This window comes from Aquarana catesbeiana, linkage group LG03 (assembly GCF_042186555.1).
Source record: "Aquarana catesbeiana isolate 2022-GZ linkage group LG03, ASM4218655v1, whole genome shotgun sequence".
Lineage (NCBI taxonomy): Eukaryota > Metazoa > Chordata > Amphibia > Anura > Ranidae > Aquarana > Aquarana catesbeiana.
Window position 1 is genome coordinate 666,997,931 of NC_133326.1, and position 72,089 is coordinate 667,070,019.

At 45.1% G+C, this 72,089-nt stretch overlaps 1 protein-coding gene and 1 long non-coding RNA gene across 5 annotated transcripts; one reads left to right on the forward strand and one right to left on the reverse strand.

Moving 5' to 3' along the window:
- The first annotated feature begins 12,654 nt into the window (after window positions 1-12,654).
- On the forward strand, window positions 12,655-43,099 carry BACC1 (BPTF associated chromatin complex component 1). 4 transcript variants are annotated; one of them, XM_073622835.1, is made up of 6 exons: window positions 12,658-12,941; window positions 19,380-19,474; window positions 34,274-34,375; window positions 40,318-40,517; window positions 40,597-40,704; window positions 42,807-43,099. In XM_073622835.1, exons 1-6 carry the CDS (start codon window positions 12,921-12,923, stop codon window positions 42,869-42,871), a joined length of 591 nt encoding a protein of 196 aa, XP_073478936.1. In that variant the 5' UTR covers window positions 12,658-12,920; the 3' UTR covers window positions 42,872-43,099. The 4 variants fall into 4 exon arrangements, with proteins under 4 accessions (XP_073478939.1, XP_073478938.1, XP_073478936.1 ...); XM_073622836.1 differs by having other exon boundaries at window positions 40,600-40,704; XM_073622838.1 differs by lacking the exon at window positions 34,274-34,375 and having other exon boundaries at window positions 12,655-12,941; window positions 40,600-40,704.
- LOC141133455 (uncharacterized) lies at window positions 40,706-42,800 on the reverse strand. The gene is made up of 2 exons (XR_012243081.1): window positions 41,714-42,800; window positions 40,706-41,682 (listed from the first exon to the last, which is right to left on the reverse strand). It is a non-coding gene; the product is annotated as an uncharacterized lncRNA (long non-coding RNA).
- Window positions 43,100-72,089: the final 28,990 nt, after the last annotated feature.

The following is a 72,089-nucleotide window of genomic DNA, read 5'->3' on the forward strand; positions in this document are numbered from 1 at the left end:
TGGGGACCCTGATGTAAGGGGGAGGCTCCCTGGGGACCCTGATGTAAGGGGGAGGCTCTCTGGGGACCCTGATGTAAGGGGGAGGCTCTCTGGGGACCCTGAGGTAAGGGGGAGACTCTCTGGGGACCCTGATGTAAAGGGGAGGCTCTCTGGGGACCCTAATGTAAGGGGGAGGCTCTCTGGGGACCCTGATGTAAGGGGGAGGCTCTCTGGGGACCCTGATGTAAGGGGGAGGCTCTCTGGGGACCCTGATGTAAGGAGGAGGCTCACTGGGGATCCTGATGTAAGGGGGGCTCTCTGGGGACCCTGATGTAAGAGGGGGCTCTCTGGGGACCCTGATATAAGGGGGAGGCTCTCTGGGGACCCTGATGTAAGGGGGAGGCTCTCTGGGGACTCTGACGTAAGGGGGGGCTCTCCGGGGACTGTGATGTAAGGGGGAGGCTCTCTGGGGACCCTGATGTTAGGGGGAGGCTCCCTGGGGATCCTGATGTAAGGAGGAGGCTCTCTGGGTACCCTGATGCAAGACTGAGGCTCTCTGGGGATCCTGATGCAAGACTGAGGCTCTCTGGGTACTCTGATGTAAGGGGGCTCTCTGGGGACCCTTATGTTTTTTTGCACAATTGTGTATAGTTTATATACTGTTTTTGTGCATGTTTGCAAAATTAAAGTGGGCCGGTCTGGATGAAGTCCAGGGCCAAATTTTTGTCCCAGTCCAGCCCTGCTGACAAACGCGAGTAGAGGAGATCCAATCAGCTGCTCTCCTGATGGGGGGGGGGGGTGTCTGTGCTGATTGTTTATCAGTGCAGACCACCAGGATGCCGCCAGGACCACCAGGGATGGCCACCATACTGGACCACCAGGGAAATGCCAATCAGTGCCAAAGAAAAATGCCTGCCAGTGATGCCTATCAGTTAAATCTATCAGTGCCAGCCATCAATGCCCAGCAGTGCCATTTATCAGTGCCACCCATAAGTACCATCAGTGCAACCTATCAGTGCCCATCAGTGAAGGAGAAAACTTACTTATTTACAAAATTTTATATAACAGAAACAAAAACTTTATTTTTTTCAAAACTTTTGGTCTTTTTTTATTCGTTTAGAAAAAAATAAAAACCGCAGAGGTGGTCAAATACCACCAAAAGAAAGCTCTAATTGTGGGAACAAAATGATAAAAATGTAGTTTGGGTACAGTGATGGATGACCGCCCAATTGTCATTTAAAAAGTGACAGCGCTGAAAGCTGAAAATTGGCCTGGGCAGGAAGGGGGGAAAGTGCCCGGTATTGAAGTGGTTAACAAAAAAAAAAAAGGTCCCGCCATTGTATAATATTAGAAATTCCTTAGTTGCAGTATTCACCTCTCGCCTCCTCTCTGGTACTCTTCCCCTGAAAGTACCTCTTCTCTGCCACAAGATGTCCTCAGTCTTCTGGGTTGAATGACACCTGGATGAGTGCGTTGTGTTGGGGACCTGCAGAGCGTCACACACAGTGCCATGTACTCATACTGGTGTAATGCCATCACTGCACTCTCTCTCCAACACAGAGGACAGTCCAGCAATGGATAAGATATGAAATGCACAAATACAGAAGGTAAAAGGGGAGAAATGCAGGGCTGAAGCTGGACTTGAACATATGTTATCTTATAAAAACGATGGTATATTTAATCAGAAAGGACGTGTTAGGACAAGGGAGCAAATCGGGGCTTTTTTGCTTTGTGCAGTGCTCAGTCTAACAGTGTGGACTTGCCTAAAGTACACAATCACCTTTGTAAAAAAAAAAATTAAAATGCGCTCAGCCCCCTCCATACACACATCATGAAGATCTGTACCCCTTCAATGGCTCGGGCCTCCCAGACATACTCATTGCAGGAGCAACATACCAGCAAACTCCAGCCTCCGGAAAGGAGGTCCTTATTCCCCCTATATAGATATTTCTCATTAGAGGGGTCACCAGTTCTAGCCGGCAGCACTGATCAGTGTATTCTGACACCCCTCTTCCAGAATACAATAACTCGGCGGGAAGGATTCCCCCCCCATCCACATCACATATGACAATAGGACTGAGATGTACAATATACACTCACCGGCCATCTCATTAGGTACACCTGTTTAATTGCTCGGTAACACAAATTGCTAATCAGCCAATCACATGGCAGCAAATGTGGTGAAGACGACTGAAGTTCAAACCGAGCATTAGAATGGGGAAGAAAGGGGATTTATGTGACTTTGAATGTGGCATGGTTGTTGGTGCCAGACAGGGCTGGTCTGAGTATTTCAAAAACTGCTGATCTACTGGGATTTGCACACGCAACCATCTCTAGGGATTACAGAGAATGGTCCACAAAAGAGAAAATATCCAGTGAGCGGCAGTTGTGTGGAGGAAAATGCCTTGTTGATGTCAGAGGAGAATGGGCAGACCAGTTCCAGATGATAGAAAGACAACAGTAACTCAAATAATAACTTGTTACAACCAAGGTATGCAGAATACCATTACTGAACGCACAACACATCGAACCTTGAAGCAGATGGGCTACAGCAGCAGAAGACCACACCGGGTGCCACTCCTGTCAGCTAAGAACAGGAAACTGAGGCTACAACTCACACAGAATCACCAAAATTGGACAATAGAAGATTGGAAAAACGTTCCCTGGTCTGATGAGTTTCGATTTCAGCTGTGACATTCAGATGGTAGAATCAGAATTTGGTGTAAACAACATGAAAGTATGGATCCATCCTGCCTTGTATCAATGGTTTAGGCTGGTGGTGATGTAATGGTGGGGGGGATATTTTCATGGCACACTTTGGGCCCTTTAGTACCAATTGAGTATCATTTAAACACCACGTCCTTCCAGCAGGATAATGCACCATGTCACAAAGCTCTAATCATCTCACCACTGGACAATGAGGTCCCTGTACTCCAATGGCCTCCACACTCACCAGTTCTCAATCCAATAGAGCAACTTTGGGATGTGGTGGAATGAGAGATTTGCATTATGAATTCCCTGTCCCTACTGAAGAAAAGCATCCCCACAATATGATGCTGCCACCACCATGTTTCACAGTAGGGATGGTGTGTTCTGGGTGATGTGCAGTGTTAGTTTTCCGTCACACATAGCATTTTGCTTTTAGGCCAAAAAGTTTGCTGTGTTGATGTGTTCCCCACATGGCTTCTCGCAAACTGCAAACGGGACTTCCATAGGTGTGCGCAGCCTATTGCATTAGGGCGTGCACCCCAAAACTCAAACACATATGGCTTTCTCTGCATCCTCAGTTGCACAGCAGGGCCTGAACAAGGGGTGGGCAGGAGGGGAGGCTGCCTTGGGCGCAATGGTTTATTGCAGGGATGGGGGAGCCCTGTGCCAGATGCTTCTGCTACAAGGCTGACAGGAGTAGTGACAGTGGCATCACTGCTAACCCTAAGACAGTGGTCTCCAAACTGTGGCCTGGGGGGCTGGATGTGGCCCTTTGCTTGCCTATATCAGGCCCTTGGGGCACTATTCCCCCCACTGATACAAGGCACTATTCCTTCTACACCAGCAATGGGGCATAAATATTGTCACCGATACCAACAGGGGACTGTTGGGGGTCAGTAGTAGGATTCCTACTACTGACCCCAACAATGGGGCACTATTCTACCCACTGACACCAGTGATGGGGCACTATTTGTTGCCCTGATACCAAGAACGTGGCACTATTGCTTCCACTGACACCAATGACGGGACACTATTCTTCCCAATGACACTAACTGCAGGGCCCTAATCTTCCCACTGACACTAATAATGGGGCACTATTCCTCCCACTGACACCGATGATGGGGCACTACTCCTCCCACCGACACCAATGATGGCGCATTCTTTACTCTCCCATTGATGACAGGGCATTTTATACTCACACTGGCCACAGTCAGGCCCTCTCAAAGTCTGAAGGATAGTAAACTGGCCCTTTGTTCAGAATGTTTGGAGACCCTTACCCTAAGGAAAGGGGGAAGGGGGTGCCGTTTGGCACGAGAAGGAAAAAATATCTTCAGATATTAAGGGGGGAAAACTTTCATCCAATCAAGTTAATGGGATGAAATATTATCTGACTTTGTCCCGTCATGGAAGCACCAACACATATACAGATACTGGAGATAAAAAAAATGTTAATGAAAGAAAATACTGTTTTTATCCAGCAGAGGTCGCCATCAAAGAACGGAGCAGATAAATGATGCTGACCAGACCGGGAACGTCGCAGAGAAAGTTTTTCTCAATTGCAGTTCGAATTTTAGCTTGAGCACCAAAGGTAACTTGCTGTCATCCCTCCACCACCTACACCAACCACATCTTCCCGCTATTATTACAGTGGTTCTAAAGGCTGAAGGTTTTTCTACCTTCATGCATTGTTTGCATGAAGGTAAAAAAACCTGTGTGCTGCTCCCTCAGCCTCCCTTTTACTTACCTGAGCCTCATCTCGATCCAGCATTGTACATAAGAGCAGCGGCTCTCTTCCTCCTCATAGGCTCAGAGACATTGGCTCCTGCTGCTGTCAATCGCAGCCAGTGAGGAGGGAGCAGGGCGTGGTTTGTGCTGTGCCTGCACTGCACAGGTTAACTGCTCATTCATGTCTAGGGGGATTGGAGATATACTTACCTAATCCTCCTCACACAAGACTGGTCCTTGTGGCTCCTGCCCCCCCCCCCCCCCAATGGTCTAATGCAGTGGACTATGCCTGACATCATCAAGTCCACAGACCTACTCTGGATGTGAGGAGCGCTTGCAGTTTACAATATTGTATAAATCATTTCTGTGACATATTTGTCATCACTCTATTGGTCAATGAGAAAGGAGGTTCTCTCTCCTCGGGTATAAATTTGATCATTCAGAAACCGGAAGTGATGTCCTTGATGACGCCCTTGATGATGTCCTTGATGATGAGGAGGGGCGAAACGCGTTGACGCATTTCCAGGTTTCCTAGCCAACGACGTCACTTCCGCCCTTGGTGAACCCGGAAGAGCCTCACATTTGTCCTATGCTCATTTTTATCTGGAACCTTGTAAGTGTCGCTCATGATTGCGCAGATGAATACATTCTTACAGTACTTCACTATGAGCATCATTTTATTTTGTGGAGCCTGGTGGATATCTTAGCTACCCCAAAGACCTTTGTTTGGAGATCTTACCAAGGAGATCCAGAGGCAGTGGTGTCCATTAGGGGCTCCCAGGCGCCACCTCCTCTATATGGTTAATGGATAGATTCATGCATAGCATGAATCTATCCACGGCCACCCCCTATTCATGCGTCCAGCCCCTTTCAGGACACGGGGCCCCTAAATTACAGTGGCGGGGGTGTTTTTTGAAGCACCTGATAAGAGCCATAGGCTCTAATGAGAAAGGAGGTTCTCTCTCCTCTGGTATAAATTTGATCATTCAGAAACCGGAAGTGATGTCCTTGACGACGCCCTGGAGGAGGGGCGAAACGCGTCAACGCATTTCCAGGTTTCCTAGCCAACAACGTCACTTCCGCCCATAGGCTCTATTAGGCTTCAAAATAGGGTGGGCTCAGAGCACAGAGCATTGCGCCATGAGCCCACCCAGGTGTTACGACAGCGATAGAATATTTGTTGTTGTAACACCGATCCTCAATCTGGCCAATCAGAAGCAGATCTGAGACCCTTTTTCCGAAAAGAAAAGACTTACGATTGGCCTCTGAGGAGGAGGAAATGGAAGCCGACGATGCCTGTGGAGAGCAGAGGAAGGGAAAGCCGCCGCCGCCAAGCAAGGGAAGCCGCCGGTGTATCGCTGCATAGATGGGGTAAAGTGCGCCAGACCCACCCGCCGACCGACCGACGGGGAGGGGGGGTGTGACTGTTTGCCAACCCCCCAAAAACAAATTACCACCGGTTGCCACTGTACATAGGCCCATCTTCCTAACACCAGAAACAGACCCCCCAGACTGCAAAGCTGAGGGTCCATTTTCTCTGGTGAGTAGGTATACAAGAGGGGAGTGTAGCACATGACAGCATGTTTGCGTGAAGCACTTCAGCGCTTTTTTTGGAGCACTGAGCACTTTAAAAGGGACTGTTTTGCAATTTTTGTCACAAAAATAATTTATATAATATTGTAAACTGCAAGCGCTGTATTATTTACATTGTCATTTGAGGTGATTTAGCACTCGGCGGACAGCAGCTGCAGGTCATTTTATTTTATTTTTCACGATTTGACACCTAGCGCGAGTATTTATTTGTTTTAGTGCATATTTTTAGCACTGATCACCTTATTAGTGTCACCGGTCCCCAAAAAGTGTCAGTTAGGTGTCCGATTTGTCCGCCGCAATGTCGCAGTCCTGCTACAAGTCGCTGATCGCCGCCATTACTAGTAAAAATAAATAAAAATTTTAATTTAAAATGTTCCATAGTTTGTAGACGCTATAACTTTTGCGCAAACCAAACAATATACACTTATTGGGATTTTTTTTTTTTTTTTTACCAAAAACATGTAGCAGAATTAATATTGGCCTAAACTGAGGAGGAAATTTGATTTTTGAAATTTTTTTTATTGGTTATGTTTTATAGCAGAATGTAATTTTTTTTTTTTTAAATTGTCGCTCTTTTTTGTTTATAGCACTAAAAATAAAAACCGCAGAGGTGATCAAATACCACCAAAAGAAAGCTCTATTTGTGGGGGAAAAAGAACAAACATTTTATTTGGGTACAACGTCGAATGACCGCGTTGTCAGTTAAAGTAACGCAGTGCCGTATCACAAAAAAATGGCCAGGTCATGAAGGGGGGGTAAAGCTTCCGGAGGTTAGGTGGTTAAAAATAGCATGCAATGCCAAGCTGCAGTTTCCAAAGCGCGCAAAGTCCTTTCTTGTATTAACCGCTTAAGGACTGGAAGATTTGCCCCCTTATTGACCAGGCCTTTTTTTTATGATACGGCACTGCGTCCCTTTAACTGACAATTGCGCGGTCGTGCGACGCTGTACACAAACACAATTTATGTCCTTTTTTTCCCCACAAATAGAGCTTTTTTTAGTGGTATTTGGTCACCTCTGCGGTTTTTATTTTTTGCACTATGAACAAAAAACAGAGCGACAAAAAAAAAAAAAATTTTTATACTTTTTTGCTATAATAAATATCCCACAAAAAATGTAAAAAAATAAATTTCTTCATCAGTTTAGGCCAATATGTATTCTACAGATTTTTGGTAAAAAAAAAAAAAAAAATTGCAACAAGCATACATTGATTGGTTTGCACAAAGTATCATGTCTACAAAATAGGGAATAGATTTATGCATTTTTATTATTTTTATTTTTTTTATTAGTAATGGTGGCGATCTGCGATTTTTAGCGGGACTGCGACATTGCGGTAGACAGATCGGACACTTTTTTGGGGACCATTAACATTTATACAGCGATCTGTGCTATAAAAATGGACTGATTACTGTATAAATGTCACTGGTAGTGAAGGGGGTTAACTGTGTTCCCTAGTGTGTGTTCTAACTGTGGCGGGTTAAGACTGACTAGAGGAGGAGCCAGATCGCTGTTCCTGATTAGTAGGAACAGACCATCTGTCTCTCCTGCCAGAACAAAGATTTGTGCGTTTACATACACACATCCCCGTTCTGGCTCTCGTGGCCGCGTTCGCGTACGACCGCCGGACACGTGCTTTAGGTCCCCTGCCGTGCAGCAGGCGCCTGCTATTGCTGTTTAAAGGGCCGACGTACAACCACGGCGATTCGCGGGAACGAGCCGACCTGCCGCAGTATAATGACGGAGGCTGGTCAGCAAGTAGTTAGGAGGTATGGACTCCAGAGGGAGAGATAATGTTGCCCCTGTACAAATCATTAGTAAGACCAGTTCACAAAAAGGATATCGGGGAACTGGAGAAAGTGCAGAGAAGAGCAACCAAACTGATAAGAGTCATGGAGGAGCTCAGCTATGAGGAGAGATTAGAGGAACTGAATTTATTCTCTCTTGAGAAGAGAAGTTTAAGGGGGGATATGATCAGCATTTACAACGACATATGTAGCGATGGCCCCATGGGGTTGCTACGCGTTATAGCATCCACACGTTTCACCCTGCTCCCAGACCTCCATTAGACACACTTCTCAGTCAATGAAGTCTTTTGCTTGTTTTTATTAGGGGATTGAATTTGGTTGGGGAAAAGGGACATGGGATGCCCGTAGGATGAACATTGCTTGGCAGAATAAAAGTAGCTGCGTCTCACTTCTCAGCAGAGTAAAAGTAGTTGCGTGTATCCTTCTCCATAGAACAAAAGATGGTTGACTCTAAACTTGACAGTCCTTTCCTCCAGCACACTACTTAGGAGCTCTTACTTCACTGTCCGACTTTAGTCTCCTGTCACACCATTAGCACATGACTAGGCCTCACTCTGAATAAGTCTTTCCTTGATGGCCCTTTGTAGGTCGGGGTCTGCAGTACCCCTTTGTGGTAGCAACCGATTTGAAAGAGAAGAAAAAATGTAGATGGACTACTGACACCAGCAAGTCCGACTTGCAAATCCTGCCCGCCCTCCTGGCTGCAGCGACTTGACACAAAACACCCACAGTCTCTCCCTCTGGCTCTACATCCAACTCCCCTGACATGTCTCTTCCAGATCATTCCGCTCACCAACACCTGCCCTGGATCCCTCCTGAATGACTTTACTCCGGACCAACTGTCTCCTTCAGCTCCTGTTCCAGGACACCACTCCATGACCGTGTAAGGAGAGGCTCCCTCCCAACTCCAGAGCTCCCTGCCTGAGGTACACCCCCCCCCCCCCAGAAAGGGGGTTCCCTCAGACACGACAGTCTAACACTCCATCATCCAGTTCACCCAGCTGACAACTCCTCCCCCAGCAGGCTGACCATGGGTGTATGTAGGAGGCCTGCCCCCTAGTTCCTAGATCCTAGCTGGGTATTGGTCAGAGCTCCTCACATGCACCACATGTCACTCCAGCTCTCTGCCCTGCCACTTTTCCAGAACGTTCTCCCTGGAAACAGAGGAAGCACCCAAGAGCTGAGGCACATGTCAGTCACCTACTGCTATACTAAACCACTCCCCTGCCCCCAGATCAAAACAAACAGGCCTAGCTCACAGAATAGGCCTGCCTAAATTTACCTGCGCTGGCAGCTTACACAAACCTACACCTAGTACCTACCTAAGGAAGAGGGTGCTACACTTAAGTGGTCCACATTGTGAACTTGGTGTTGAGTTATTCACTTTAAGGTAATCACAGAGGACAAGGGGGCACTCTTTACGTCTGGAGGAAAAGAAATTTAATCTCAAAATATGGAAAGGTTTCTTCACAGTAAGAGCTGTGAAAATGTGGAATATGCTCCCCCTAGAGGTGGTTCTGGCCAGCTCAGTACATTGCTTTAACCTGTTCCCACCCACGCTATACACGAAAGACGGCTACAGCATGAGCTTTAAATGCCCTCCAATGCATGTACGCGAGTCCCTAGGACTCAGCTGTTCACAGATCGGGATAAAGGGCCAAACACAGCGGCACTTTACCATGTGATGTCAGCCAATGACAGCTGATCACAGGCTGTAAACAGAAGCTGGTTATCGGTTGCTGTCAGCGTGAGGAGAAAAGAATAAAGCCGATAACAGGCTTCTGTAAAAGGGACATCGGTCCCAACATTTGCCCATCAGTGCTAGTGCTGCTAATCAGGGCCAATCAGTGATGTCATGCAGTGCCCATCAGTTCCTCAGTATCAGTGTCACCTACCAGTGCCTATCAGTTCAGCCTCATCAATGCTTCCTGATCAGTGCCCACCAGTGCCGTCTCATCAATGCTTCCTGATCAGTGCCCACCAGTGCCGTCTCATCAATGCTTCCTGATCAGTGCCACCTCATCAATGCTTCTTTATCAGTGCCCACCAGTGCCGCTTCATCAATGCCTCCTGCTCAATGCGGCCTCATCAAAGCTTCCTGATCAGTGCTGCGTCATCAATGCTTCCTGATCAGTGCCGCCTCATCAATGCTTCCTGATCAGTGCTGCGTCATCAAAGCTTCCTGATCAGTGCTGCCTCATCAATGCGTCCTGATCAGTGCCGCCTCATCAGTGCCTCCTGATCAGTGCCGCCTCATCAGTGCCTCCTGATCAGTGCCGCCTCATCAATGCCTCCTGATCAGTGCCACCTCATCAATGCTTCCTGATCAGTGCCGCCTCATCAATGCCTCCTGATCAGTGCCGCCTCATCAATGCCTCCTGATCAGTGCCGCCTCATCAATGCTTCCTGATCAGTGTCGCCTCATCAAGGCCTCCTGATCAGTGCCGCCTCATCAATGCCTCCTGATCAGTGCCACCTCATCAATGCCTCCTGATCAGTGCCACCTCATCAATGCCTCCTGATCAGTGCCGCCTCATCAAGGCCTCCTGATCAGTGCCGCCTCATCAATGCTTCCTGATCAGTGCCACCTCATCAATGCCTCCTGATCAGTGCCGCCTCATCAATGCCTCCTGATCAGTGCCGCCTCATCAATGCCTCCTGATCAGTGCCGCCTCATCAATGCCTCCTGATCAGTGCCGCCTCATCAATGCTTCCTGATCAGTGCCGCCTCATCAATGCTTCCTGATCAGTGCCGCCTCATCAATGCCTCCTGATCAGTGCCGCCTCATCAATGCTTCCTGATCAGTGCCGCCTCATCAATGCCTCCTGATCAGTGCCACCTCATCACTGCCTCCTGATCAGTGCCCACCAGTGAAGTAAAAAAATTACCTGTTTCCAAAATGTTATAACAATCTATGAAAAAAATTATTTTTTTCAAGATTTTCTGTCTTTATTTGTTTATTTAGCAAAAAATAAAAAAAACCCCAGTGGTGATTAAATACCACCAAAAGAAAGATCTATTTGTGCAAAAAAAAAGGATAAAAATGTAATTTGGGTACAGCGTTACATGACTGCGCAATTATCATTCAAAGTGTGACAGCGCTGTAAGCTGAAAACTGGCCTGGGAAGAAAGGGGGTAAAAGTGCCCGGTAGGCAAGTGGTTAAAAAAGATCTGTATTCTTTCCTGAAGTATAACTGGATACTAACATACGTGTGCAATTTCTAAATCTTGGCATGTTTGGTATCTATTTACTCGACACAACCTTGTGTTTTATATTTTATCACATAATTGGGTATTATATTGCATTTGTGTACATTTTTTCCCTGAAAACGTGTTTGATAAACAGTCGCACAAATATTGTGTCCCATAAACAATTGCAACACCCACCGTTTTATTCCCCGGGAAAGATCTAAAGCTGATTCTAGGAAGGAATCTCACAGTGGGTGATGGGTGACGGTGGGGGGGTCACAGTGGGTGATGGGCGACGGTGGGGGGGGTCACAGTGGGTGATGGGTGACGGTGGGGGGTCACAGCGGGTGATGGGTGACAGTGGGGGGGTCACAGTGCGTGATGGGTGACGGTCACAGTGGGTGATGGGTGACGGTGGGGGGTCACAGTGGGTGATGGTGGGGGGTCACAGTGGGTGATGGGTGATGATGGGGGGTCACAGCGGGTGATGGGTGACGGTCACAGTGGGTGATGGTGGGGGGGGTCACAGTGGGTGATGGGTGACGGTGGGGGGTCACAGTGGGTGATGGGTGATGATGGGGGGTCACAGCGGGTGATGGGTGACGGTCACAGTGGGTGATGGTGGGGGGGGTCACAGTGGGTGATGGGTGACGGTGGGGGGTCACAGTGGGTGATGGGTGATGATGGGGGGTCACAGCGGGTGATGGGTGACGGTCACAGTGGGTGATGGGGGGGGGTCACAGTGGGTGATGGGTGACGGTGGGGGGTCACAGTGGGTGATGGGTGATGATGGGGGGTCACAGCGGGTGATGGGTGACGGTCACAGTGGGTGATGGGGGGGGGTCACAGTGGGTGATGGGTGACGGTCACAGTGGGTGATGATGGGGGGTCACAGCGGGTGATGGGTGACAGTCACAGTGGGTGATGGGTGACGGTGGGGGGTCACAGTGGGTGATGGGTGACGGTGGGGGGTCACAGTGGGTGATGGGTGACGGTGGGTGTTGCCGGTCGTAGTGCCCCCCACACAGCAGTAGATGGGAGTGGTAAAGTCCATGTATGAGAAATGGGAAGTTCAGGTGACCCCGGTGCACCAATTTATAAAGCTGGGGGCCTTATGTGTACAGACATAGCTAATAAACCTTCTTTGTTGCCCATAGCAACTAGCTCAGGATCCTTTCTATGAACTACAACACAGTGGTGCAGTGGGTAGCACTTTCGCCTAGCAGTAAGAAGGGTCATTGGTTCAAATCCCAACCACGACACTACCTGCCTGGAGTTTGCATGTTCTCCCTGTGCCTGCGTGGGTTTCCTCCCACACTCCAAAGACATGCTGGTAGGTTAATCGGATCCTGTCTAAATTGTCCCCAGTATGTATGAATGTGAGTTAGGGACCTTAGATTGTAAGCTCCTTGAGGGTAGGGACTGATGTGAATGTACAATATATGTAAAGCGCTGCGTAAATTGACGGCGCTATATAAGTACCTGAAATAAATAAATAAATAAATAAATAAACTACAACAGTGGAAGCTGATTGGTTGCTATGGGTAACAGTACAGGATCATTCTCTCTCTCTCAGGCTCTGTAATCTTTATTGTGTAGCTCAGCCAATCAACAAGCGAGCCACCGGCCAATAGGAACACAGAGGGGGGCGGGAACCTACGAATGAGGGTAATGGACAGTGACGTCAGCCAATAGCCGCGCGGCTGTAGGCGGGAACCACCGTGCTTTCGATCGTCAGCGGAAGGAACCAATAGCAGCCCGAGGCTCGGGTGTGCGGGCGGCGAATTAGCTAGAGGGGGAAAAAGGCGACTGGTTCGGGGGTATCGGGTCGCCTCACCGTCAGCTGCACGGCCGGGGAACGCAGAACATCTCGGCTTGCTCCTGGTATACCCGCTCTTCCCACCCACTCCCCCCCGGCGCCATGACGTCAACGTCCACCAAGGTGAGCGGGAGGCCTAGGCGGTCTGTGATTGGAGGGGAGGAATCATCTGGTACAGTTGTGGTGCATCCTGGGATTTGTAGTTAAGTACCAATTGCTGGGTTGTTGCTAGTTCATGTACTGAACTACAAATCCCAGCATGCAGAGTCAACCTTCTGCTACAGTGGCCAGGAGCAGCTACATTATATCAACATGCTAGTGTATTATTATTAGTGTAGAAGGAGGCTGTATATAGTAACATTGATCTAATCTAATACATATTATGGCTCAGTGCTGATTATCAATAACAACACAATGATTATAATCTCTGCCATTGTGACTTTTATTATCACTGATATCAGCACAGCTGGCTACTGTTTTGTTTTTTAGTGCTCATTGGAATTATTATTATTATTTTTATTATGAATATTACAGATGTAATATTGATCATTATGCCTGTTTGAAAAAAATCGCCTTCCATTATAATCAACGGTAGCGCACCATAAATGCAGCACTTTTTACCTGTAGCCACTCCGCGAAAGCGGTAAAACCGAAGTTTTAGCTGCGCTTTTTAACTGTAGTAGCAGTAAAATGCATCAAAACGCACTGGACCCTAGTATAGTGGGAAAAAAACAGGAAAAAAATAAGAAAAGCGCCTGGGATACATCTGGAAACACATCAAAAACACACTGGAACGCGTTAAAAACGTCGATGCAGAAACACATCTGTAAAGGATGTGGAGTGCATTTTTGTGGTGTGAACCCGGCCCTGAGGCTCCGTTCACATCTCCGCGTTCTGAAGTTGCAGGCGGAATCGCCGCGGTTTCTGCCTGCAATTTACAATAGTGACAATTCACGGGGTTCCCGGTGCGTTTCCCATTGATTTTAATGGCACCCCAAACGCAGCACGATTTTCCCGCGATTTGGCAGGCAACGATTGCGGTAAAAACACACCAACAGAATCGCAGGACGCCCCTCGCCCAAAAGAAATACAGGAGCTTCCTTTGGGCGACGGGCGTCCCGTGATTCTATTTGCACGTTTTTACTGCGATTGTCCCCCCCATACACGGGGATGTGAAAGGAGCCTGAAATGAATGGGGAGGTTTCCAGGTGTTGGTTAGAGGCGATTTCTAGCGCTAAAACGCCTGAAAACCGCCTCGGTGTGAAAGCAGCCTTAACCACTTGCTGACCAGGCCTTTTCTGGAACTTTTTATTGACTTTTATTTTAAATTTATTTTTAAGTTAGACCCCTTTCACACTGGGTTGGTTTGCAGGCGCTATTGCGCTAATAATAGCGCCTGTAAACCGACCCGAAAGTGCCGCTGCTTTCATTCCAGTGTGAAAGCCCCGAGGGGGGTAAAAAAAGTCCTGCCAGCAGCATCTTTGGAGCGGTGAAGGAGCGGAGTGTATACCGCTCCTTTACCGCTCCTGCCCATTGAAATCAATGGGACGGCGCGGCTATACTGCCGGCAAAGCGCCTCTGCAGAGGCGCTTTGCGGTGGTATTTAACCCTTTCTCGGCCGCTAGCGGGGGGTAAAACCGCCCCGCTAGCGGCCGCATACCGACGATAAAACGCCGCTAATAATAGCGGCGTTTTACCACCGACCCCGCCCCAGTGTGAAAGGGCTCTTAAAATCAGGATTTTTTTTGCTCGAAAATTACACAGAACACCCAAATGTTATATATATATATATATATATACGTTCGCTTCTGCACACAGAGGGATGGGGCGCTTTCATTTTTTTTTTTTTTTTTTTTAATCTTATTTATTTTATTTTTTGTTCTCACACTGTCCCTTTAATTGTTATAATATTTTATCACTTTTATTCCTATTACAAGTAATTTAGACATTCCTTGTAATAGAAATAAGAGATGACAGATTTGCTTTTAAAAAAAAAATAGTTTACTTCCGCCCTAGACTGTAAGTGACGTTATGACGTCTATTCAGTCCTCCAAGGCCATAGAGGTGATCAAAGACGATCTGGTCTTTAATCGCCTCTGTGAACAGCCGTTTCTAATGCCCCATACACACGATCAGAAATTACGTCAGAAAAAACTTGGAATGGTGAAGCCACACCCACCGTTACAATGCCGGCGCCGCAGAGAGAAGGGCGAGAGGAGCGGAGCTTCGTTCCCCCGCATTGCTGGACCCTGGGACAGGTAAGTGTCCGATTATTAAAAGTCAGCAACTGCAGTATTTGTAGCTGCTGACTTGTAATTTTTTTTTTTTGTCGGAAATCCGCTTTAACCGCTTGCCGACCTACCACAGTACATATACTGGGGCAGGTCCGCTCATACAGGCACCATAACGTACCTATACATCATGGCTTTCTTCTGGGTCTGCTCACAAATGCGCAAGCACACCTGAAGCTTGAGTTGCCATTCGCTGCAGCGCAAGCCGATCAGTGGGTCCCGACCAATGATTCATGGCCAGAGCCCACTGATCGGAGGAGCGAATTACAGAAGAGAGCCCTGTGTTGGTAAACAACACAGAGCTCTCTACAGACAGCAGTGATGTACTGTTTTGTTTTGTTTTTGCTCCCTGCAAAGCAGGATGTAAAAACCGGCACATTGCTTAGTAAAAACAGCACACAGTAAACATTGCTAGGCACACATTTAACCCTTTGATCGCCCCTAAATGTTAACCCCTTCCCAGCCTGTGTCATTAGTACAGTGACAGTGTGTAGTATTAGCACTGATCACTGTATTAGTGTTACTGGTGATGTCAGTGTCAGTCAGTTCCCCCCTAGTGTCAGTTAGTGTCTGATTGGCCATCGCACTATCACAGTCCTGCTCTAAGTCGCTGATCACTGCCATTACTAGTATATAAAAAAAAAAAATCCAGTATATTCACCATAGTTTGTACACTTTTTGGAATTTTTTTTTTACCAAAGACATGTAAGCAGAATACATTTTGGCCTAAATTTATAAAGAATTTTTAATATTTTATTATTATTTTTTTTTCTATTGGATATGTTTTATAGCAGAAAGTAATATATATATATATATAGTGTGTGTGTGTGTATATACATACATACATACATACATAATATATATATTTTTTTTTTCCTGTCTTTTTTCGTTTATATTGTAGAAAATAAAAGACGCGGAGGTGATTAAATACCACCAAAAGAAAGCTCTATTTGTGTGAAAAAAATGATATAAATTTTGTTTGGGTACAGTGTTGAATGACCGCTCCATTACCAGTTAAAGTAGCACAGTGCTAAATAGCAAAAAAAATAACCCAGCCTTCAAGAGGGTAAAACCTCCCGGAGCTGGCAGCTCTGCACATGCTCAGTTTTCAGTGTGTTTTGAGCATTTCCTCCCTTTCACATTGGAGCAGCCCATGTGACCATAGAGTCACACATGTGGGTGTATACACAGTGGTAAATGACAGCCCTCTCCCTCCCTCCCTCCTCCATGCCCAACTAACCAGCAATACACAATGGGCAAAGGATCTTATATGTAGATTGATGGAGGCTTCACCTCCCTCTTATTCTAAGACACAGGCTGGAGGGATGAGACACAGCCTGTGACTGGCAGAAAACCGCCCACACCATGTTATTTCCAAAAAAATAATAAAGATTTCATTTCAAATATATATTTGTATGACAATTTAAAACAGTTTATTGATATTAATGATTTATTTTTACTCTGTATTCCAAAGGCTGTTTTTTTTTTGTTTTTTTTAAATATGTGACCAGTAGCAGAGGACTAGAAGCTCCTCCTGCTTATGTTTCCCTGCAGACAGGCTGGGAGAGAGCTGGGTCATGTGACAGCTGTAAATTGAATAGACCGATAGACGGTTCGAATCTCTGCTTGTTCAGCAGGGATCGGTCAAGATTTAAACCATGCATGGGCAGGCTGATTGTACCCAAGTTGATCAATTGATCGTCTTGGGTACAACCAGCCTGTAGGATACTTCATGCGATTATTGCCAGCAGCTATAGCCACTAGCAATAATCGCTGTGTGTTCTCTTGGCCGGGACAGCTCCCCGTCCCCCTACTGGGAGAATACCATACCTCTGTGGGAGGGATTCCCCCATCTACACTACCTGTGTTGATGGAGGAATTGAGCGATTTTTCTTTCCTGCAACCATAAAATCGCTCCATCTATGTGCATTAAGGCTCCACCCACACTGGACAACTAGACGCCTTTTCTCCTGGCAGCAGATAAAACTCTTGGCACTTGTAAACACAGTAACACGTTTTAGGTGCATCAAGCGCTTGGAGCGTTAGTTCATTTAATGGGCCGGAATAATCATTTTATTCTGGCTATTGAAATGAAATAACACTCCAAGCGCTAAAACACGCCTATTGTTCACACGCGTTTTACATGCGTCAAGCATATTTTCTGACAAAAAGCTCCTCTCCTCAACGAGATTTTGGTGCATTCAGATTTCTGCCACTAAACTCGCCTGCCTCTGACCTGCTCTAAACACTTACACTATATTATCAAAAGTATTGGGACGCCTGCCTTTACACACACACTATATTATCAAAAGTATTGGGACACCTGCCTTTACACGCACATGAACTTTAATGGCATCCCAGTCTTTGTCCGTAGGGTTCAATATTGGGTTTACCCACCCTTTGCAGCTATAACAGCTTCAACTCTTCTGGGAAGGCTGTCCACAAGGTTTAGGAGTGTGTCTATGGGAATGTTTGACCATTCTTCCAGAAGCACATTTGTGAAGTCAGGCACTGATGTTGGACAAGAAGGTCTGGCTTGCAGTCTGCGCTCAAATTCATCCCAAAGGTGTTCTATCGGGTTGAGGTCAGGACTCTGTGCAGGACAGTCAAGTTCCTTCACCCCAAACTCGCTCATCCATGTCATTATAGACCTTGCTTTGTACACTGGTGCGCAGTCATGTTGGAACAAGAAGGGGCCATCTCCAAACTGTTCACACAAAGTTGGGAGAATGAAATTGTCCAAAATGTCTTGATATGCTGACACCTTAAGAATTCCCTTCACTGGAACTAAGGGGCCAAGCTCTGAAAAAAGGCCATGCCTTTACAGTCGATGAAAACAAGGCCATTTTTTGCACTAGATCAATGTTTTTTTTTTTTTTTTTAATCTTAATGTTTTCCATTGTAGAGGAGAGATGTGGGGTCTCATTGACCTAGGGTTGCCACCTGTCCGGGGTTTACCCAGACTGTTCGGGTTCTGAATCATGTGTCCAGGTTTCAGACTGCCTGAAACCCGGACACATTATTCAGACCAGACTATGGCTTCCAGATACATCTGAATGAGAGGTGCTGACGGCCAAAGGGTGAGTGAGCTCACCATCCATCCCTGCCTGTGACTGAAGTCTCCCTCCTTCTCTCTCCTGCCTCTGAGTGAGTACACTAAGGTAATACAGGGTTCTCAGAGCACCCCTTACATCAGAGTTCCCCTTTACACCAGAGGTTGCAGTGTTCCTCCTTACATCAGAGTCCTCTCCGTACATCAGAGTTCTCAGTGTTCCCCCTTAGATCAGGGTTCCCAGAGCATCCCTTATGTTAGAGTCCACAGAGTTCTCCCTTACATCAGAGTCTGCAGAGTCCCCCCTTACAGTGAAAGGGAACTCTGCAAGTTCAGATGTATAAGGGGAACTATGTGGACTCTGATCTAAAAGGGAACTCTGTGGACTCTGATGTAAAGGGGGACTCTTGTTATTAACTTCATATGATTAGAAATGTTTTTTAATAGCAAAATATATTTATAGTTTATACTACAAAAAAAAAATTGCTGTGTGCCCCTAAAGTGTTCGGGTTTGACTTGAAGAAAAGGTGGCAACCCCTATATTGACCCCACATCTCTCCATAAAGAGGACCTGTCGTGCTTCTGTTTTTGTCACAAAAGGATGTTTATATTTCTTGTGACAGCAATAAAAGAGATACAAAAAATGCAAAGGGACAGTGTAAAAATAAAAAAAAAGTAACAAAATAAATAATAATGATACTTCTTTTTTTTTTAAAAAGTGCCCCCGTCCCCCTGTGCTCGCGGGCAGTGGCGAACACATACGTAGGTCACGCCCACATATGTAAACGGCGTTCGCACCACACATGTGAGGTATCGGCACAAACATCAGAGCGAGATCAATAACAGTTTGGCGCCATTGCATTCCATGTGCAGTTTTAAAGCGTGACATGTTAGGTATCTATTTTCTCGGCGTAACATCTTTCATATTTTACAAAAAAAAAGGGTTGAATATATTGTGTTTTTTTGTTTTTTTCTTTTAATTCACTAAAGTGTATTTTTTCCAAAGAAATTTCATTTGAAAAACTGCTACGCAAATACCGTGTGACATAAAAAAATTGCAACGACCGCCATTTTATTCTCTAGGGCCTCTGCTAAAAAAACAAAACAAAATGTATAATGTTTTTTTATTTGCAGGATGAGAAGTATATTTTTGTGATGATATTTATGAATGGTGTCACGAGTCTCATTATATGATGTACCCTTTGTGTGTCCGCACAGGTCGGGGAGATATTCTCTGCAGCTGGAGCCGCCTTCACCAAACTAGGAGAATTGACTATGCAACTCCACCCTGTGACAGATTCCTCACCGGCGGGGTAAATGTCCTATAGATCTGCTACTTACTGTACCTGTGTCTGCTAAAGTCTGTATTCCTCTGAGCTATGTGTCCTTCCTTCACCTCTCTAATGACTAGAGAATAATGCGCCTCTCATTGGGAGAAAAGAGCTGCTCTATAACGTTTCAGGCCTCGAGAAGAGCAATGAAAGTTTCCTGTTTTTGCTACAAATTGTTAAAAAAATTGTTTGCTCTAAAATCTATTTTGTAATTTAGTGCTTTTAAAGTGGGGTTCCACCCAAAAAAACAAAAATACCTGAAAAATTCTAAAAACAAAAAAACATTTGGATATTTTTTTTTTTTTACTTACCTCTAAATGCCTGTTGCTAGGGGGTCCCTCGTAGTCTGCCTCTTTCTTTGCCTGGGCTGGTGACATCACTTCCCCCTCGGCACAGGAAGGGCTCAGCTCTGCTCCCTCCCTCCTGTCAATCATCTGGGACCCATTACAGGTCCCAGGTGATTGAGCGGCCAATCACGGCGTGCGGCGCCGCTTGCGCATGCGCAGTGGGTGCCAGGCTGTGAAGCCACAGCCCGGCGCCCACAGTTGAAATGCCGGCGCCGACGAGCGGAGGGGGGGGACGAGCGGGGCTTCGATCCCCCGCATTGCTGGACCCAGGGACAGGTAAGTGTCCAATTAAAAGTCAGCAGCTGCAGTATTTGTAGCTGCTGACTTTTAATTTTTTTTTTTTTTTTTAATGGACCCCCTGGGTGGAACTCCTCTTTAAGGCCCCATTCACACCTCCAGGGTTTTGTAGCTTGAAGCTTCAAAACGCTGGAGGAGAAAAAAAACACAATTATTCTCTATGGAGGTGGTTCACATCTCCACTCCAAGTTGCCTGAAGTCAAGCGCCTAAAGCTCAAAAAAGTTCTGGAGCATTTTTTGTAGCTCAAATCGGGAAGATTGGTGTGTTTTTTTTTTTGTTTTTTTTTTAAGCTTTTTTTTTGTCCATAGAAATGCATGGAAACGCTTGATTTGAGCGCTTTAGTGCGTTTTTGTTGCGTGTTTTTCTGCTCGAATGCAAAAAGTAAATATAAGTATTAATAATAAATAATAAAATACACAAATAATTATAAATAAAATAAAAAATAATAAAAATATAAATTCAATCAAAAAACCCTAACCCCAACCCCTATCTTAACCACTTGCCGACCGCTGCACGCCGATATAAGTCGGCACAATGGCAGCGGTGGCCAAATGGGCGTTCCTGTACGGATCCTTTAATTGGCGGGGTTAGAGGGTGCGCCTGGCGCGTACAGTGTGACCGTGCCCGCATGGACCCGCAGACTCCCGGCGATCGCGTCACGGAGTCGCAGAACGGGGAGATGCCTATGTAAACATGGCATTTCCCCGTTCTGCCTTGTGACAAGACAGAGATCTACTGCTCCCTGTGATCAGAGAAGTGATCGCTGTTATGTTAGTAGTAGCCCCCCCCCACAGTTAGAATCACTCTCTAGGACACACTTAACCCCTTGATCGCCCCCTAGTGTTTAACCCCTTCCCTGCCAGTGTCATTTATACAGTAATCAGTGAATTTTTATAGCACTGATCGCTGTATAAAAGACAATGGTCCCAAAATAGTGTCAAAAGTGTCCGATGTGTCCGCCATAATGTCGCAGTCACGATAAGAATCGCAGATCGCCGCCATTATTAATAAAAAATAATAATAAAAATGCCATAAATCTATCCCCTATTTTGTAGACGCTATAACTTTTGCACAAACCAATCAATAAACGCTTATTGCAATTTTTTTTTTTTTTTTTTTTTTTACCAAAAATATGTAGAAGAATACGTATCGGCCTAAACTGAGGAAAAAATTTTGGTTGTTTTATATATTTTTGGTGGATAATTATTAAAGCAAAAAGTAAAAAATCTTGCTTTTTTTTTCAAAATTGTTGTCTTTTTTTTTTTTTTTGTTTATAGCGCAAAAAATAAAAACCGCAGAGGTGATCAAATACCACCAAAAGAAATCTCTATTTGTGGGGGAAAAAAGGACGTCAATTTTGTTTGGGTACGACGTTGCACGATCGCGCAATTGTCAGTTAAAGTGACACAGTGCCGAATCGCAAAAAGTGCTCTGGTCAGAAAGGGGGTGAAATCTTCTGGGGCTAAAGCGGTTAAAGTAGAACTATAGGCAAAAAAGTAATTCTCTTTTGGTGGTATTTGATCACCTCTGCTTTTTTTTTTTTTTTATAACCCCGGTCTAATATTTTTTCACCATCTGTGTCCTATTGCGGAGATTTCCCTTCACTTCCTGTCTCATAACTAAACAGGAAGTGAGAGGAAATCCCTGCAAAGTAAGGGAATTCCTTGGGGACCCCAAGGTCACCAGAACCAGTGTCCCCATTGGAAGATTTCCCCACTATTGCTTTTCTGGGGACAACCCAAAATTTGGGATTTTCTTTTACTTTCACTTTCAATGATACTGGTAAACAGGGCAAATAGGGCGAATCTCTCTGACGGGGGCAAAAGCTGACAGGTGTTCTAATCCCTCTCCACTCTATTCAAATCTAAAAAGAAAAAAGTTTTGCCTTTTAGTTATACTATTATGTATATTTTCCGATAATATTGACCCCTAATCCTAAACCCTAACCCTAATCCCTAACCTAACAAAATAAATAATAATGAATTAACCCCTAACCATAACCCATTAACCCCTAACCATAACCTTTAACCCCTAGCGGTTAACTCCTTACGAAAAAAAGTAAATAAATAAATGATAAAAATATAAATAAAAGTGGATGAAAAAGCTGAAAAACCCCAACAAATGATGAAACAGATGATTTTTCTCTCTAATTAGATTTGGCTAATTAAAAAACGCCAAAGCTCAAAAATGCTTTAAAAACGCTGTACAAAAATGCACACGCTTGGAAAAATGCCTGGAAAAAACACTAAAAAACGCGACATTCAGGTGTGAATGCAGTAAAGTCTTGAGGTTTTTCACCTTAATGCATTCTATGTATACGCATGTAAACATGCATGTGTGCATAAATGACTCCACTCAAATGTAAAATTTAATATTGTTTTATGGCTTTGTAGTCATCGATGCATTACTGGTATTTACAGAGCTGTATGGTTTGTTCCATAGACAACAATGCATGCATATCCAGATCAGTAAACACAGTGGCTTTTTTTACTTTTGTGTGCAAGAGGCCGTAAAATGGAAGTAAAGTCCACTTTTCAACTTGTACCTACAGGAAAGCTTATAATGGCTGACCTGTAGCTACAGTGACTATCTCCTAAACCTGCACCGGTTAGGAGATATTCACACGGGATGCAGCTGGTAATGTCACTGGTGCGTGGGCTCTGAACGGACGGCATACCTGTACCGTACCTTCAAAGATCCTCGACGGGGCTCCTGCGTGCATGGGCAGGAGTGACGTCATCACGGCCCCAGCCATTCGTACAGCCGGAACCCGCGAACCTGGAAGGAAGACTGGGTGAAGATGGAAGCACCAGGGAGCCGTGACAGTGCTGCGCTGGAGGGCTTTGTGTGCACGTAAGTCTGTCATAATGTGCTAGTATGCGGTGCATACCAGCACATTATTGCATAGGGCTGCAGGGGGCCAATTTTTTTTACTGGGCAGTTTACTACTGCTTTAAAGTGTCTGTAAAGGTAAAACTGTTTTTTCTTTAGTTTTGGAGAGAGTAGGGACTGGTTGGGTCCCCATCTGGTTTAATTGTTTTCTGTCTGTATCCTATCAGATTAGATCAGATTTCCTCTCACTTCCTATCCAGGAGACATAACAGGAAATGAGAGATCTCTCCACAGTGAGGGAAAATCTCTTCTTCAAGCCATTGATTATGCAGTTTTCTTTCCTTCAACCCTCCTGCTGCGCTATTGTATTTAGACAGTGGGAGGTTTTTCTGCTGTCAGAATATAATGATCACTGCTGGCGGGTATAGCCACGAGCAGTAATTGCACGACAGTAAAACAAACAGGCTGGTTGTACCGAAGTCGATTGATTGATCCATGCCAATACATGGATGCTGAACTGGACAAATTTGGATCCTCCTATGGACAGGTTTAAAGCAAAATTAAACCCATCAATTGAATGGTTTTAAAAACAATTATATTCCTGGCATGCTGGGAATGCTAACTGTCACATTTGCTTGTGCTCTCAACCAAACTGTCAAACCATCAAATGTCTGGTGTCATAACTGATCACATGTGCAGCAACATGGCAGTTGCAGACTAAACAGAGGCCAAGATGGCAACTTCCCTGGCTGAAAGGGATAGGAGGGTTTAGTTCTGCTTTAAAACATGTTACACAAGTGTTTTGCACAGAGCAGTCCCAATCCTCCTTTTCTGGTGTTCCTCAGCAGCGCTCCTGGCTCCTGCTCTTCTCGAGTGCCCCCACGGAGAGATGCTGTCCATGGGGGGCGCACTCCCAAGTCCTGCTGCTGCGTCTATTGACACAAACAGCAGTACTCGGCCCCCGCCCCCCAGCTCCTGTTTCACTGGATTTGATTGACAGTAGCGGACGTCAATGGCTCCTGCTGCTATCAATCTATCCAATGAGGACCCGAGACAGTGATTGGAGCTGCTGTGCTCGTCCCCATCGCTGGAACGATCGGGTTCAGGTAAGAAAAAGAGGGGCTCTGGGGGGCTGCTGCACTACGGAAGAATTTTCACCTTAATGCATAAAATGCATCAAGGTGAAAAACCTTGAGGGTTTACAACCCCTTTAAGCTCATTACACATGTTACAATCTGATTGTACAATCTCCACTAGATCTACAAAAAAACTATGTAGTGCAAGGGCCTGCCTTATTGGATAGATTAGGTAGGTCCTCATATTTCAGTTTTGGTAAATCTAAAGTTGATTGTATGAAGATTATACGGTCAGATTGTAACCCAGATAGTGACGCTTATACCGTTGTCACCAGAAAAGGTGTCTACATTTCCCTTCTCTTCTATTACAACTAAAAAAAAAATGTAGATTTCTCATCACTTTCTGAACGGTGACAAAAAAAAAATGGGGGAAAAAAAAAGTTATTTTTTTTTCTTTTTTTTTCTGGGAAAATAGAAAAAAAAAACAGGAGTGTGAAACATATTATTATTTTACATTGATAAATAATATATCTATGACATGGTATTCAAACTATATAACATGAAGACCCTAATAAAAGATTTAAAAATTGTATTTAAAGTCTTAAATTTTAGCAAGTTCTCTCAGCTGAAGACAAGCAAATCCTGGAATACAATTCAAGTAACACTTTACATATCAATGCAGTTCTCAAACAAGAGAAATATGCATTTCTGCCATTCTGTTTTTCTTTTCCTCCTCTCTGTAAAATGGTGAGACCAACATCTAGTGTTGGGAAACATCTCCACAGTGCAATTTCTGCTGAGAGCAAAGCTGCAATTTGCAAATATTGTGAGAAGAAATATTCTTTTCCAAATGCTACAAGGATGACAAAACCCATCCTGGCATGCCAGAGGTCTCCTAAAGACACTAAAAAATACTTAATGGAATGAAATGATGAGACCAACATCTAGTGTTGGGAAACATCTCCACAGTGCAATTTCTGCTGAGAGCAAAGCTGCAATTTGCAAATATTGTGAGAAGAAATATTCTTTTCCAAATGCTACAAGGATGACAAAACCCATCCTGGCATGCCAGAGGTCTCATAAAGACACAAAAAAACACTTAAAGGGGTTGTAAAGGTAAAAAATTTTTCACCTTAATGCATTCTATGCATTAAGGTGAAAAAACTTTTGACAATACCGCCGCCCCCAGCCCCCCTGTTTTACTTACCTGACGCCTCGAATCTTCGCTGCTCGTTCTCGTCATCTCCACTGCAGCTCAGCCTGGTCGCTGATTGGCTGCAGTGGATGGATTGAAAGCAGCGCAGCCATTGGCTCGCGCTGCTGTCAATCACATCCGATGACGCGGCGCGCCGGGGGGCGGGGCCGAGTGATACAGCGAGCGGCTATAGCCCCCGGCTGTATCACGGGAGCGCGCCCGCAAGCACTCACCACCATGCGAGGGAGCTCGCATTAAGGTGGTGAATGCTTGCGGGGAGGAGCTGAAACAGCCGCCGAGGGACCCCAGAAGACCAGGTTCGGGGCCACTCTGTGCAGAACGAGCTGCACAGTGAAGGTAAGTATAACATGTTTGTTATTTTTAAAAAAAAATAATTTTACCTTTACAACCCCTTTAATGGAATGAAATGATGAGGACCAGAATGAAAGTGCGAGTAGCTTTTCCCTCCAGAGTTCTCATTTCAGAAATACTCTTTTTGCTGCTTTTGGATCATCACAAGTTTAAAAGCAAGTTTAGTTTATTTACTGAATAAGCTGTACTTTTATTTTAAGCATAATAGCTTTATAAACACTGCATTTCACATTACCAGACTTTCAATTTGTAAAACTATTCCACACTGAATTTATTTTTTAATTTTTCCAAAAATTTCCTTTTTTTTTTTTCAGAAAAAACAGGGAAAATTTTTTTTTCCCATGGCTTCAAAATTTCCAGCAATTTTACATCTCTAGTCTAGCAGCAAACAGTTGAACCCTGATGGGAGGAAGTTATTTATCCATGGTTTCCAGACTTTGATATATGTGGGAATCTCATAGAGTTACATCAATTTTACCATAAATCGTTGCTCGCATGACCTGGTTTTTACCTTCTGTTAGATTGGCCAGGGGCTCTTCAGGCCTCGGCCACCATCTGCTTCACTGAAATAGTAATTTGTAGGAGAAGTTTGAATTGAATCAAGTCATGTTCGAGGCTTGCATATTGAGTGTAGCTATTGTGGGGTCAAAGGTGAAAGGTTTAAGAACAGCAGTGGAGAGGAGATCAAAAATCTCCATCCAAAGGCCTGGACTACTGGCAGTGGCGGCCTGTGCATTGAGGGCGCACAGGCGCCCGGCCCCTTTCAGGACACTAGACACATGGATTCATATGGCGGGGGCTGCATATGATGGGGCACAGTGGCTGCATATGATGGGGCACAGTGGCTGCATATGATGAGGCACAAGTGGCTGCATATGATGGGCACAGTGGCTGCATATGATGGGCACAGTGGCTGCATATGATGGGGCAAAAGTGGCTGCATATGATGGGGCAAAAGTGGCTGCATATGATGGGGCACAAGTGGCTGCATATGATGGGGCACAAGTGGCTGTATATGATGGGGCACAAGTGGCTGCATATGATGGGGCACAAGTGGCTGCATTTGATGGGGCACAAGTGGCTGCATATGATGGGGCACAGTGGCTGCATATGATGAGGCACAAGTGGCTGCATATGATGGGCACAGTGGCTGCATATGATGGGGCAAAAGTGGCTGCATATGATGGGGCAAAAGTGGCTGCATATGATGGGGCACAAGTGGCTGTATATGATGGGGCACAAGTGGCTGCATATGATGGGGCACAAGTGGCTGCATATGATGGGGCACAAGTGGCTGCATTTGATGGGGCACAAGTGGCTGCATATGATGGGGCACAAGTGGCTGCATTTGATGGGCACAAGTGGCTGCATTTGATGGGGCACAAGTGGCTGCATTTGATGAGCACAAGTGGCTGCATTTGATGGGGCACAAGTGGCTGCATTTGATGGGCACAAGTGGCTGCATTTGATGGGGCACAAGTGGCTGCATATGATGGGCACAAGTGGCTGAATATGATGGTCACAAGTGGCTGCATATGATGGTCACAAGTGGCTGCATATGATGGTCACAAGTGGCTGCATATGATGGGCACAGTGTGGCTGCAATTGATGGTGAAGGGGGGTTCAGTATTTTTCAGTTTGTTTGCGCCCCCCCAAAAGATTTTGGGCATGTCCACCAGACATGTAAGTGTGTTCCCGCTTCCTTGCAGCCCCGAAGGCACTCTCAGAGATAGTTCGGTACGTATTTGGAGATGCATGCTGGGACCAAATACCAACAGGAGAGAACCTTGTAAGAAGCGGGATGTAGCATTTTTACTAAATACCGTTTTGTCTTTTTTTTTGTGAATTCGGTAGCCAGAAACGGGCTGTAGTTCAGCCTAACTGCACAGAAACGATCTCTAAGCATATAGTGAGGGGAAAAAAGTATTTGATCCCCTGCTGATTTTGTACGTTTGCCCACTGATAAAGAAATGATCAGTCTATAATTTTAAAGGTAGGTTTATTTTAACAGTGAGAGACAGAATAACAACAAAAATATCCAGAAAAAGGCATTTCAAAAAAGTTATAAATTGATTTACATTTTAATGAATGAAATAAGTATTTGATCCCCTATCAATCAGCTAGATTTCTGGCTCTCTCTGGCTTCTACACAGGTAACAAGATGAGATTAGGAGCACTCTCTTAAAGGGAGTACTCCTAATGTCAGCTTGTTACCTGTATGAAAGACTCCTGTCCACAGAAGCAATCAATCAATCAGATTCCAATCTCTCCACCATGGCCAAGACCAAAGAGCTGTCCAAGGATGTCAGGGACAAGATTGTAGACCTACACAAGGCTGGAATGGACTACAAGACCATCACCAAGCAGCTTGGTGAGAGGGTGACAACAGTTGGTGCGATTATTTGTAAATGGAAGAAACACAAAATAACTGTCAATCTCCCTCGGTCTGGGGCTCCATGCAGGATCTCACCTTGTCCATGAGAACAGTGAGGAATCAGCCCAGAACTACACCAGAGAATCTTGTCAATGATCTCAAGGCAGCTGGGACCATAGTCACCAAGAAAACAATTGGTAACACTACGTTGGGAAGGACTGAAATACTACAGCACCCACCAGGTCCCCCTGCATAAGAAAGCACATGTACAGGCCCATTTGAAGTTTGCTAATGAACATCTTAATGATTCAGAAGAGAACTGGGTGAAAGTGTTGTGGTCGGATGAGACCAAAATCGAGCTCTTTGGCATCAACTCAACTGACCATGTTTGGAGAAGGAGAAATGCTGCCAATGACCCCCAAGAACACCATCCCCACCATTACACATGGAGGTGGAAACATTATGCTTTGGGGATGTTTTCCTGTTAAGGGGACAGGACAACTTGACCTCATCAACAGGACGATGGACGTGGTCATGTACCATCAAATTTCGGGTGAGAACCTCCTTCCCTCAGCCAGGGCACTGAAAGTGGGTCGTAAATGGGTATTCCAGCATGACAATGACCCAAAACACACTGCCAAGGCAACAAAGGAGTGGCTCAAGAAGAAGCACATTAAAGAGGAACGGCAGTCTGATCACATGATTTGTAATAAAAACATCTTTGCCATTCTGAAGCTTCCCGCCAACTGCTTTGCATATTATTGTATATATACTGTGATTCTGTACTTGCCAAATATGCTGCAGAAATCTCCCTCCACTGAGTCTGGCTGCAACCATTTTAACTGTGGGCAGCTGAAGCTGCTGCCTGTTCACTTCCTGGATTTACACAGACACACAGAGGCACACCTCCAGCTCTGCAGCTCTCATTGGCCCTCTTATGACTCATCCCCCCTCCCTTCCTGGCAAACTCACAAGAGTGAGAGAGAGAGAGCTGTGCATGATGTCATAAGCCTAGGCTTTTTTCCAGACAAGAAACGGGAGGTGGGTTGTATAAGGTAAAAGGTACTGGCAGAAAAAAATGTTTTACTATCCAAAGTTAAAACAACAAGAGCAGAAGATTTAATAGATGGAAAGATGAAATAAATGACTGAAGTTCTGCTTTAAGGTCCTGGAGTGGCCTAGCCAGTCTCCAGACCTTAATCCCATAGAATATATGTGGATGGAGCTGAAGGTTCAAGTTACCAAACGTCAGCCTCGAAACCTTAATGACTTGGAGAAGATCTGCACAGAGGAGTGGGACAAAATCCCTCCTGAGATGTGTGCAAACCTGGAGGCCAACTACAAGAAACGTCTGACCTCCGTGATTGCCAACAAGGGTTTTGCCACCAAGTACTAAGTGCGAAGGGGTCAAATACTTATTTCACTCATTAAAATGCAAATCAATTTATAGCTTTTTTGAAATGCGTTTTTCTGGATATTTTTGTTGTTATTCTGTCTCTCGCGAATAAAATAAACCTACCATTAAAATTATAGACTGATCATTTCTTTGTCAGTGGGCAAATGAACAAAAGCAGCGGGGGAGCCACACTATTTTTCCCTCACTGTAGGGTGTATTTTCTCTGCCACCCGTTATTTGAGCTTACTCCTGCAGGGTGCGCTAAAGAGTTATCTTTCTGTGTTATGGATATCTAATAGCCTGGCCAATCAGTGGACCAAGGGAATCTACTGAGACATGGTAGGAAACTATTTAAAGCTGAAGTTTAGGTATGCATATTATTGCAAAGTTACATCAGCCCAGCTTGGTTCAATGTAAGTGTGCATGTGTCATACCTGGAAGAACCCTGTGAAATCTAGAAAATCACAATCCTTTAAGGCGTCGGCATACCAAGACATTTTGAACATTTTCATGCTTCCAACTTTGTGGGAACAGTTTGGGGATGTCCCCTTCCTGTTCCAACATGACTGCGCACCAGTGCACAAAGAAAGGTCCGTAAAGATATGGATGAGTGAGTTTTTTTGGTGGAGGAACTTGACTGGCCTGCACAGAGTCCTGACCTCAACACGATAAAACACCTTTGGGATGAATTAGAGCGGAGACTGCAAGCCAGGCCTTCTCGTCCAACATCAGTGCCTGACCTCACAAATGCACTTCTGGAAGAATGATCAAACACTCCCATAGACACACTCCTAAACCTTGTGGACAGCCTTCCCAGAAGAATTGAAGCTGTTATAGCTGCAAAGGGTGGGCCAGCTCAATATTAAACCCTACGGACTAAGACTGGGATGCCATTCATATGCGTGTAAAGGCAGGTGTCCCAGTACTTTTGGTAATATAGTGTATTTGAACCAGCTCCATAGAAAAGGATTGTGTCATGCGAATCGGATGCAATTCAAAACGCATCCACTTTACATATATGTGAACCGGTAATTTTTCATTAATCTACAAAAACTGTATAGGTGTCAGTAATTTGGTATCAGCGAGTACCTGAGAAAAAGTATCGGTACTTGTACTCGGTCTTAAAAAAAACTGGTATAGGTGCATCCCTACTCTGCTCTCAATAAGGTTGCCACAGGGATAGAAGACTTCATGGAAAGAGGAGGTGTGTATAGAGGGAGAGTTTCACTGTAATTGACACAAGGCATAATGAATTTCTATAGCAAGAAGTGTAAGTAAGTGGTCATTTCAAACATTTCATGTGTGTGAGCTGCCTGAAAAGTGTTCCCTGATGGTAGTTTCCTATTAAAAAATATGCATTCACTTAAGCACATCTAAAGCCAAAACTGTTTCTTGGTGCCTCCATGGCAGCATACATGTGGTAGTAGCCCTGCCTACTTCCGTCCACTTTCTTGGTAGGATTTGCTAAAGCTTCCAACCCTGGTAGTTGGTTATTGATCTACCACATGCATCCTGCCATGGAGGCTCATGGATGGATGGATCATACTTCCTGTAATTTTTCTTTCCTGGTGCCTGTCCGTGGCAGCATACTGAACCCACCCAGTTCGCTCCTAGCGACGTACATGGAATGGGCTGTTGTGTGGGTGTTAACTTTTTTTTATAGCAATGCACTGGTCCTGTTGGTGGAAGTAGATGGAGCTACTACCACATGTACGCTGCCATGGATAGGCACCAGGAAAGGTAAATTACGGGAAATATGATACAATTTTGTGGATTTTGCCCCCCCCCCCCCCCCCTCATTGTGGATTGAGTTAGTGAATGGTTAAAAAAAGTCAGGTCTTTGCCATATGTGTCCTTTTTGGGGAGGTTTCCCATCATTTCCTGTCCTGTAGACACAACAGGAAGTGAGAATAAATGTCTCCAAATTCAGGGACGTGGCCCTATTGGAAGATTTCCCCTCTATTCCTGTTCTGGCGGCAAATCAGAATTTTGGATGTTATATTACTTAACATAGCAGCATACATATGATATAGCTCCGCCCCTATATCCACCCACAGGAGCTGTTTAGGTCTATAAAAGTCTGACAGAGAGCTAGCTCCACCATCCTACATCCACAACCATCACAATTGGCCTTAGCGGCCTGGAGATTGGAAGGCAGGGGTTACAAGAGTTAGAATGTTCTCCAGAGGTTATTAGAACTTTACAGAGTTCCAGAAAGGGGTAAACCAATGCCATCTACTCCAGAATATGGAATAGGTGCACAAGCTTTGCAGCTGGAGGTCAGTTTGACCCTAGTGACCCAAATGTATCCTGACTTTCCTGCAATCCGGATTGGATTTGGGGCTCAGCCTAAGTTCGCTTAAGGTGCAAATTTCAGCCATCTCGGCTTTTACCCAAAAGAAATGGGCAGCAAGCCTGCTGGTGGAGCATTTAATGAGAGTGGTACTTAGACTATGCCCTCCCAAGAGAAATAGGTTCCCCTAATGGAACCTGGCAGTAGTCCTCAATTTTCTAGCAAACCCTCCTCATGCTCCGACAGAAGACTGTTCATTATGGAATATCCCTTTAAAAACGGCTTTCCTAATAGCCATAACCTCAGGGGGAAGGGTGTCGAAACTCCAAGAATTGAGGGCAGTCGAACCTTATTCCATGTTCTTTCCAGACAGGGTTGTGCTGAGATCATTGAATCATTTCGTCCCAAAAGTGACATCGATATTTGATCTCTCCAGTGAATGGGTGCTTCCAGCCTTCCCAGTGCAATCAGATGCTGATCTGCACGAGTTGGACATTCCAAAAGTCCTCAAAGCCTTTCTCCAAGCTACTTCCACATTCAGACGTTCTGACAGACTTTTCATGATACCTACTGGAAAATTTAAAGGGAAAGAGGCCTCGGCCAGAACCGCCTCGGCCAGAACCATCTCGTCCTGGATAGTAAAAACTATTTACCGGGCATATAGAGCAGCCGGGAAGGATCCTCCGGAGGTGGTTAGAGCTCACTCAACCAGGGTGATGTCTTCTTCCTTCTTCTTGGGCAGCACAGGCAGGAGTGTCTCTGGAGACAGTCTGCAGAGTGGCTAGCTGGTCATCACATCATACGTTCTTAAAACACTACAGGGTGCATCTAGCAGCTCTTACTACAGTAGAGTTTGGGAGGAAAATTATCCAAGCTTCTATATCTATTGTCAAATAAAGACTAAGTTTGCAGCATTAAACCCTCCCTCTCAAAAGATCATTATGTATCATATATATGCTGCCATGTTGGTGTCAGAAAAATGGAAAATTGTATCAAATACTTACCGTAATTTTCCTTTCTTGACGCCAATACATGGCAGCATTCGAACCCTCCCTCTGATCTTTGTGCTTTATATGGAGAATGGGGGAGGTAGCTCTCAGTCAGACTTTTATAGAGCAAAACAGGTCCTGTGGGTTGATATAGGGGCGAAGCTATATCATATGTATGCTGCCATGTATTGGCGTCAGGAAGGGAAAATTACGGTAAGTATTTGATACAATTCTCCGTTTTCTGTCTTGTAACGATGGTCAACGGTACAAATAGAGAACAACTCTGCCTAGCGGGGACTCGGGCAGTAGGTTCTAACTAGGGTTGTCCCGATACCACTTTTTTAGGACCGAGTACAAGTACCGATACTTTTTTTCAAGTACTCGCCGATACCGATTACCGATACCTTTTTTTAATGTCACGTGACAGTTTTTTTTTTTTTTTTTTTTTGAGGGGGGGGGGGCGGGTGGGGTGGGGGTGGTGGTATAGTGAACGGTGTCTGTGTGTGTGTTTTTGTTTTGGTTTTTTTCATTTACATTTATTATTTTTTACAATTTTTTTTTTATTCTGTATTGCACTATGTGTGTGTTTTTTTTTTTTTTTTAATCAGCCCTGTTGGGGGGCTTTGGTGAGATATCAGGGGTCTTAACAGACCTCTGATATCTCCCCCTTGAGACAGAGAAATAGACAGAGGATAGAGATTCCCCAGTTCCTTTCTCTGCAGCGTCAGCTGCACTGAGAATGAATGGAGAGAACACAGCAGCTTCTCTCTATTCATAAACTGACACATTGTAATCACAGAAGATTACAATGTTTCAGTTATGTGAATGGAAAGAGTCAGCTGACTCTCTCCATACACACAGCGGAGAGAGAGCAGAACGGAGGGGACAGACGAAGAGAGAGGGGGACAACGGAAAGCCGGAACGGATGGGGACAGCGGAGGGGGACAGAGGAACGCATGGGGACAGCGGAGGGGGACAGAGGAACGGATGGGGACAGCGGAGGGGGACAGAGCAAAGAAGGACAGCGGGAGGTGGACAGAGGAACGGAGGAGGACAGCGGAGGGGGACAGAGCAAAGAAGGAGGACAGCGGGGGGGGGGGACAGAGGAACGGAGGGGGACACAGCAATGGAGCAGGACAGCGGAGGGGGACAGAGGAACGGAGGAGGACTAAGGAGGAGGAGGTGACAGTCAGCGGTGATCGCGTGTGGGGGAATTACAAGCACCGATCACCGCTGTATGTCACTAAGCAGCTGAAAGCCGCGGGGGGGAGAAGCTTGTAACTCCCCCACACGTCCATCACCGCTGACAGTCAAGGTATCGGCGGAAGCATCGGGAGCATTTGCCCGAGTACAAGTACTTGGGCAAATGCTTGGTATCGGTGCCGATACCGATACTAGTATCGGTATCGGGACAACCCTAGTTCTAACCTCTCGCTACTTTAACCAGAACTATAAAGTTTTGGTTTTACACTTTGCTGAGATATGCTATGGGTTCCTGTTTTGAATTCTCTTCTGTGATTCTTTGCCCTGTGATGCCTTCTTCCCCTTGCTCTCTCCCCAATCTCCATGGCTCTGCTTTCACTCCTCATTCCTATTTGTGTCTCCCCAGGGCCCGCTGGACAGACAATGAGATTCAGATGTTGCATGCGGCTGTCAGACGCTTCGGGGAAGACTTAAATCAGATCAGCTCAGTAATCAAGGAGAGGACAGTGTAAGGAGAATGGGCCGGTGGTACAGAGGGGACACTATATGGCTGAAATTTTTGTGGTCACCTGACCATCACAGCTCAATTAAAGTGTTGGACATCCCATTCCAAAACCATGGTCTTTAACTGATTCCTATTGTAAAATGACGGCCAGTCGGGAGCCCTACTATCCTGGGAGGACATTATTATTATCACACCTCACGCATGCCCCATGGGCTGCATCAAGCACAATCTGTCACCCCCCCCCCCGTGGGACACAGCAGATGACAGGTCAGTGTACTGGCCCACTGCTGGCACCATGTGACCAATAACAGCAGATCACATGACAATTGAACACAATGAATGGCTTTGATTCGTGCCATTCATTGTGTACGAATGTGTTGATCTCTGTGATCAGTCACAGTGATCACATGGTACAAGACAGGGCTAATCACAATAATACACACCGAATGAATCTATTTCATTCAGTAAAAGTGGTTGTTTATAACAGTGATAATCACTGTTATAAGCAATCATAGTGTGTAAAAAAAAAAAAAAAAGGCTTGCCCTCTGAATTTTACTCCATTTTCGCTGAACTCCTGGCCCCCAAATTGCAGAAGCTACTTTCTGATTTTGATTCTCTTGAGGCCCTACCAGACTCCATGAATGAAGCTGTTATAGTGCTGGTCCCCAAGCCCATTAACCACTTCAGCCCTGGAAGAATCTACCCCCTTCCTGACCAGTGCGTTTTTTGCGATTCGGCACGGCGTCGCTTTAACTGACAATTGCGTGGTCGTGCGACATGGCTCCCAAACAAAATTGACATCCTCTTTTTTCCCCCACAAATAGAGCTTTCTTTTGGTGGTATTTGATCACCTTTGCGGTTTTTATTTTTTGCGCTATAAACAAAAAAATAGCGACAATTTTGAAAAAAAAACGCATTACTTTTTACTTTTTTCTATAATAAATATCCCCAAAAAAACATTTTTTTTCCTCAGTTTAGGCCGATACTTATTCTTCTACATATTTTTGGTAAAAAAATCGCAATAAGCATTTATTGATTGGTTTGCGCAAAAGTTATAGCGTTTACAAAATAGGGGATAGTTTTATGGCAGTTTTATTAATTTTTTTTATTTTTTACTAGTAATGGCGGCGATCAGAGATTTTTATTGTGACTGCGACATTATGGCGGACACATCGGACATTTTTGACACATTTTTGGGACCATTGTCATCTATACAGCAATCAGTGCTATAAAAATGCACTGATACCTGTGTAAATGACACTGGCAGTGAAGGGGTTAACCACTAGGGGGTGGGGAGGGGTTAAGTCAGTACTAGTGTGTGTTTTCTAACTGTAGGGGGGATGGGCTAGCTGTGACACGTCACTGATCTCTGCTCCCGATGACAGGGAGCAGAGATCAATGACACTGTTACTAGGCAGAATGGGGAGATTGCTTTACATCAGCATCTCCCTGTTCGTCCTCTCCATGAGGCGATCGCGGGTATCCCTGCAGTGATCGAGTCCGCGGGACCCGCGACCCGACTCACAGAGCTTCCGCCCGGCGCGCACACAGTGGCAAGGCGGGAAATTCAATGGGACTTGCCTGTACGCCCATTTGCCCAGCCGTGCCATTCTGCCGACCTACATCGGCGTGCGCCAGTCGGGAAGTGGTTAAGACCTCCTGGACTGTTCATCATATAGGCCTATCTCCCTGTTAAACGTAGATGCCAAGATCTTTGCAATCATCCTTGCCAACAGGCTCTCCCAGGTGATAGAAGATCTAGTTGATGTTGATCAGACGGGTTTCATGCCGGGTAAAGGGACTGACATTAACATCAGAAGGCTATTTCTAAACACATCTATAGCGCATGACAATCAGGGTACCAGGGTAATCACCTCATTGGACGCAGAAAAGGCGTTCGATTCGGTCGAATGGACATACTTATGGGAGATTTTGCGTCGCTTTGGCTTCAGTCCTAAATTTATACACGGCATCCAACTCGCCGAGAGCGCGGGTTCAAACAAACAACTGGCTGTTGGAGCCGTTTGCCCTTTTTCGTGGTATGCGACAGGGATGCCCGCTCTCCCCCAGTCTATTTGCCCTGGCCCTGGAGCCCCTGGCAATTCTGATCAGGTGCGCTCCAGATGTGCTGGGCCTACGGCTGGGTAAGCTGGAAGGGCGACTATCCCTGTATGCAGACGACGCGTTACTGTACCTTAATGACGCGGGCCTCTCGCTCCTTGCTGCTCTGCATATTTTTGATACTTTTGGAGGATACTCTGGTTTTAAGATTAACTGGGCCAAGTCGATACTTTTCCCCCTAGATGAGGGAGCCATCCATGGAGCGGCCTCCACCCCCTTGCGTTGGGTTGAGGAGTTCCGCTACTTAGGGGTCCTGGTAACAAAAAGCCACTCTGACTATATTGGAAAAAATCTGACGCCAGTCCTATCAACTCTTAGAACCAAATGCTTGGCATGGGCGAATCTGCCTCTCAATTTGCTAGGCCGCATCAATTTACTCAAAATGATTATGTTACCCAAATTTAATTACCTGTTCAGGAACTGTCTGGTGTGGATCCCTGTTGCCTTCTTCAAAGAAGTAGACAAATGTATAGGATCCTTTATTTGGAGTGGAGCGGTCTCAAGATTGGCCCGCTCCATGCTCTTGCTGCCTGCCCACCTAGGTGGACTAGCCCTCCCCAACTTTCAAGTCTACTACTGGGTGGTGGTTTTGGTGACGGTCCAGTGATAGTATCAGGGATCTAGATCTAACGCGGCGGTCTGTCTGGAGGCGAACTGCCTGGGCTCACTGGCTGGGCTCCGCAGTTTTGCCTACAGTGGACCCGGGGCATATGAGATGACACCGGGACCAACTAAGGCAACATGGCGAGTGTGGGCTGCTGCCCGGCGGCGATTTAAGCGGCTGGATCAGTGGTCTCCGGCACAACCCTTATGGGGTAATCCCGCCCTACCACAATTTCGCTCCATCCAAGATCCCCAGTTGTGGGCCAGACATGGCATCCCAACACTGGATCATATCATGCCCCAGGGCACCCTACTACAGTTTACAGACCTGAAGGCCAAATACACCTTACCTAGCTGGATGGAAGTCCGATATCTGCAACTTAAACATGCTGCCAAGGCCAGGGCTCAATTCCCTCGACCACCCACTATCAAGGCTGACCCTATTGAGGAAGCTTCTGGCCCCAGGGGATCTGGCTAAACCCCTATCCACTCTATATGGTGCACTTCTGGGTACTGACTCCCCCAAACTAGAGAAACTTTGGAAAACATGGCACAGTGACATACCCTCACTAGACAGGGAGAGATGGGAGGATTGTTTGGAATATGGCCCCTAATTAGTTATCTCCTCTAAGGACAAACTCATACAGGTAAAATTCTTGCACAGAATATACTACACGCCCCAAAGACTTCACAGAATATTTCCGGATAGGGACCCCGAGTGTCCCAGATGTAAAGCACACACAGGAACATTTTTTCATATGTTCTGGGACTGTCCTATCATCTCGGCTTACTGGACGAAGGTATTTGGGGAAATAAACTCAAGACTGCAACTGTCTCTTCCAATGATACCTGAGCTGGCCTTATTGGGGGTTCATCACTCCAAACTACTGATTTCATACCTTCTCCTTTTATGCTAAAAAAAGAAATACTTCTCAAGTGGATTATGCCAACACCACCCCACCCACTCTCTCCTCCTGGAAGGCACAGATTAGAGCTGCCCTACCTATGTATAGAATTACATATGTAAACAGAGGTTGTCAATGGAAGTACGAATACGAAAAAGTTTGGGCCCCCTGGACTTCTGACTAGTATACTAGAGAGGACTACACATCCTAGCACAGATACTAGGTTCTTTATGCTGCTAGACAACTGTTTGGATTATAACTACTGTGTAATTCTGTCCTAATGATTGTGAACTTTTTCTGCATGTTTCGCTGTACACTGATTCTTGACCTGTATGTGCACAAAGACTTCATCATGCAATGCTATGTACTGTACCAATGAATGTGCTGTTGTAATTCTCCTACATGACAACAATAACGCACCTTTGTTTTGTAAAAAAATACAAATCCTGATCGCCTACCAAGACCCTGGCTGTTATGCCCATCTTTTGGTTTTCGAATTTTCCCAGTTACTGACCCAGCACAAGTATTCTATATGAGAAAAACCCGACATAAAGAGTAGTACAGTGTTACTGCAGCAATGCTGTATTGCTCCGCTCACAGTATGTAAAAAAAATAAAGATATGTGTTTTTTTTACATACTGTCACCGGTCAGTGTCCCTGATAATTGCCACACCAGTTATGTGATAACGCTGTAGTGCACTGGTGACAGTATGTAAATGTTGAAAAAAAATGTTAAATACCTCAGACTGTCTGCTTTTCAAAAAGGGGTCATTTGGGGGATATTTGTACTGTCCTGGCATTTTCTGGCCTCAAGAAGAGATACTCTGTATATCAGGATTGATCAATTTTCAGATATATACCATAGTTTGTGGACTCTACAAGAGCATTTGTGAGGTCAGACACTGATGTTGGACGAGATGGCTTGGCTCGCAGTCTCTGCTCTAATTCACCCCAAAGATGTTCTATCGGGTTGAGGTCAGGCCAGTCAAGTTCCTCAACCCCAGACTCGCTCATCCACACTATATTGCCAAACGTATTGGACCACCATTCCAAATCATTTGGTGGAGGGGGGATTATGGTGTGGGGTTGTTTTTCAGGGGTTAGGCTTGGTCCTTTAGTTCCAGTGAAGGGAACTCTTAAGACGTCAGCATACCAAGACATTTTGGACAATTTCATTCTTCCAACTTTGTGGAAACAGTTTGGGGATGGCCCCTTCCTGTTCCAACATGACTGCGCACCAGTGTACAAAGCAAGGTCCATAAAGACATGGATGAGCGAGTTTGTGGTGGAGGAACTCGACTGGCCTGCACAGAGTCCTGACCTCAACTCGATAGAACACCTTTGGGATGAATTAGAGCGGAGATTGCGAGCCAGGCCTTCTTGTCCAACATCAGTGCCTGACCTCACAAATGCACTTCTGGAAGAATGGTCAAACATTACCATAGACACACTCCTAAACCTTGTGGACAGCCTTCCCAGAAGAGTTGAAGCTGTTATAGCTGCAAAGGCGGGCCAACTCAATATTGAACCCTACGGACTAAGACTGGGATGCCATTAAAGTTCATGTGTGTGTAAAGGCAGGTGTCCCAATACTTTTGGCAATATAGTGTACATGCATTGCAGCAAAGCAAACCACAAGGCACAGTACGGCACTACCATGGATTGTGGTGCACTGCGTTGGTGAATGTCCAGTTGTGTGGATGCTTTTGGTGAATTGCTAGCCTAATAAATTGAATGGGCTGCGTTAACACAACAAACGTTAATGTAACGTGTCAGGACACCATGGGCTTTACTCTGGTTGTTGTGAAACAATGTAGAGAGTTGTTAAAGTGTACCTGTCAATAAATAAATACAAGGATTGCTATTGATTGATTTTCCTCTGATAATGCTAGCTTCCTGGCTGTTATGCCCATCTTTTGGTTTTTCCTATTTTCCCAGTTGCTGACCCAGCACAAGTATTCTATACATACATTATACATTATATATATATATATATATATATATATATATATATATATTTCTGTATACTTGTTAAAACTCCTGATTCAAAGTTGAAGTCGGGGGATCAGCATGGCTGCCAGGTAGCTAGCATTTTCAGAAGGAAAGCACAGCAGCGGCAACTTCCATGTCTCTCTCTCAGGGCAGGTTTCCTATAACACTCAATAATAGTCCTCTGTGTCTTTGTCATTGGCTGTTGTTTTCTGTATGCTACTAACTAACTTTTTTTCATACAACCTCCATCTTAAATTCTAGTTCCTTTTAAGTGCTCCTCCATCTTGTTCACCAGCTGTCCTTTTGCATATGTCTCCTGGCAGGGCACAGATTAAGTACGCGGTGAAAAGGAAGATCTACGATGACAGCGGGGTCCCCCTGCCTTCAGATTCCCCCCGGAAGGTAGCGAAGAAGGCCGCGCCAGTTTCCTCTTCAGTCAGCATGGTGTCGGCACCACAGGTTGGGGGTGGGACAACGATACCTGAGGGGTCACAGGGCGCCATGCGGAAACGCAAGTCCTCTGGTGAGAAGGTGGGGAGTGGGGGATGTGGGGGGGGGGGGCATGTAATGGCATGCTGTATTCCCAGCATCTCTTCTTTCAGCAGATGTAACGCTCAGCGCCCTCAATGACTCCGACGCCAACAGTGATCTGGTAGATATAGAAGGTTTAGGCGAAAGGAGCACTGTGAAAAAACTCAACTTCGACCAGGGTATGAAATCTTGTTTTTATTTTATTTTTCTCATACACTTTTTCATCCTTTACCATTATATCACCCTTTCTTTCATGTTCAGTATCCACTTTGTCCTCCATTTTGTGTCTGCATGTTAAGTCTCTGATTTTACTTTCCATTTATTAACCCATTAGTGATACCCATCACCAGCACCATCTTGTCCCTGCTCACCTTCTACATCTCTCATTTGTTCACATCCTCTCTTCCACCCTTCCCTTGTTCTCCTTCAATTATTTACCTTTCCTGCTCTTCCCCACCTCTAACTTTCCTTGCTCTCCTGCACCCACCCACATTCTTCACTCCTTTGCCTTTCTCTTTTCTCCTTCTCTGCACCTTTCCCTGTTCTCCTCCTTCTTCTCTGCACCTTTTCCTGTTCTCCTCCTCCTTCTCTGCACCTTTTCCTGTTCTCCTCCTCCTTCTCTGCACCTTTTCCTGTTCTCCTCCTTCTCCTCCCCACCATTACCCCATTTCCTCCTCCTTCTCTGCACCTTTTCCTGTTCTCCTCCTCCTTCTCTGCACCTTTTCCTGTTCTCCTCCTTCTTCTCTGCACCTTTTCCTGTTCTCCTCCTTCTTCTCTGCACCTATTCCTGTTCTCCTCCCCACCATTCCCCTATTTCCTCCTCCTTCTCAGCACCTTTCCCTGTTCTCCTCCTTCTTTTTCTCTGCACCTTTCTCTTTTCTCCTCCCCACTTTTTCCTGTTCTCCGCCTTCTCCTCCCCACCATTACCCCATTTCCTCTCCCTTCTCTGCACCATTCCCTGTTCTCCTTCTTCTCTGCACCTTTCCCTGTTATCCTCCTTCTTCTCTGCACCTTTCCCTGTTCTCCTCTTTCTCCTCCCCACTTTTCCCTGACCTCCTTCTCTGCGCCATCCCCTGATCTCCTCCTTCTCTGCACTTTTCCCTGTTCTCCTCCTTCTTTTCCCAACCATTCCCTGATCTCCTCCTTCTTTTTTGCACCTTTCCCTGATCTCCTCCTTCTTCTTGGCACCTTTCCCCGTTCTCCTTCTCCTCCACACTTTTTCCCCAATCACCTCCTTCTCTGCACTTTTCCTTGACCTCCTCCTCCTCTGCACCTTTCCCTGATCTCCTTTTTCTCCTCCCCACTTTTCCCTGATCTCCAACTTCTCTACACCTTTCCCTGATGTAATTTTTCCTTTCTGCACTTTTCTCTGATCTTCTCCTCCTTCTCTGCATGTTGCCCCGTTCTCTTCCTCCTCTACACCTTTTCCTATTCTCCTTCCTTATACATGTTCCTGTTTTCCTCCTATAATGTACTTCCATTCACCTTTTCCTGTTCTCCTTCCTTGCACATCTCCCTGTTCTTCTCCTCCCTCCTTGCACCTTGAGCTGTTCTCCTTACCTGCATCTTTTCCTATTCTCATCCTTCTTCACAAATCTCTTTGTTCTTCTCCCTCTCCTTCGCACCTTTCCCTGACCCCCTTCTCTACACCTTGACCTGTTTTCCTCATTCTCTTCACATTTGTTTGTTTTCCTCTGCACTCATTCCTAGTTGCCCCCCTCTTATTCACCTTCCATTGTTCTCCTCCTTATTCTGCACCTTTTGTTGTTCTCCACGTCTTGTTCTTTCCATGTTCTTCTTATGTCCATCACTTTTTTCCTGTTCTCCTTGTACCTTTCATTGTTCTCCAGCTACACCTCTCCTTCACATTTCAGAATCAGAATACTTTACCCCAAAGGGAAATTGTTGTGCTTTTTCTTTCCTGTGCTCTTCCACCTTTCTCTTCTTCTTTCCTCCTCCTCTTCCTTTGTACCTACTGTCTTCCCCCCACCACTTTACCACCCTATTCCCCTTCCTCTCCATTGTCCCACTTTCTTCTCGACCTTTCCCTATTCATCTTCATCTACCAATCTCATCTACTTTCTACATTTACCTTCTTTCTCTAAACCTCCCCATCAACCATTTTTCTTTACTTTGCCAGTTTTTTACCTTTTTTTTTTTTTTTCTTGCAATTTTGTCCTCCTCGCTTCCTTTGCCCTTTCTTCCTATTCTTCTTGCACCCCCCGCCCCCCCAGCTTCATAATACACCTTCTAATTCTTTATGTTCCTATTTCCATTTCAGAGAGTCTAAACTTGGATTCCAATTTTATTATGAACTCTAGTGATCTCCCCCTTTTATCTCGCTGATGGTATGTTCCACACCTGCTTGTAAATATTATTTCCCCTGCCGCCCCCCCCCCCCCCCCCCGTGGAATATCCCTTCATCTCCTCTTCTGAAGATAGCCACGCCAAACCACTTCCAGCCGCGATGAAACAGCCGCAACCTGATGACCTGTGACCTTTGCTATGGATGCGAACAAATGTGATGGCAGTCTTCATGTTGGTTTTTTTTTAATAAAAAGATAAAAACCTCAACTGAAATGTTGTCATTTTGTCTTTATCCTGCGTTGTACATTGCCACGGCACCCTGAAGCAGCACAGACAGTACTGGCAGATGTCGCAGTGAAGCCACTGCCAATATCTGTGTGCTGCTACAGGGAAGCGGGCACTGCTGCTGTAGACCGGCAATCCTGCTTCACAAGCCCCTCATGGATGGAATACCTTGGCAAGAAACATTTGCACTGTAAAAAAAAAAAAAATGGATACATTTAGTCATTAATGGCGTCCTAGGAATGCCCACTCCTGCAGACTAAAACCTGTTTATAAAGGCATTTTACCCTTACACTTCCCAATAGCCAGCCCACTGCTTTAATCTGGACTGAGGGCTTTTCAATGGAGTACACAGGCAGGGTCCCGGGATGTGATCAGAGACCTATGTACACCACCTTGCCAGCTCCCCCCACCATCTGATTGCATTGCCTAGAGAAGCATAAAGACCAAGTGATGACATCACTGAGTCAAAAACTAGGTAGGTAATGACAAAGGAGGTTATTTTGGTGTTTGACAGATGCTGGAGAGTTAAACTGATATTAAACCTTTATGTTTTAAATAACAAAACATGTTATACTTACCTGCCCTGTGCAATGGTTTTGCACAGAGCAGCCCCCATCCATGTCTTCTGGGGCTCCTGGCTCCTCTCCTCTTTTGAGTACCCCCTCTAGCAAGCCGCTTGCTAAAGGGGGTACCCGTGCAGGCTTGCTCCTGAGTCGATTGACGTAGGCAGCAGGGCTTTGCCCTGCCCCCCACCATAGGATTTGACAGCGGCAGGAGCCAATGGCTTCCATTGCTATCAATCTGCACTGTGAGGAGGTAGAGAGCAGAGAGAGATTCTGCTCTTGTGCATAGAGCTGGATCAAAATACCGTAGTTCCCAGATAAGTATAAGGGGGGGGGGGGGGGAATCATGCAACACAGACTGTTTATGCATTAATGAAAAAAAGTTAACTTTAAAACCACTTTTAACCCCACATAACAGTTTCCTTTGTCTCTTGGGGGCTCTGTTGGTAAAATCCCTGCACACGGTAACTGTAGCCATATAGAGAGGGGGGCTGACTGACACCAACAATGGGGCACTATTCCTCCCACTGACACCAACAATGGTGCACTATTCCGCCACTGACACCAATGATAGCCACTATTCCACCCACTGACACCAACGATGGGTCACTATTCTGCCCACTGACACCAACGATGGGTCACTATTCTGCCCACTGACACCAACGATGGGTCACTATTCTGCCCACTGACACCAACGATGGGTCACTATTCTGCCCACTGACACCAACGATGGGTCACTATTCTGCCCACTGACACCAACGATGGGTCACTATTCTGCCCACTGACACCAATGATGGGCCACTATTCCTCCCACTGACACCAATGATGGGTCACTATTCCTCCCATTGACACCGATAATGGGCCACTATTCAGACTAAGTGGAGAGTGGTGGATGAAGGGCGCGTGATCAAGCTTACATCAAAACATATAAAATTTATTTCGGAGGAAATAAAGAGCAAATAAAAGCAGTTGAATAATACCAATACTACATATCATGCAAACAGGTGACAAAATATAAAAAACATGAAAAATTAAAAATGGGTTAGGAATATCATGAGCCCATGTTGAGGCAAGTATTTAGAGTTGGCTAACGCGTTTCGAGGATGACCTCTTCATCAGAGCCTATTATAGAACCAGAGTGCAGTCTCTATATGCCAGTAGGCCAAAAGTATGTACATCATCTTGATGGCTAGTTGGAAAAAACGGCCTGAAATGGAAGATGCGATTTTCTGTGTTCCATACCAGTCCACGTTCAAGCGTTCTGTCACTGGCTGGGTGGAGGGGAGATCTTTTGACTTGTAAACTCCTGGTGGGGTGCTGTCCAGAAAATGGAGGATGGAGGAGGGTGAAGGTCTCACGAGAGAATGCTGCAGCCGTGTGTGTCCGCAGCAGTCACTCAGTCTCAGACGAGACTGAGTGACTGCTGCGGACACACACGGCTGCAGCATTCTCTCGTGAGACCTTCACCCTCCTCCATCCTCCATTTTCTGGACAGCACCCCACCAGGAGTTTACAAGTCAAAAGATCTCCCCTCCACCCAGCCAGTGACAGAACGCTTGAACGTGGACTGGTATGGAACACAGAAAATCGCATCTTCCATTTCAGGCCGTTTTTTCCAACTAGCCATCAAGATGATGTACATACTTTTGGCCTACTGGCATATAGAGACTGCACTCTGGTTCTATAATAGGCTCTGATGAAGAGGTCATCCTCGAAACGCGTTAGCCAACTCTAAATACTTGCCTCAACATGGGCTCATGATATTCCTAACCCATTTTTAATTTTTCATGTTTTTTATATTTTGTCACCTGTTTGCATGATATGTAGTATTGGTATTATTCAACTGCTTTTATTTGCTCTTTATTTCCTCCGAAATAAATTTTATATGTTTTGATGTAAGCTTGATCACGCGCCCTTCATCCACCACTCTCCACTTAGCCTTACCTGACCACCCCGGGGTCACTCTCTGGGCAACGGGACAAGCAATACCATCTCTTCAAGCTGTGCTACAGTTCACAATACTACCCTTTTCAAAACCAAATCAGACCCTCACAAGCGCAGGAGTAATTTTTCCTCAGCCACTATTCAGACCACTGACGCCAATGAAGGGTCACTAATCTTCCCACTAACACCAACGATGGGCCACTATTCTGCCCACTGACACCAGTGATGGGCCACTCTTTCTCCCACTGACAGCGACGGGCCACTCTTACGCCCCGTACACATGGCCGGATTTTCCGACGGAAAATGTGTGATAGGATCTTGTTGTCAAAAATTCCGACCGTGTGTAGGCTCCATCACACATTTTCCATCGGATTTTCCGACACACAAAGTTTGAGAGCAGGCTATAAAATTTTCCGACAACAAAATCCGTTGTCGGAATTTCCGATCGTGTGTACACAAATCCGACGCACAAAGTGCCACGCGTGCTCAGAATAAATTAAGAGACGAAAGCTATTGGCTACTGCCCCGTTTAGAGTTCCGACGTACGTGTTTTACGTCACCGCGTTCAGAACGATCGGATTTTCCGACAACTTTGTGTGACCGTGTGTATGCAAGACAAGTTTGAGCCAACATCCGTCGGAAAAAATCCCAGGATTTTGTTGTCTGAATGTCCGATCAATGTCCGACCGTGTGTACGGGGCATTACTCCCACTGACACCAATGATGGGCCACTATTCCTCCCACTGACACCAACGATGGGTTACTATTCCTCCCACTGACACCAAAGATGGGGCATTGTTTACTCCTACTGGACGCCAGGACATTTCCTAATCCCACTGCCCCTAGTCCAGCCCTCCTAAAGTCTGAAGGTCAGTAAACTGGCCCTTTGTTTAGAAAGTTTGTTGACCCTTGAGCTAAAGCAACCAATACACTTTTGGTTTATTGAAGCCAGCTCAGATAAAGATTAAAGCCCAACTCTGGCAGCCCCCCCCCCCCCCCCATGCACCAGTGGTCATCAAGATCAATACAAGGCCCATCACTCTGTATAGGATGTGCTGATGACGCCGAGGGACAATCCATGGGGGAGTGCTATCTTACCCTTGCAGTGTGGGTGAGAATTTTCAAACTTCCCGGAGATGGGCTTTACGTGCAAATTAAACAGTTGCATTGTTTCCTCATACCTAGTGGATTCCGTGGAATTACCCTTACTTGGCATTTTGTTTATATGGAGGACAAGCTTTTGTGCAGTGTCTGAAGCTATGTACAGAAAGAAATGTGCTGAAAGAGATAGCAAGGAAATTTTTTTTTCTGGTTTTGTATGCAAGGCAACATCCCCCACATGCCTTAAGGCATGTATTAATTATACCTGCCAGCTAGCTGTAAACTAGCCTGTAGAGCTCTGGTGCCCAAGCCGCAGCCCTTTGGCACTTTTTCTGTGGCCTTTTGAGCCCCAGCAGAGACTAATCTCTGTTTCCCCATTGCCCGTTATAGCAGTGTACTTTAGCGGTCTCAGGTAATGTGTCAATTGAACTGTACCCATCTCCAACAACTCCTATGGTAAGTTTACAGTCTTTTAGTACCTTCTGCCGCATGTCTGCAGACTAACCATCTCTTGTAGCAAGCCTACAGTCTCTGGCCATCTCCTGTACCATGTCTGCAGTCTCTCACCACCTCCTGTAGCTTGTCTGCAGTCTCTAACCATCTCCTGTACCATGTCTGCAATCTCTTACTATTTCCTGCATCATGTCTGCAGTCTCTGACCATCTCGTGTAGCATGTCTGCAGTCTCTGGCCATCTCCTGTAGCTTGTCTGCAGTCTCTAACCATCTCCTGTAGTATGTTTGCAGTCTCTGACCATCTCCTGTAGCTTGTCTACAGTCTCTGACCATCTCCTGTATCATGTTTACAGTCTCTGACCATCTCGTGTAGCTTGTTTGGAGTCTCTGACCATCTCCTGTAGCTTGTCTACAGTCTCTGACCATCTCCTGTATCATGTTTACAGTCTCTGACCATCTCGTGTAGCTTGTTTGCTGTCTCTGATCATCTCCTGTAGTATGTCTGAAGTCTCTGATCATCTCCTGTAGCTTGTCTGAAGTCTCTGACCATCTCCTTCAGCTTGTCTGCAGTCTCTGACCATCTCCTGTAGCATGTCTGCAGTCTCTGACCATCACCTTTAGGCTCGATGCACACTGGCCACTTAGCCCAGTACATGGGAATCTGGCGTGTAGCTGCTGGTGAAGTGCACAGGTGCAGACAGCCTGTCAAACTCTATAATGCATCTAGTCATACTTACATTTAAGGGTAAAGCCCCCAGGGGAAAATGCTTAGAACACAGACTTCTGGGAATTCATCCCTGGGCGAATACTGCCCTAAATGTAAGTACTTCTAGATTGCACCATCCAGCTGCAACAGCTGTCAGCCTCTCAAAGAGCTTTTGGCTGGGCAGTGCACCGTGCCCTCTGCCTGCAGCTAAATGCCAATTCTGCATGGAGCCTTAGTATGTCTCTATCTCCTGTAGCAGGTCCCCAGTCACTAACCATCTCTTGCATCATGCCCACAGCCTTTAAACATATCATACTGTGTGTCTACTGTCTCAGACACTGAATGTTATGTATAGCCCTTTGGTGATGTCAGGGGAAGCACCTAAGCCCCCCTCTATCAAAAAAGTTGACCATCACTGCTATAGAGCATGCAATGCCAGAAATGTCATCTATAATATACTGTATGTACAGAGTACCAACCCTACGAACAAACTTTTTCAGATTTTTCAGGGTATTTGAACTGGTAGGACTTTAACGGAATCTGTGCATCGCTAAATAAAAAGGAAAAGGAAAAAAAGTTATATATGTTTAAACGTTGACCCCCCCTAGATACTATATATTAAAATACCCTTACCCTTACCTTACATTACCTAATTCACAACCAGGGAACCCCAAGGTTCCTTTAGAGGTTACCTTCATTTGATGCTGCCTGGATAATTTTAGGTTCAACATCACATGGCAGAGCCAGCTGCAGGATGCCAGTGATCTTTTTAGCTGTCTCTAAGGGTGGCATTCTGACCACCATTCTTCCCAATGGTTACCAATGCCAAGGGGCAATATCCCCCTAACCTCCAAAAAAAAAAAAAAAAAAAAAAATAGGTTTCTGCAGGGGTTCCCCTGAGACCTGAAAATTATTCTAATGGTTCATCTTTGCTTAAAAGGTTGAAAACGGCTTACATAAGGTTTTCCTAATGTGTAGATCAGGCTTTCTCAACTAGGGTTCCTCTAGAGCAGGGGTTTCCAAACAAAGGGCCAGATTACTGCCCTTCAGGATTTAGGGGGGCCAGACTGTGGCCAGAGGGATTAGAAAATGCCCCATCCATGGTTTTAGTGGGAGGAATAATGCCCCATTGATGGTGTTAGTGGGAGAAATAGTTCGCAATAATTGGTAGAGAAATTAAATCCTAAAAGTCACACATTACAGCAAAACCCTGTAAGGAGGGGTATGAGAGCCTCAGCCCGGGCTCCAACCAGGCCATGCCCCAACGCGTTTCACTCTGCCCCAGAGCTTATTCCTGGGGAATGGTGTGAAACGCAATGGAGGCGTTGTTGGGCAGCTAAGGCTGCCATACCTCTCCTTACAAGGTTTTGCCGTGATGAGCGACTTTTAGGACTTCCTTTCCCTACTAGATGTTTTGAGCTGGGGTGAGCTCTGTCATTGTCGGCACTCCTAGCAGTTTTTTTTATGCAAGAGGACCTGGTGTAGCCTTGAGCGGCACCTGTCATTTTTGTTGTGGGTCTCAATAATTGGTTTCAATATGAGGAGTAGTGCCCCAAGGGCCGGATAAGGACAAGCAAAGGGCCGCAGTTTGGAGACCAATGCTCTAGAGCAGTGGTTCTCCACCTTAGTCGTCAAGTACCCCCCCAACAGGCCGTGTTTGCAGGTTTTCCTTTATCTTGCACAGGTGCTTTAAATCAGAGCCAATGGCTTGATATTTTGGACAGCTATTTTATCGAAGAGAAATTCCCAAAACACGGCCTGTTGGGGGTACTTGAGGTCTGAGGTTGAGAACCACTGCTCTAGAGATTCCTTGAGCAGTTTCTGCATTTTAGACAAGTAGCCACGGACACTAATGATCTTTTTAGTTATCTAAATTTCTAGTTATCTCATTTCTTGGGGGGGATCAGGAAGGATATTTTCCCTATTGGGTTTTTATTTTGCCTTCCTCTGGATCAATTGTGGGTGTAGGATTGTATAATTTTTTTTCCCTATTGGTTGAATTAGATGGACGTTTTTTTCAACCAGACTAAATATCTGTAAGAGGGGATTCTTTCATCTGACTATAAAGGTAAGGAGCACTCTTCTCACTGACCATCACACTAATCTACCGTAAAATGAAGATATAGCAATTATTATCAGGGGTTCCCTGAAACCAGAGAATTATTTCCAGGGTTCCTCCAAGGTTGAGAAAGGCTGGTGGTGTACGTTATTTCTGATTGCTAGCTTCTGCTTTATGACATATCATTCTCTGATCACTTGCCAAGGCTAAAACACGAACAACTTTTCTTCCTTTTGTTTAAACAAAAAAAAAAATAGTTTTATGCTATATTCTGCACAAAGACGATTTATGAATCCTAATCACACTTTTAGCTGTCTGCAGTCTTCGGATTATGCAATTCAAACATCCTGTTGACCAGCTGACTTGCACTTTGGGTGGGCCATAAACGGCCATATAGCTGCAAGCAGTGTAAACAGGCGTTGCTCATGGTAGCCCGGGATGTCAGTCTAGGGGTTAACTACATGAGGACAATAACTTTTGCTGTACTTGAGATTTAACTCTTGCCTTGTTTGTAAACCTCTGCACCCAAGAGAGTGTGCCCAATCCAAGCCCAGGGCCACTTTTCTGTTCAAACACCATAAAAAAACAGTTTACAGACAGATCCCCGTTTTTTTTTTTTTTCTGCAGTACTGAATTTGCAAGAGAAGAAAAAGGGGGTCTACGTTTTGCCCTTTTTTTTATGTTTACAGAACACACACTTTTAAATTTGCACTAATTTTGTATAAACATATGGCACAGTCACCAAAGCAAATACTAATGAGCAAAGGCAGCGTCTCATAGCAAGCCAATCAGAGTACATCCATCACTAATCTGTGTCCAGTCAACTGAAAGCTTATTGTTTGCTGCGCAGACAAAGGAAATGACCCCCACGCCCATCCTTTGCTGGGTTTTATATTGGTACTATCTCTTATAATGAACCCTAACTACTGGGTAACAAGCTGGGACTCCCGAGGAGCCCCCCAGAGTGCCCGGCTCCACCGAGGGCTAACAGGATATGCTGGAACTGGTTGTGCCCACCACTGCTGGGGATGTTCATGCTTTCCAAGAGTTTCAAGACTTTTTGTGAATTTTCTTTTGACAATTGTCAAGGCCATACAGGAAGTTTTCAGCATTTTGAAGATTTTTGAGTCTGCAAAATGTTTGTAATTGCTAGATTGCTTTAAAAAAAAAAAAAAAAAGGCCTGGATTTTTTCCTAAATTTACATAATATAACTGAATACTAACATTTATAGGCAAAGTCGATCCAGGGAATATCCGATTGCCTCTTTGGGGGACCAGGAAGGATTCCCCCCCCCCCCCCGCTGAAGCAAATTGGATCATGTTTTGCTGGGGTCTTTCGCCTTCTTCTGGGTCAACTGTTTGTATAGGATTGTGTATATAGGATTTATGTTTTTTTTTTTACCCTTTTTTTTGGTCGAACTAGATGGACTTGTGTCTTTTTTTCGACTAAACTATGTAAATATGATTGTTAAGTTACACATACAGTTAAATACATTCCCATAGACTTATGTCCACTGATTTGGCCTTAAAATTGCATCTTTCAAAACCTAAGCCCATCCAATCAAATCCATCTAGTTCAAACCCTTTTTTTTTGGTTGAACTAGATGGACTTGTGTCTCTATGATTGTTAAGTTACACATATAGTGTAATTACATTTCCATAGACCTATGTCCGCTGATTTGGCCTTAAAATTGCATCTTTCAAAACCTCAGCCCATCCAATCAAGTCCATCTAGTTCAACCCCTTTTTTTTTTGGTTGAACTAGATGGACTTGTGTCTTTTTTTCAACTAAACTATGTAACTATGATTGTTAAGTTACACATATAGTTAAATACATTTCCATAGACCTATGTCCACTGATTTGGCCTTAAAATTGCATCTTTCAAAACCTAAGCCCATCCAATCAAGTCCACCTAGTTCAACCCTTTTTTTTGGTTGAACTAGATAGACTTGTGTCTCTATGATTGTTAAGTTACACATATAGTTAAATACATTTCCATAGACCTATGTCCACTGATTTGGCCTTAAAATTGCATCTTTCAAAACCTAAGCCCATCCAATCAAGTCCATCTAGTTCAACCCTTTTTTTTGGGTTGAACTAGATCAGGGGTAGGCAACCTAGGGCCCTCCAGCTGTTGTGGAACTACATTTCCCATGAGGCATTGCAAGGCTGGCAGTTACAATTACTCCCAGAGACATGATGGGACTTGTAGTTCTGCAACAGCTGGAGGGCCCCAGGTTGCCTACCCCTGAACTAGATGGACTTTTGTCTTTTTTTCAACTAAACTATGTAACTATGATTGTTCAGTTACACATTTAGTTAAATACATTTCCATAGACCTTTATCCACTAATTTGGCCTTAAAATTGCATCTTTCAAAACCTAAGCCCATCCAATCAAGTCCATCTAGTTCAACCCTTTTTTTTTTTTTGGTTGAACTAGATGGACTTGTGTCTTTTTTTCAACGAAACTATGTAACTATGATTGTTAAGTTACACATATAGTTAAATACATTTCCATAGACCTTTATCCACTGATTTGGCCTTAAAATTGCATCTTTCAAAACCTAAGCCCATCCAATCAAGTCCATCTAGTTGAACCCTTTTTTTTTTTTTTGGTTGAACTAGATGGACTTGTGTCTTTTTTTTTGACTAAACTATGTAACTATGATTGTTAAGTAACACATATAGTTAAATACATTTCCATAGACCTATGTCCACTGATTTGACCTTAAAATTGCATCTTTCAAAACCTAAGCCCATCCAATCAAAAAAAACGTTGTTAAACTGACTCGAATAGGCATAAATAAAAAAAAAAATCTTCCCAACATCTAATGGCAATAGGATAAATCCCTCCGTCAATATCATACAATGCCTAGCCAAAATCATAAGTACATGGTGCTTTTTTAGGGAAACACCAAACTGTGTCTTCTAAGGTTTTTTTAATTTATTTTTTTCCCCCTTTTTTTTTTTTGTTTGAACTAGATGGACTTGTATCTTATTTCAAACAAATTAACTATGTAACTATGATTGTTCAGTTACACATACAGTTAAATACATTTCCATAGACTTATGTCCACAGAATTTGGCCTTAAAATTGCATCTTTCGAAACCTAAGCCTATCCAATCAAAAAAAAAAAAAAAAACATGGTTAAATTGACTTGAATAGGCGTAAAAAACAAAAAAAGATCCTCACAACACATAGTGGCAAGGGAATAATTCCCTTGGTCAATATTATACAATGCCTAGCCAAAATCATAAGTACACGGTGTTCTTTTAGGGAAACACCAAACTGTCTCTTCTAAGGCTTTTAGAAATGTTCACAGCTCTTGCAAAAGAAGAACCCTTTAGAAATAATTTTTTTTCATGTGCAAGCTTCAGAATAATTGTAATTGCCAAATTGTTCAGTTACACACAGAGTTAAATGTATTCACATAGACTGAAAATTACCAAAAAACAGCCTTCAAATTGCTTTTTTTCAAAACCCAAACTTACCCAATCAAAAAAGTAGTCAAATTTACTCAAACCACCACTGGTGCTTGCAAAAAAAAATAAATTCCTAGGTAAAGAAAAACCTTGCAGACACCGTAGGTGCTCATATAAATCCCTGGGTCACTATTTTACCAAGTATACAGTTGCTGCTGGTTTAGGAAAACATCCAACTGTCTTTTCTTTTTTTAAGTGTACACAGCTCTTACAGTAAAGAACCCTTTTTTTAAAAAAAAAAAAATAATTGGAGATTAAACCTCATTTCTTAAAACTGCAAGGGGTGCCCACGTGTTCTTTGCAAAGACAATAGATACAGTTAGCCAGTAAGCAAAGCTCAAATTTGCTGCATTGCTTCAAAAAAAAAAAAAAAAAAAGTGGCCCAGCATTAGACCATCATGCACACCAACACAGCAACATCTACAACAGCATAGAAACCCCCAAATAATTCACACAGGGGGTCGATCAAAATCAATATCCCAGCAATATTAGTCTGTGTGCGTCATATCATGACATTTGTGCCAGTATCATTGTGCCAGGGGACACTGTGCTGGTATGATGCGTGGCATAAAGGAGTGGGCACTACCCAAAAAGACCTTCTGTGTGTGCAGCTACATGTGGCAGGAAGCAGCCCAAAAAAAAAAGAAAAAAAGGACATGGGTCTTAAACGGGCGTTCGGGTTGGCATTTAGCCATCTCGTCGGAGATTTATGCCAAAGGGTCATACGGGACTGTAAGCTCTTTGGCCGAGGTTGACCATCTTTAAGGTGATATGGGGGGGAAGGGGAAGAAAGAAAGAAGAGGGGTAAAGGGGGAAGACAGAAAGAAGTGAGGGGAGATGGCATGACTGCAAAGACAAAGAAGCTGACCCCACACCCAACCCTTACCCCCTCCGTTTTAAAGAGCCCTTTCCCCCCTGCGTCTTAGAAGAGCACCCACTGCCTTTTTTTCAACCCTACCCCAAGACCCCCGCCCTGCTCACTTACCTTAGTGCACACACCAGGTGTACAATTAATTTGGGAGATTTGTCACCCAGAGCTGTGCCCCCCCCCCCTCCCTCTCCCCCCTGTCTCCCTCTGCGCATCCTCTCTGCGAAGAAGAGAAGAAACCATCTCTCTGGCTGGCACTCTTCCTTTGCACCCCAAATATTTAAGGGTATTCACTTCGGGGGGTAGCTTAGGGCGTCTCCCTCGGACCCCCTCACCCTCTGCACACACAAGTTGCGTGCAAGGCGAGGGCTCTCTCTCTGCCTTTCTCAGCAGAAAAACTCTCACCTCTTCCCCCCGCACAACTTTCTACACTTAATTCAAATGCGTTTGGCTGGGCAGAAAAATCCCAAAAAATTCAGGAGCGTCAGGGAAAGGGCGAGGAGCTGGGGCGCCAAATTTGGGGGGCCTAGGTGAAACCGGGCGCAGGATAAAAATAGGCAAAGTTGGGGAACATTTCAGGCCCGAAGTTAACTAGTCTGACTCGTGTTTTGACTTTGTGCCAACAGACAGCTAGAGGAAGAAAGGGGAGGGAGGGAGAGGAGCGCGGATACAGGACGAGAGAGAGAAAGTTGGATCTAAAGAAAAAAAAAAACATTTAAAAGACGAAAAAGAGTAGAAAAGAACTGCAAAGTTTCTGCAGATAATTGTATAAAACACCATCTGCAGCTAGACATTTAGACAAGGTGCCCATTTCTAAAGGGCATGTGAAGGCAACAATTATTCCCCTAACAGATTACCAAGGACTAATATGATGGCCAGAGATGTGTGTTTCACTCATTTGTGTTTTCTTTTTCTTTTCATATTGCTTCTTATGCTACTATTGCTGCCCGCAATGATAATGGAGGAAGACATTGGAGTCTGTTGAAAGCAGTAAAATACAAAGAGGACAGCGGCCTGTTCATTCTGAGTTTACTGTACATGCAGCCTGTTCATTCTGAGTTTACTGTACATGCAGCCTGTTCATTCTGAGTTTACTGTACATGCAGCCTGTTCATTCTGAGTTTACTGTACTTGTAAAAAAACAAGCCTATTAGCTTTGTCTACTCCAGGGGTCTCAAACTGGCGGCCCTCCAGCTGTTGCAAAACTACAATTCCCATGAGGCATTGCAAGGCTGACAGTTACAAGCATGACTTCCACAGGCAGAGGCATGATGGGACTTGTAGTTTCGCAACAGCTGGAGGGCCGCCAATTTGAGACCCCCTGGTCTACTCCAACTTTCACACAGAGGGTTTACCCTTTGCTTGCACTTATACGACCCTTGGGGTACTATTCTTTCCATCCATATGGGTCACTATTTCCCCCCGCTAACACCAATGACGAGGCACTATTCCTTCCACTGACACCAAAAATGGGGCATAATTCCTCCCACTAATATAAATGAAGGAACACATCATCCCTTCCACTGACACCAAAGATGGGGCACTATGTCTCCTATTATTACCAACAATGGGGCACTATTCATTTCACTTACACCGACGATGGAGCACTATTCCTCCTACTGATACCTACAACGGGGCCCTATTCCTCCCATTGACACCAATGATGGGGCACTATTCTTTCCACTGATACTAACAATGGGGCAATATTCCTTCCACTGATACCAACGATGGGGCAATATCCCTTCTGCTGATACCAACGATGGGGTAATATTTCTTCCACTGATAGCAATGATGGGGCACTATTCCTCCCACTGACACCAATGATGGGGCACTATTCTTTCCACTGATACCAACAATGGGGCAATATCCCTTCCACTGATACCAATGATGGGGCACTATTACTTCCACTGATACTAGTGATGGGGCATTATTCCCCCTACTAATACCAATGATGGGGCAATATTCCTCCCACTGATACCAATGATGGGGCAATATTCCTCCCACTGATACCAATGATGGGGCACTATTCCCCCTACTGATACCAACAATGGGGAAATATTCCTCCCACTGATACCAACGAGAGGGCACTATTTCTTTCACTGATACCAACAATGGGGCACTGTTCCTTTCACTGTTACCAACGATGGAGCACCCCCCCAATACCAATAATGGGGCACTATTCCTTCCACTGTTACCAACAATCGGGCACTAACCCTCCCACTAATACCAATGATGGGGCATTATTCTCCCCACTGATACCAACAATGGGGTGATATTCCTCCCACTGATACCCTTGAAGGGACACTATTCCCCCCACTGATACCAACAAAGGGGCATTATTTCTTCCATTGATACCAATGATAGGGCACTATTTCTTCCACTGATACCAACAATGGGACACTATTCCTCCCATTAATTCCAACAATAGGGCAATATTCCTCCCACTGATAACAATGATAAGGCACTCTTCCTCCCACTGACACCGATGATTGGGCGCTATTCCTCTCACTAATACCAATAATGGGGCATTGTGCCTCACTCTATTGACCACAGGTGCTATGTAATTTTTTTACTCCCACTGACCACCAAACCTGAGGCATTATTTACTCCCAATGATGTTGGAACATTTTCTACTTACACTGACCACAGTTAGGCCCCCGTAAAATCAGAAGGACATAAAAACAACCCTTTGTTTAAGAGGTTTGGAGACCCCTGCCTGAAAGACTCAAATAATGTAGACAGTCCATCTCCAGCCAATTCTTTATGTAAAATAGCCCAGCTTTTGCCAGTTTTTTCTAGTTTTAGGTAGAGATAAGACCCCTTTCACACTGAGCCGCCCCGGGCGTCAACGGTAAAGTGGCACTATTTTTATCGCCACTTTACCGTCGTTTTAGCGGCGATATTCGGCCGCTAACGGGGCGGTTTTAACCCCCGCTAGCAGCCGAAAAGGGGCTGCAGCGGCACTTTGCCGGCGGTATAGCAGCGCTGCCCCATTGTTTTCAATGGGCAGGGGCGCTTTAGGAGCGGCGAGTTCACCGCTCCTAATGCGCTCCAAAGAAGCTGCTGGCAGGACTTTTTATGACGCCCTGCCAGCGCACCGCTCCAGTGTGAAAGCCCTCGGGGCTTTCACACTGGAGTGAATGGAGCCGCTGTTTCAGGGCGCTTTGCAGGCGCTATTTTTAACGATATAGCGCCTGCAAAACGCTCCAGTGTGAAAGGGGTCTGAGGAACATTTAGAACTTCTGTCAAGCTTTTATTTCTTACTGTTATCATGGACACTTTCCCTCACTTCCTGTTCTGGTGACAACACCAAAAGAAAAACTTCCCAGCAGGGACACAAAAAGAAAAAAAAGACACAAAGGTTCATGTGTGCTCAAGACAGCACTAGCCACTACCCTGTTTCCCCGAAAATAAGACCTAGCGTGATTGTCGGTGATGGCTGCAATATAAGCCCTACCCCCCAAATAAGCCCTAGTTAAAGTCCTTGTAGGTCTTATTTTCAGGGTAGGGCTTATTTTCGGGGAAACAGGGTAGGGCTTATTTGGGGGGTAGGGCTTATATTGCAGCCATCACCGACAATCACGCTAGGTCTTATTTTCGGGGAAACAGGGTAGACTGTCTGGGCTGAACCAAAAATGAATTACACCCATTACACCTTTAAAAAAGATGGATTACACCCAAATGTAGAGGCTGGATTCAGAACCAGTGGTGAATGAAATCCATATTAAAGGCCCACAGACATTATATAGTGATTAGAGATGTATGTAAAATCCAGCCTCCCCCCAGTGGGATCAGCTAGAAGGATTATGAACAGGAAGGCTGGCTTGGCAGCACTTTCCTATACAAGCAAATTAAGAAGACACTGTTGCGAGTTTCTCAGGCAGACAACAGCAATCATCGCAGGGTTTTTTTTTTTTTTTAACCAACAACAGGTGGTGTTGTCAGATTCCCAAAAAACTTGACGCCATAGTCCAATCTGGTCTCTTCCTTTCAGCTCATGTCTTTTTTTTCAGACTCGGATGAAGACTTCAACAACAAATGACAAAGGCCTTCTAGTGTGGCAGGCAAGTACATCTGAAGACACCAGGAATTGTGGATCAAAGTCATATCTCCAAAATGTCTACGATATCTGGGATAGTTTGAAGCTTTGCTCCCCTTCGTATAGGCCTGACTGAAAAATGAGAGTCATTTGGTCTAAATATGTGTGTAGGTAGATACAATAGGGAGGTGTTTGTGAATCTATTGCAGTGTTTTACTTGGAGATCCTGCCAGTAACAGCACTTTCTGCCCAAAGCTTTACATTGATACGTTGGTATGGCCTTACATTGATGATCAGTAGGAAACAGTCCATCATACAGTCATTCTTTACATTGGTGGGAAATGGTAATGTGCCCCTTTACATTAGTGGCGATGTTTCCCCTCACATTGGTGGTCAGTGGTGAAGTGCCCTTTGACATTAGTGGTGAGGTGTCCCCTTACATTGGTAGACAGTGGTGATGTGTCCCATCACATTAGTGGTCAGTGATGAAGTTTCCCCATACATTAGTTGCCAGTGGTGAAGTGCCCCTTTCCATTAGCGGCTAGTGATGAAGTCTCCCCATACATCGGTGGCCAGTGGTGAAGTGCCCCTTTCCATTAGCGGCTAGTGATGAAGTCTCCCCATACATTGGTGGCCAGTGGTGAAGTGCCCCTTTCTGTTAGGGGTTAAAGGTGAAGTTCCCCCATAGATTGGTGGTCAGTGGTGAGTTGCCCCTTTACATTAGCAGTTGTTGGTGACATTTCCCCAAAGATTGGTGGTCAGTGATGAAGTGCCCCTTGACAATGGTGATCCTCTTAGCAAATCTAGAGAAATCCTAAAGTTAAAGCGTAAATTCACACAAAGGGGAAAGTTCCACTTACTGTATTTGCCTACTCCCCCATCCTCTTTACAACTGGCACTTTTTTTTTGGGGGGGGGAGCAGGTACCTGTTTTTGACCGTTCACCCTAACCCCTCCCCCCATCTTTGTCGCAGTCTTCTGGGACACATCATAGGTCCCCGAAGATTGCGGGATCATTCACAATGCACAGTGCGTCTTGCATATGTGCAGTGAGAAGCCATCTGTGAACTCGCAAGGCTTCACACCTGTTTTCCCTTAGTTAAGATGCCAACGCTAAGATGCCATTGAAGAATAGGCTCAGGTGAGGACAGCGCTGGATCCCTGGACAGGCAAGTGTCCTTATATTAAAATCAGCACCTACAAGCTACAATATTTGTTGCTGCTGACTTTGTTGCTGCTGAAATCCTTATGGAACATACAATGGCTCTGCTCCCTCCCAAAATGGGTATAATGATTTAGTTAGGGTCTACAAACTTTCTAAACAAAAGGCCAGTTACTGTTCATCAGGTTTTAGGGGGGGCCAGACTATGGCCAGTGGGAGTAGAAAATGCCCCTGGATCATTGGGAGTAAACAATGTCTCAGGCTTTGTGGTCAATGGAAGTAAAAAAACCTTACATAGCACCTATGGTCAGTAGGAGAAGAAATAGTGTCCCATCGTTGGTGTCAGTGGAAGGAATAATGTTCCATCATTGTTGTCAGTGGAAGGAATAATGTCCCATCATTGGTGTCAGTGGGAGGAATAGTACCCCATCGTTGGTCTCAGTGGGAGAAATAGTGCTTTTTTATCAGTGAAAGGAATAGTGCCCCATCCTAAGTGTCAATGGCAGGCATGCTGTTCCTTCATTAGTATCAATGGAAGGAATAGTACTCTATCACTGGTGTCAGTGGGAGGAATAGTGCCTCATCGTTGGGGTCAGTAGAAGGTATAGTGACCCATCATTGGTGTCATTGAAAGGAATATTGCCCCATCATTGGTGCCAGTGGAAGGAATATTTCTCCATTGTTGGTATCAATGGGAAGAATAGCACCCCAAAGGCCAGATGAAGGCAAGCAAAGGGCTGCACCCAGCTCACAAGCAACAGTTCAGAGACCACTGATCTGTACTGTAAGTGGGGACACAGGGACATAAGCAGGGACATTTTTCAACCAGGGACAGACACAACTAAAACAATCAGAAATCAGGTCCCTCCTGGGGCCTGCATTTCAGAGATAACTGATCAAAGACCTCAATCAGGTCACAATATGTACCTCCATCCACCAACATGATATAGAAAAGCACTATAATGAAATATTAGGAATTTGAAGAATCCCTATCAGAGCCTTTCTGAACCCTTTTACCCCTGAGGAACCTTTGAAATAATTTTCAGGTTACATAGTTACATACAAGATTAACGTTTGGATTGACGGGTTTTTCCCTATAGCAAACGTCACATGACCTTGAGAAATGTTCAAATGTTCCAGCACTGATGGCAACCATGACAGCATTTTCTGTGAAATGTAGCTATTTCCACCCTTCCATTCCTACTTTTCTATTCATACCAACAAGAAGAGTTCATTTTTAAAAAATTATTTTGCTCATTCAGTCTTAAATGTTATATATTATTGTGCAGACTTACGTGTGGGTTACTTTAACACCCCTTGGTCTCATGTGCAAGAAAACGTCCTGCTGGGGAAAACTTTGGTACTATATTTCAGAAAACTTGTTTACAACGTGTGTCTAAACGACACTGCAAATGCTAAGTATGCCAAGTATTTTAAAGAAGACTGTTCTAGAATGTCACCTCAGGAGCCCTGCTATGGAGCCCTCAGGTTTATTCTATAAGGGTAAGCCCAAAAAAACTGAGATTGTAGGTACTGAGGTCCTAGGAGCTGGGTCACATATCTTCTTGAGGCTCTTACAATGACATCTCCTTACCTTGGTTTCTGCTACTATTCACAGAGCTGAATTGTCCACAAGATAGTCTAGGCCAGTGGTTCTCAACCCCAGTCCTCAAGTCGTGTTTTCAGGTTTTCCTTTACTTTGCACAGCTGCTTTGAATAAATATCAATGACATGGTATTGATAAAAGCTATTTTATCTAAGGGAAGTTCCCAAAACATGGCCCATGGGGGGTACTTGAGGACTGAGTTTGAGAACCACTGGTCTAGGCAGAGGCATGCATGTCCACGGTGGTGGCTAACTATAGGGGAGATTGGTTGGGGAGTATATCTGTCCCACTATAACCCTCAGAGTTATCTTTTATAGGTAAATCCAACCAAAACTTTTTTAGATTGTAAGCTCTAACGAGCAGGGCCCTCTGATTCCTCTTGTACCAAATTGTAATGTAACTGTAATGTCTGCCCTCATGTTGTAAAGCGTTGCACAAACTGTTGGCGCTATGTAAAACCTGTATAATAATAATAATAATAAAAAACAACTGAGATTTTAGGTACAGTCAGAACTAAGTCACCTATCTCTTTGAGGCTTTAACATTGATATCTCCTTGCCTTTGTCTCACTGTTCACAGAGCTGAATCATCGACAAGGCAATCTAGGCAGAAGCCTTTAGCCTGGGGGATATCCAGGGGGCCCAACTATAACCCTCAGGCTTATCCTTTAAAGGTAAGTCCAACTAAAACTAAGATTTTACATACAGTCAACGCTGGGTCACCTAGCTTCTCATATCTCCCTGAGGCTCTAACATTGACATCTCCACATCTAGACAAAAGCCTAGAGCCTTGTGGATATCCAAGGGACCCAGCTTTGAGCTTCATTGTTCCCAAGCCCCCAGGCAGTAGCTTAGAGCCAGGTGGATGTCCAGGGGGTCCCAGCTACAACCTTCATTGCTGTCAGGACTCCAGTCAGTAGCTTAGAGCCAGGTGGATGTCTAGGGGGCCCAGCTACAACCTTTATTGTTCCTGGGCCCACAGGCAGTAGCTTGGAGCCAGGTGGATGTCCAGGGGGCACAGCTACAACCTTCATTGTACCTGGACCCCCAGGCAAAAGTCTAGATGTCCAGGGGGGCAGCTTTACACCCTCAGGCTTTTTCTTTAAAGGTAAGTCAAACCAAAGCTGAAATAATAGGTACAGGCAGTGAGCATGTAAAGTCACCTAGCTTCTCATATCTCCTTAAAACTCTAATGCTGCATGTACACGAACGGAATTTCCGACGGGAAATGTTCAATGTGAGCTTGTTGTCGGAAAGTCCGATCGTGGGTATGCTCCATTATTTGCTGTTACATAGTTAAATAGTAGGTGAGGTTGAAAAAAGACACAAGTCCATCAAGTCCAACCTATGTGTGTGATTATGTGTCAGTATTACATTACAAATCCCTGTATATTGCGGTCATTCAGGTGATTATCTAATAGTTTCTTGAAGCTATCAATGCTCCCCGCTGAGACCACCGCCTGTGGAAGGGAATTCCACATCCTTGCCGCTCTTACAGTAAAGAACCCTCTACGTAGTTTAAGGTTAAACCTCTTTTCTTCTAATTGTAATGAGTGGCCACGAGTCTTATTAAACTCTCTTCTGCGAAAAAGTTTTATCCCTATTGTGGGGTCACCAGTACAGTATTTGTAAATTGAAATCATATCCCCTCTCAAGCGTCTCTTCTCCAGAGAGAATAAGTTCAGTGCTCGCAACCTTTCCTCATAACTAAGATCCTCCAGACCCTTTATTAGCTTTGTTGCCCTTCTTTGTACTCGCTCCATTTCCAGTACGTCCCTCCTGAGGACTGGTGCCCAGAACTGGACAGCATACTCCAGGTGCGGGCGGACCAGAGTCTTGTAGAGCGGGAGTATTATCGTTTTATCTCTGCAGTTGATCCCCCTTTTAATGCATGCCAATATTCTGTTTGCTTTATTAGCAGCAGCTTGGCATTGCATGCCATTGCTGAGCCTATCATCCACTAGGACCCCCAGGTCCTTTTCCATCCTAGATTCCCCCAGAGGTTCTCCCAACAGTGTATAGATTGCATTCATATTTTTGCCACCCAAATGCATTATTTTACATTTTTCTACATTGAACCTCATTTGCCATGTAGTCGCCCACCCCATTAATTTGTTCAGGTCTTTTTGCAAGATTTCCACATCCTGCGGAGAAGTTATTGCCCTGCTTAGCTTAGTTGGATGTTGGATGTTTGAGAGCAGGTTCTCAAATTTTCCGACAACTTAACTAGTTGTCGGAAAGTCCGATCGTGTGTACACAAGTCCGTTGCACAAAAGCTCATGCATTCTCAGAATCAAGCAGAAGGAGCCGCACTGGCTATTGAACTTCCTTTTTCTCGGCTTGTTGTACGTCTTGGACGTCACCGAGTTCTTAAGTTCAGAATTTACAGCAACATTTGTGTGACCGTGTGTATGCAAGACAAGTTTGAGCCAACATCCTTCGGAAGAAAATGTTGTTGTCGGAAAATCCGATCGTGTGTATGCGGCATTACACTGAATTTTCCTCTCCTTGGTTTCTGCCACTGTTCACAGAGCTGAATCGTTCACAAGGCAACCTAAGCAGAAGCCTAGAGCCTTGTGGATGTCCAGGAGGGCAAGCTACAACCTTCATTGTACCTGGGCCCCCAGGCCATAGCCTACATCATGGTGGATGTCTGGGTGCGGGGGGGGGGGGGGGTAACCCTCAGGCTTATTCTTTAAATAAGGCTAGCTAAAACTGAAATTTTTGGTACTGGCAGAAAGCTCATTCACTTAGCTTTCCACATCTCCTTGAGCTCCTAGCCTTGACATCTCTCACTGTGGTCTCTGCCATTGTTCACAGAGTTGAATCATCCACATGGCAACCTAGACAAAAACCTAGAGCCTGGTGGGTATCATGAGGACCCAGCTACAACCTTCATTGTACCTGGGCCCCCAGGCAGAACTCTAGAGTCTTGTGGAAGTCTAGGGGGCCCAGCTACAACCTTCATTTTTCCCATGCCCCCAGGCAGTAGCTTAGAGCGAGGTGGATGTCAGGGGGACCAGCTATAGCATTAATTGTTCCTGGGCCCCCAGGCAGTAGCTTAGAGCCAGGTGGATGTTCAGGGGCCACAGCTACAACCTTCATTGTACCTAGGTCCCCAGGAAAAAGCCAGGATGTCTACGGGGCAGCTTTATACTCTCAGGCGTATTCTTTAAAGGTAAGTCAAAGCAAAGCTGAAATTGTAGGTACAGGCAGAGAGCAAAGTCACAGAGGTTCTCATAACTCCTTAAGACTCTAACATTGAAATTTACTCCCCTTGGTTTCTGCCACTGTTCACAATGCTGAATCATTCACAAGGCAAGCTAATCAGAAGCCTAGAGCCTTGTGAATGTCCAGAGGAACAAGCTACAACCTTCATTGTACCTAGGCCCCCAGGCAGCATACTTTCTGGTGGATGTCTGGGGAGGGAACCCTCAGGCTTATTCTTTAAATAAGTCTAACTAAAACTGAAATTTTAGGTACTGACAGAAAGCTAATTCACCTAGCTTCCCATATCTCCTTGAGCCTCTAACATTGACATCTCCTCACAGTGGTTTCTGCCACTGTTCACAGAGCTGAATCATCCACATGGCAACCTAGACAAAAGGCTAGAGCCTGGTGGATGTCAAGGGGACCCAGCTACAACCTTCATTCTTTCTGGGACCCCAGGCAGAAGCCTAGAGCTTTGTGAATATCCAGGAGTTTCAGCTACAACCTAAGTTGTTCCCAGGCCCCCTGGCAGAAGCCTGGAGCCTTGTGGATATCCAAGGGGTTCAGCTACAACCTTAAATGTATCTGGGCTCCCTGGCAGAAGCCTAGAGCTTTGTGGATGTTGAGGACGCCCAGCTACATCCTCCGTTGTCCCTGGGCCCTCGGACAGAAGCCTAGAACCTTGTGGATGTCCAGTGGGCTCAGCTATGACCCACAAACTTACTTTTTAAAGATAAGTCTAATCACAACTGAGATTTTAGGTACGGACAGAGCTAAAGCCGGCCATAGATGGAGCGATTTTCAATTGATCAACTTGGGTACAATCAGCCTGCTCATACCAGGTTCGAACCATCTATGGCCGGCTTTAGTCATCTAGCTTATAATATCTCCTTAAGGCTTCAATATTGACATCTCCTCGCCTTGGTTTCTGCCTTCACTGAACTGTATCATCCAAAAGGCAATTTAGGTAGATGCCTAGAGCCTAGTGGATGTCCAGGGGACCCAGCTACAGCCTTTGTGCTCCTGCAGTAAACCAGAGGGATAACATAAGTGTACAAATAAACTCCAATAAAAATAGAAAGCATGGATTATGATATGTGAAAAATTTTATTGGTGCACCGACATTCAAAAAAAGTAGCAACTGAAAATAAATGAGACTTGGAGGGTACTAACTTTGATTACAAAACATCATTAAAAACATAAGAAGTTTATAATAATTTTTCCTTCATTTAATGTAGAACTTCTTTGTCCAACCCACCATCCAGGTATAGGTAATGGGAATACGGGTAACTCTACGTGGTTCTTAGACCAGTGGTCTATTTTGTCAGGGGACGGCAAGAAGTAATCTAGAATCATAAAAATACGTGTTATTATTGGATATGTACCATCCATACCAATCCATGCCACTCACAAAGCTGTACACACTCATGCATTTCAGCCTAGGCACACTTGGTCATAGCTAGGCTAGAGCATACCAGTAATCTACGACTAAGGCCGTTTAGGCTGAAGTGTGTATTGCTTTGTGGATTTTTTTAAAGGTTTCGCTGTGTGTCGGCATATCGTATACATACGCTGTATTTGACCCAGGAAGAAGGTTTGTGCTGTGCAGCACCGCGACAACAGAGCTCAGCTGGATGGGAGGTAGAGCGGGTATAATCTTGATTATTATGGATCGTGTTCAAAGCTTTGCATCTGCCCGTCATTTCACAAGGGAGTCAGTTGGCATCTGATGGGGTGGCCCATGCCAAGACAAACAATGCAAATGAGGTGGCTTCTTATCAATGGCAATCGAAGGGATGAGGGGAAAAGCTGGTACCTTGCCTAAGGCCCCATTCTGCCATCTCCGTCTCTTCCCGTCAGCCTTCCTTGGTGGTCCAACTCCTCCCGGTGAATTTTTTATCATTAAATAGAAAGCACTCAGAGAAGGGGAACCCCTTGTAATGGCCACAGCAGGTGTGCAGAGCCATGAACGCAAGTGCAGAAACCTCATCACCAGAGTCCCTGAAAATAACAAAAGCTGTTCACATCGATCAAACACGTTCCAGTTGCGATTATTCAGTTGTCTGACCGCTTTGATATTCCCGTCGTATTGAGAAAAATTGAAACCTTTATTTGATCACTTTCAAGTGTATTCTTATGAGGTTGCATTGGATACAAAGTGATGGAACGTCGTAAAGTTTCACACATTATGTCACGTTGTGTTAAGGCCATTCATTGATTATAAGGGGTCCATTCACACTTACATTGATATATATTAATGCACAAGCTAACGCGTTTCATGGCATGCTTTAACATGCATTGTGTTAAGGCAGCCTAATCAGGCCCATTGACACTTAGGCCCCATTTGCATCTCTCAATTTGGGATCCTAAATAGCTGCGGAACCCGCAATGCACTTTTGGGTGCCATTAAAGAATAATACGATTTTGGTGCAATTGTTGCACGGCAGGATCGTGTGATGATCATGGAAAACTACTCCTTTAAAAATAGCATGAAGCTTCTAACCCGAAACGATGCAAGAGTTTTTGTTTGGACGATAAACATCAATAGGGCAGCCTCTTGTGACACGCAGAATCGCATGAAAATCGCACTGTCAAAATTGCGTAGCTCATTTCCGCTACGTGATAATGTGAATGGGACATTAAAACGTGTGTTCCCCCAACACTTCATTATCCTGATATGTGCCTGCTATACCTTGTACTTGTATGAGAAAATATCCTGTCCTTTTTGTATTGCTTGCTTTGTGTGAAATCACCGGTGGTCCTGCCAGTCCCTCTGCTTTCCTATTAAAAACTGACCAAACTTCATCTGTTCAAAAAAAAAAAAAAAGACCAAACTAGGCATGAGAACACACTGTGGTACCCTAGCTGTGTTGGGAACTCAGCCTGCTCTCCTCCAATGATCAGACCTGACACGCCCCCCCCCTGCATAGCCATGCACTGGGAAGCTCAGTGTTCTGCTGCTTCTCCTCCCCCAGCTCTTATGCAGCTGAGAACAGAGGCAATGTGATCACTTATAAAAAAAAAAGGGGGAAAAAGGTATTTATCATTTTTTATATCTATACAAAAATGTTTTGCCTTTCATTTCTATTTTAAACTGAATGGGTTATTTTACAAGGTGATAGTTTACAATCACTTTAACCACTTGCGGACCGCCCGCCGTCATTATACGGCCACTATTTGACGTTAAATACCGGGGTTATGGCAGCAGACAGCTGCCATAACCCCGGTATCTTTTTAAACAGCAGGCGGTTTGCTTTCAGATAAAAGTGGTCACTGCAGCGGATTCGCCGCAAGATCACTTTTATCAGGGGGTCTCCGCCGCTCACCGGAGCCGTCGGTAGCGGCAGAGACAATTGGGTCCTTTCCTCTGAGAGACATGGAGTAGAGTGAGGGAAAGATGGCCCCCACTCGGCTCCATACCATTGGATGATGAAAGCGACGTCAAAAGTCACTTCCGCCCAATGGTCTTAAAGGGGAATTTTTTTTCATTGCAAAAAAAAAAAAGACATTTTTTAAAATTGTGTAAATGTGAGATCTGAGGTCTTTTTGACCCCAGATCTCACAATAAAGAGGTCCTGTATGCATTTTGGTGCACTGTAGTGCATTGGATTCTTCTGTACAATGCATTAAGGTGTCATTTAAGATGAATTGCACCACAAAACACCACTCATATAGCAGGTATGTTGCCATGCATTGTAGTAATGCACAATAACACGTTTTTAAATGAGTTGCGACAAGTGTGAATGGGCCCTAAATAGGCTGCCAAAGGAACTGCAACGGAAGAAAAAAATGGATTGGACTCGTTTAACGATGGCCCTCAGATTTCCCTTGATTGGGCCATAGCGGGTGTATCATATTCAAACTTTTTTTTTGGAGCATTAAAAAAAAAAAAACTCTATTGAAATAACAGCGATTGAAAAACAACCATAGGTTGGGAACCAAAAAGATAGAGGGTTGCCTGGTCAGAGAGGACACCACATCCCATTTTTTTATTGCAGTAATTAATCCCAATTTTCTTCTTGTCTTACTTTTTTAGTAATCATTTCATACGGCACTCTAGAATCTCCTGAAGAAGCTCACTCGAAGCGAAACATGTAGAGCGGTAGTGTCTGTATAAATATATGATTTGAACTTGACATGCAAATAAGGGATTTTTTATGAAAATGTTTTTATTGACATTATTAAAATATTTTTTATAATTGAAAAATACTATTTCCTCACCTTAAAAGTCCCACATGTAACCATAGATTGGGGTTGATGTCCATGCTGGAGCTCATTCACACGAAGACTGGCATTTTTTCCTGCTCTGGATCAATGCAATTAAGGGCAAATGTTGGATTTGTACTGCATGCACTGGATGCGAATGCTGGTCAGCGCAGCACAGGGCACCACGCTACTGTGCAGAGACCTGAGTGTAGTGTAAAATTAAGATACTTCCAATAAAGTTAAAAAAAAAAAAATGTAAACAGTGCCTTGCATTGTAAGACGTCGTTCATCACTGCTGCTACCCAGTGTCCGTTAGCCGCGTGCTAAAATGTTCTGTTTTAAGCTACATTCACAGCAGCGATTTAGGCAGGTGCGAATTTGTAGCGGCAGGAATCAGAAATTCCTGCTGTGGCTGTGAGCAGCTCGGTGCGGCCATCGGCCCCATTCACTATAATGACAGGCCAGCAGCGGCCGCAGCTATTCGCTGCTGTCCACACAGCCAACAATTACCTGCGCTGATCGCTCCCGGATGCACACAAAGGCAAAAAGGATACTCCCTGTTGAGTTCCAATGCGGTCCATTCAAGTGTAAGTGTAATGCACGTGGTGCTGCGACAACACATCGCCTTTTTTACTGCCTGTCAAATGTGTCTGAAAAGCAATCCACCACAGAACGGCAAGGCCTGCCGTACGTCTAAACGTATCTTAACAACAGACCAACCACTGAAAACTCAAATATTCATGTAGGCCTCGTTTAGATTTGCGTTTGGTGGTGGTAAAAACGGGCGGTTGATCCACGTTTTTTTACTGCTTGCCAACCACACCCCTTTAAGCTGCATGGGCAGCACGACACGGGTATACACATGCCACGGTGGAGATGCTTTGTGTTGTGGTGCAGCAAAAATGTAGCATTCAACTGAATGGGGCTGCGCCACAACTGCCCCACAGCCGCGTGTTTGTGACACCGTGGTGCAGGCTATTAGGGGATAATAAAAAGGTGGTGAGGAGGGGCTATAACGCCTCCTTGCCGCTTGTCAAACGCTCACTTGAAAGCGATCCACCATAAAGAGGGCAACGCTAGTGTTAACAAGCACTGAGGCCCCATCCACACCCGAGTGTAGCTGTAATGCGCATTCCTTGCTAGCGTTTTTCACACGTTAACACGCATCAAGCGCATTTGCTTGAAAATGCATAGTTGAGATGCATTTTTGCTGCCCAGCAACCCCCTCCCCTCCTTAACCACTTCAATACCAGGCACTTAGACACCTTCCCGCCCAAGCCAATTTTCAGCTTTCAGCGCTGTCGCAATTTGAGTGACAATTGCGCGGCCATACAACACTGTACTCAAACAAATTTTTTATCATTTTGTTCCCACAGATAGACCTTTCTTTTGGTGGTATTTGATCACCTCTGCGATTTTTATTTTTTGCGCAACAAATAAAAAAAGACCAAAAATTTTGAAAAAAAAAACAAGTTTTTCTTTGTTTCTGTTAAAATTTTTTGTAAAGAAGTACGTTTTCTTCTTCAATGACGGGCACTGATATGGCTGCACTGACGGGCACTGATACGGCGGCACTGATGGGCACCGATGAGGTGGCACCAATGAGGTGGTACTGATGAGGTGGCACTGACAGGCACTGATAGGCGGCACTGATGGGCACTGATAGGTGGCACTGGTATGCAGCACTGATGGGCACTCATAGGTGGCACTGATGGGCACTCATAGGTGGCACTGCTGGACACTGATGGGTGGCATTGCTGGGCATCACTGATTTTATTTTAGTACATGATGGTGCCAGTCAGTGCCCATTTGTGGGCACTGACTGGCACAGATTGGGCATCATTTGCAAATGTGGATGGCCATGGGGTACATATCTGGCCATCCACATGTTGCCCACTTCCCTGGTGCTCCTGGGGGCTTCCCTGGTGGTCTAGTGTGGGCATCCGAGGGGGGGCTGCACTGATAAACAATCAGCGCAGACCCCCACTGTCAGGAGAGCTGCCGATCAGCTCTTCTCTACTTGCGTCTGTCAGACCCGAGTGAGGAAAAGCCGATCACCGGCTTTTCCTATTTACATTGTGATCAGCTGTGATTGGACATGGCTGATCACTTGGTAAAGAGCCTCCACCGGAGGCTCTTTACCAAGTTTGGTGGAGCGGTGTGTCAGACTGACACACCGCTCCACCGATCGCCGTGATGTGTGCCCCCACGGGCGCGCGGCGGCATGTTATCCTGAAGGACGTCATATGACGCCCAGTCAGGATAACCGAACCACCGCCCGGACGTCAATATGCTATTGACCGGAGGGGAAGTGGCTAAACTGCAATAAGCAGCCGACAGAGGTGTTTTACATGCAGCGGCTGTGATGCTTTGCTTTGCACCCATGGAAAAGTTTACCCGACGTGTGGCGATCATCAGGTGTAAAGCCCACCGACTACAATGCACTTAAGCAAATAGGGGATGGTCCTTAAATGCCCTGCAACTGTGTGCAATCCACAAAGTTGTGGCGTGTTTCTCGGCAAAAATGGGGTTAAGTCCTGGTTCACATTGATGCGATTTGGCATGCGATTTGACCTGTCAAGTCACATGCCAAATCTGCGGCAATGGCAACGTCCAAATCGGTGCAGCGCCGCACCGATTCCCAAAAGTAGTTTCTGTACTACTTTTGGCGATTTCGGGGTGCGATTTCCATTGACATCTGTGCGGAAACCCACACAGATGTCTCTGAAATGGGCCCCCTCTGAAGTTGGTACTGACACGCGGTAATGAAATCGTGCAAGTTCAGCCGAACTCGCACAATTTCATTCCCACAATCATTGTGATCCAGGGCTAAAACAGGCGGCGAGGAGACATTACATCGCTTGCTCAGCTCCTGTCAGTAGCCTCTAAAGACCAATCCAAACACTGATCGTGCTTCAGAGAAAAAAGAGATTTAAATGCACCGTAAACCTTTACTGTATTACATCATTTGGTAAATTTAAGGCCTCATTCACATGGGGCGTACTATAGTGTACACCCGTGTGAGGGCTGTGTTTATGCAAACGGGGATGCACAGGCTGCCCTACACACGACAAACACCTTTTCTGTCTCGGAACGTCAGGCATTTCATCAGGGTGCGTATGTAGTGCGTTTTGTTATGTGACAAACGCACAGAAATATGTGCGTCTGCTACCCCCCGCTTGGGGTGGCATCAACAATTAATGGCCCACGTTTACAGTGCCAAAACGCACATCCTTGTGTGTTTTGTTGCACGTTTAAGAAATGCGCAATTGTGAATGCAGCCTGAGGACCCATTCGACGCACAACAAGTACAAATTAATTAACTTAAATCGCAGCTTCTGATGTGAGTACATTCTGTCACTTGTGGTGCGTTGCCTGTCACGGTTAGAAGTACAGGAACTTCCTTTTGAGCAGATTTGCGTGCATCTAGGCCCTTTGGAGTTGAATGGATGCACCTGAATAATCATGGCACAAATGTTTCTGTGTGTTTCCATGTGTGTTTTTCAAGCGTTTCTCTGCCGCCGCACACAAAAAAGCCGGGAGATGCAAGAGAGATGACAGCGGGTGTCAC

Coding starts and splice junctions, on each gene's coding strand:
- BACC1 (XM_073622835.1), top strand. CDS start 12,921: ATGACGTCAACGTCCACCAAG. Junction 12,942..19,379: donor TGACGTCAACGTCCACCAAG/GTGAGCGGGAGG, acceptor GTGTCCGCACAG/GTCGGGGAGATATTCTCTGC. Junction 19,475..34,273: donor ACAGATTCCTCACCGGCGGG/GTAAATGTCCTA, acceptor GTGTCTCCCCAG/GGCCCGCTGGACAGACAATG.